Source organism: Bos indicus x Bos taurus, chromosome 17, assembly GCF_003369695.1.
Source record: "Bos indicus x Bos taurus breed Angus x Brahman F1 hybrid chromosome 17, Bos_hybrid_MaternalHap_v2.0, whole genome shotgun sequence".
Lineage (NCBI taxonomy): Eukaryota > Metazoa > Chordata > Mammalia > Artiodactyla > Bovidae > Bos > Bos indicus x Bos taurus.
In genome coordinates this window covers 34891795-34963883 of record NC_040092.1, presented here as the reverse complement: position 1 = coordinate 34963883, position 72089 = coordinate 34891795, and the positions used below count along the sequence as shown (strand labels likewise).

At 36.8% G+C, this 72089-nt stretch overlaps 1 long non-coding RNA gene across 2 annotated transcripts; it reads right to left on the bottom strand.

Moving 5' to 3' along the window:
• Window positions 1-35449: 35449 nt before the first annotated feature.
• Window positions 35450-69209, bottom strand: LOC113907679. Of its 2 annotated transcripts, none has more exons than XR_003515256.1 (3): window positions 69113-69209; window positions 49373-49458; window positions 35450-35850 (listed from the first exon to the last, which is right to left on the bottom strand). It is a non-coding gene; the product is annotated as an uncharacterized LOC113907679 (long non-coding RNA). The 2 variants fall into 2 exon arrangements; XR_003515257.1 differs by lacking the exon at window positions 35450-35850 and adding an exon at window positions 45881-46111.
• Between the last annotated feature and the right edge of the window lie 2880 nt (window positions 69210-72089).

The following is a 72089-nucleotide window of genomic DNA, read 5'->3' as shown; positions in this document are numbered from 1 at the left end:
GCAGATTCTTTACCATCTGAGCCACCAGGGAAACCATTGAGCTTCTTAGATCTCTGGTTTAAAACATTCAATAAGTTTCAAAAAATAATTCAGTCTTTGTCTCTTTTAGTATTCCTTTATACCATTTTCTTCCCCCGTTAATTGGTTTTATTTTTGAATTTAAGTAATGACTATCTCAGAGCCTTTCATTATATAAATATTTCCTCTTTCTTCCTGTTTTTTTTTTTATCTTTTTAGTCTTCCTTCCTTCCTTCCTTTTTCCTTCCCTTCCGTCCTGTCTTTTTATTCTTAATACTCTTCAATATTTTTCATTTCTTGTTTTTCCAAGTCATTAATTCTGTCTTGAGGTGTGATAAATTTGCTATTAAACCATTCTCTTACAAAATTTAGTTTTAGACATTCAGTTTTATATTATTGAATTATTTATATATTAATTGAAGTTCTTTATTTTTTAAACATTTTTCTGTTTCCCATTTTCTTATTACTCTAATAATGGAATCATATGCCACTATGAATATATATTTCTCTTGTCCATTGATTTTTTGGTAGGCCTTGTAATTTAATGTAAGATGTTCTATGTTGTCACTGAAAATAATAAAAGCTCTAAAATGAAATCTTCCTTCAAATTAGTTGGTATATTTTATGACAAGTAGATTGATCACCCTCATCCTACGTAGACTTGATTTTAATGGGTACAGATTTTCACCGTAAAACTGGAGAATGAACTCTGTTGTATGTCAGAGAAAATGCAAAGTGTATTTGTATTTATCACATCTAGCTTTGTTGCTATGACTTGATCTCCTTTTTTTTTTTTCCTGCTACATAAAGGATAACATTTCTAATTAGATTTCCAAAGACTCTGATATTTTTTCCATTGTTTTTTAGAGTCTCACTCTTCGTGTGTTTTGACTTTCATATTCTCCTGTATTTAAATAAAACTTCTGCTTTCTGCTTGGGTTCCATTCCCTCCTACTATGTTAATAATAAAGTTAGGTGGTTATGACACACAGTTAGTTCTTTTCCCTCTTCTTTCAATAATTTTAGGTATTGTTTACTTTGGGATATGCCCTCTAATGAGTTCAGAAAAGATACTTTATATATTTTCCAAGTTTTATTATTGTTTTGGTTAAACATGTAGTCATGTACAATCTAGAACAAGAAATCCTGTGAGATTTAAGTTTCAATAGAATGATTCTAATTGTGCATGGGTTAATAAACAAATTTTACAAATTTAAATTTGGGAAGAAGGTTTCAGATGATGTGAAATATTTGAGTTTATAATCAATGTCATAAAAATAATACTTTTATTGACAGTAGTAGATTTAAAAAATAAACTAGTGTGAATTTCTTGAAATTTATGATAAATATGGAAAGATATTATTACTTTATATAATGTCATCTTTGCTTACCTTCATCAAGCTTTCTAACTTTGCATATTTTATTATCAATTATAAGTAGTAATGGTTTGCTTTTGTACCTTTTGCTAGCTATTCTGTTTGTTAAATATATGATAATTTAAACTTATGCCTGGAAGGATAATGATACTGAACATTTTTATCCTTTTATGAACAAATGTTGATTTGTATCCTAGGACATACATGATGACATGTTGAGTCCCACAAATATGGGTAGGAGTTTTTTTTAATAAACTAAATTTTAAAAACAAATCATACCTTCCTGAGAATACCTGTCATGATTAGTATTAGCAAGTGGATATATACACAGTTTGGCTAATAGCTTTCTTAGGGAATAGAATTTGTTCAGTGACTAGCAAGACCTCAATTCCTTTGAACTACTGATGAAAATGTATCCTTATTTAAAGAACAGAAAGTACATTTCACATAAAATTGCTAATTTCAGTATCTCAATTTTAATTCTAAACCAAGAAAACACTTTCCACACATTATATGATTAATGATTCCCCAGGGTGTAGCAAGAAGCCTAGTTTTTACATGTATTATCACACAAATGATATCTGTATTAATCCTATTAAAATTAAAATATATTTCAGAAGTTATAATACATTAACTTTCAAGTTGAAAGAACACATTTTCCCCCAAAGGTTCTTATTTGATTTAAAATAGAAGAGGAAATCTCTGTATTACTTTGCAATGCTTATTTGTATTTTTTAACTTAGAGTGTATAAAAAATATTTTATTTCTCTAAATCTTCCAGTGAATCAGAGAATATATACTCTTTAGAGCATGAAAAACCTCCAGATGTTAGGATTTCCCCTTTATGCAGCTTGATTTATTTTAATGAATATACCTGCCAAAGTTGTACTACATCATATATAATATACACTATATATACTAATGAAAGAATATATATATATAATAGAAAACAAAGAGAAATTATAGTTCCTGCTGTGATCACTAGACTGTAAATGTGATTTTAAAGGTTTAATACATTAATTAAAAATGCATGTGCATATGATAAGTCACTTCAGTTGTGTCAACTCTTTACAACTGAATGGACTATAGTCCACCAGGCTCCTCTGTCCATGGAATTCTCTAGGCAAGCATACTGGAATGGATTGTCATGCCCTCCTTCAAGGGATCTTTCATACCCAGGGACTGAACCCACATCTTTTAAGTCTCCTGCATTGGCAAGTGGGTTCTTTACCAATAGTGCCACCTGGGGAATTCTAATTAAAAATAAGAGCACCCAAAAATTTGAGCAAAGGACAAGTAGGGTAAAATGGATCCTCTGAAAAAAATTACTCAAATCAGCACCAAAGTTCTCACAGAAGGACTCAGTACAGTGTTAAGACACACTAACACTGGATGTTCCATATTGTCAAATTTTCTCAAAATGAGGAAAAGTCCAACAAAGTAATGCAACTATTGCCTGTCACTCTCAATTTTAGCAGAAGCAAGAATATTTATGGTGAAGAAATCCTATTTGACTCAGGAAATACTCATTAAATTTAATAAAATATGAAATGAACTTCAATAAAAATGATAAACCCACAAAAAAATTAATGCCAGGAAAGAGTCCATGTTATTTTGTTTGTCATTAATTGGAGATACACACGCACACAGAGATCACATAACAAACCAATATTAGCAGACTTCTAGAACCTTGTATCAGGAAATCACTTGAACATGAATATTTTTTCCTCCTGATCAATTTATATGTTGATATTAATATTGAAGTTTAATCTGAATAAGAAGCTATATTAGAAGAAGAAAAATTTTTTAAGTTGAGGGATATTTGTGTGAAAGAACTAAGAACAAATGAGATTTATACCAACCTTGCATGATTTTGAATACATATCAAATTATGCTAATTCTTCTTAAGTTATAAATAATTATTTGAAGAACCAATTTTCTTTTTTCCTTTTTTTTTTCAGTTCAGTTCAGTTCAGTCGTTCAGTCGTGTCCGATTCTTTGCGACACCATGAATTGCAGCATGCCTGGCCTCCCCGTTCATCACCAACTCATGGAGTTCACCCAAACCCATGTCCATCGAGTCGGTGATGCCATCAGCCATCTCATCCTCTGTTGTCCCCTTCTCCTCTTGCCCTCAATCCCTCCCAGCATCAGGGTCTTTTCCAATGAGTCAACTCTTTGCATGAAGTGGCCAAAGTACTGGAGTTTCACTTTTAGCATCAGTCCTTCTAAAGAACACCCAGGACTGATCTCCTTTAGAGTGGACTGGTTGGATCTCCTTGCAGTCCAAGGGACTCTCAAGAGTCTTCTCCAACACCACAGTTCAAAAGCATCAATTCTTCAGTGCTCAGCTTTCTTCACAGTCCAACTCTCACATCCATACATGACCACTGGAAAAACCATAGCCTTGACTAGATGGACCTTTGTTGGCAAAGTAATGTCTCTGCTTTTGAATATGCTATCTTGGTTGGTCATAACCTGCCTTCCAAGGAGTAAGTGTCTTTTAATTTCATGGCTGCAATCACCATCTGCAGTAACTTTGGAGCCCAAAAAAATAAAGTCTGACACTGTTTCCACTGTTTCCCCATCTATTTCCCATTAAGTGATGGGACCAGATGCCATGATCTTAGTTTTCTGAATATTGAGCATTAACCCAAATTTTTCACTCTCTACTTTCACTTTCATCAAGAGGCTTTTGAGTTCCTCTTCACTTTCTGCCATAAGGGTGGTGTCATCTGCATATCTGAGGTTATTGATAATTCTCCAGGCAATCTTGATTCCAGCTTGTGCTTCTTCCAGCCCTGCGTTTCTCATGATGTACTCTGCATATAAGTTAAATAAACAGGGTGACAATATACAGCCTTGATGTACTCCTTTTCCTATTTGGAATCAGTCTGTTGTTCTATGTCCAGTTCTAACTGTTGCTTCTGACCTGCATATAGGTTTCTCAAGAGGGAGGTCAGGTGGTCTAGTATTCCCATCTCTTTCAGAATTTTCCACAGTTTATTGTGATCCCTACAGTCAAAGGCTTTGGCATAGTCAATAAAGCAGAAATAGATGTTTTCCTGGAACTCTCTTGCTTTTTCGATGATCCAGTAGATGTTGACAATTTGATCTCTGGTTCCTCTGCCTTTTCTAAAACCAGCTTGCACATCAGGAAGTTCATGGTTCACATATTGCTGAAGCCTAGCTTGGAGAATTTTGAGCATTACTTTCCTAGCGTGTGAGATGAGTGCAATTGTGCAGTAGTTTGAGCATTCTTTGGCATTGCCTTTCTTTGGGATTGGAATGAAAACTGACCTTTTCCAGTCCTCTGGCCACTGCTGAGTTTTCCAAATTTTCTGGCATATTGAGTGCAGTACTTTCACAGCATCATCTTTCAGGATTTGAAATAGCTCAACTGGAATGCCATCACCTCCACTAGCTTTGTTTGTAGTGATGCTTTCTAAGGCCTACTTGACTTCACATTCCAGGATGTCTGGCTCTAGGTGAGTGATCACACCATCGTGATTATCCAGGTCATGAAGATATTTTTTTGTACAGTTCTTCTGTGTATTCTTGCCACCTCTTCCTAATATCTTCTGCTTCTGTTAGGTCCATACCATTTCTGTCCTTTATTGAGCCCATCTTTGCATGAAATGTTCCCTTGGTATCTCTAATTTTCTTGAAGAGATCTCTAGTCTTTTCCATTGTGTTGTTTTCCTCTATTTCTTTGCATTGATTGCTGAAGAAGGCTTTCTTATCTCTTCTTGCTATTCTTTGGAGCTCTGCATTCAGATGCTTACATCTTTCCTTTTCTCCTTTGCTTTTCGCTTCTCTTCTCTTCACAGCTATTTGTATGACCTCCCCAGACAGCCATTTTGCTTTTTTGCATTTCTTTTCCATGGGGATGGTCTTCATCCCTGTCTCCTGTACAATGTCAGGAACATCCGTCTATAGTTCATCAGGCACTCTATGTATCAGATCTAGGCCCTTAAATCTATTTCTCACTTCCACTGTGTAATCATAAGGGATTTGATTTGGGTCATACATGAATGGTCCATTGGTTTTCCCTACTTTCTTCAGTTTAAGTCTGAATTTCAGAATAAGGAGTTCATGATGTGAGCCACAGTCATCTCCCGGTCTTGTTTTTGCTGTCTGTATAGATCTTCTCCCTCTTTGGCTGCAAAGAATATAATCAATCTGATTTTGGTGTTGACCATCTGGTGATGTCCATGTATAGAGTCTTCTCTTGTGTTGTTGGAAGAGCGTGTTTGCTATAACCAGTGCGTTCTCTTGGCAAAACTCTATTAGCCTTTGCCCTGCTTCATTCTGTATTCCAAAGCCAACTTTACCTATTACCCTAGGTGTTTCTTGACTTCCTACTTTTGCATTCCAGTCCCCTATAATGAAAAGGACATCTTTTTTGGGTCTTGTAGGACTTCATAGAACCATTCAACTTCAGCTTCTTCAGAGTTACTGGTTGGGGCATAGACTTGGATTACTGTGATATTTAATGGTTTGCCTTGGAAACAGAGACCATTCTATCGTTTTTGAGATTGCATCCAAGTACTGCATTTCAGACTCTTTTGTTGTGAGTTAAGTTTTATTTGGGGCAAAATGAGGACTACAGCCCAGGAGGCTGCATCTCAGGTAACTCTGAGAGATTGCTCCAAAGTGGCAGTAGGGGAAAGTCAATATTATAAGGTTTTGGTGAAGGGGAAGTTCAATACCATCCAGTACTCATTTTACAAATTGTTTTTGTTAGTCATGAGGATCTGATATCACCATGAAGGGATTTAATGCTTTTTTAGATACAAGGAGATGCAAGGATAAAGATCATAAAATCTGTTCCTAAAAATATCCAACTATCTAAAGACCGGTCCCAACAGATTCCCTGGAACAGAGTGCCTCAATCCACCCTGAACTCCCTCAGGGGTTGTTGAAGGTCAACAGCTATAGCAGCATGGGGTGGAATCTCCATAGAGGCAGATGGCAAATGCCTTTGCAATTTGTCATTGGTAATGCTATTGGTAAGTGCCAATTTATAGTTGACACGGCCCTCTGTGGTCATAAACCCGACCATACTTTAGTGAGCATTTCATGACCATTTTGCCCCGTGTTGCTGGGAAAGCTTGTTCCCAGTTCTGAAGAAGGTTTTTGTTGATAGGTCATTTAATGTGCTATTACTGGACTAGGTCTTAATAGTCAAAGATCTCTGGACACCAGTCTTCTAGTCATGGTCCGGGAAAGTATTCCTCTTTTGTTACATCTTCCCATATCCAGAGGTACACTATTACAATCATTGATCATATATGGAGCTATACATTTGGTCAACTGCTTCAAGTCTAGTTATAATCATTTTTGTTGGAGGCTCAATCATATACTTGGTAATACAAGAAATAATAATCTTGTGAAACAAGTAAAATACAAATGGTATAGTTAATAACATTAGTGGAATTAAAGTAAATACTTTAGCCATGAGCTAATGGCTAAAATACTTAGCCATGTGCTAAGCTCCCACACCAAACCTGGGTTTTTGTTGGTTTGTTTGTTTGTTTTGAAAAATTGAAATACAATTTATGAACAATTAAATTTCACTCTTTTAAAAGTGTACAATTCAGTGGTTTTTAAGTATATTCACAAAGTTGCAAAATCATCTCTACTATCTAATTCTAAAACATTTTTATCACCCCAAAAGAAACCCCACACCTATTAGCAATCACTTCCCATCCCCCACCACTTGCTCCCAGGAAACCACTTTTGTCTCTGTCAGGAAATCTCCTTTGTCTCTGTGGGTTTGCCTGTTCTCCACACTTCATATAAATAGAATCATACAGCATTTCATCTCCTTTTGTGTCTCACTTATTTCACTTTGCATAATGTTTTTAAGGTTCATCCACGTTGTAGCAGGAGTCATACTTCATTTCCTTTTTATGGCCAGATAACATCTCATTGTATGGATATACCCACCATATTTTGTTTATCTGTTCATCAGTTGGTAGACATTTAGCTTGTTTTCACTTTTGACTTGTTGTGAATAATGCTACTATGAACATTTGTGTGCAAGTTTTTGTGTCAACATATGTTTTCATTTCTCTTGGCTATATTCCTAGTGGTAAAACGACTGGGTCTTATGGTAATTCTATGTTTAACCTTTTGGGAAGCTGCCAGACTGCTTCCCGAAGTGATTGCAGCATTTTCCATTCTATTTGGTGTGAAGTGGTAACCTTCATGGCATTTTGTCTGAAACTGCATTGGTTTCCAGATTGATTTGCGAAGAATTAGCACCACAATGTTGACTCTTCTCATCTCTGAGCCTTGCATGTATTTCTCCAACTGATCAGATCTTCCTTCATGCCTTTCCTATCATCTTGCTAAATTTTGGCTTTTGGTGCCTCAGGAACAATGATAGCTTCTTAAAGAATGAGAGTTTTGTCTTTTTGTTCCCCCCCGTTAGTATGCTTTCTTTTTCTTGTCTTATTTTACTGGATAGGACTTCAAATTTAGTAATGAATAATGATCATCGGGACTTGGAAATGAGTCACTTAAAGCAGAAATCTGATTTTTCATGTGGTTCATAAAATGTGTTACTTAAAGGATTTATCAGGTAGGAAAATACAGCATTCACTTTGAATTATAACAAAGATATCTCCCTGAGATGCTATAACATATCAAGGGCCTTGCAGTTATATAGCACTGCCTTTCTCATCATAGAGGTTTCAGAATTCAATAGACTAATAGCCCAGTTACTATCATTTAAAGCTTATGAAAATTGTTGGCCAATTCCATCCTCCAACCCCAGTGAAGACACACACACACACACACACACACACAACTGCTAAATGATCATGCCAGTAGAATACAGATCTTTGACCCATTGGAATCATACCAATAGTAGATTGGTTCGAGTTACCTCTAATCTTTTAATGTGTATGACCTTAAATTCACGGGAATCCCAAGATACACGTTTGTATCCATCCCTGTAAATGTCAAGGCCAGAAATCAGTGCCACAAATCCACTGAATTCCATCTGAATCACTCTCTCCAAGGGTAATAATAGGCATAGTTCATAAAGCGCTCAGCCTTGTCTCATAATTACCAGGTTGATCATTTTTAGTATGACTTAACTGTTTCCAACATAGAGGAGCTTTTAAACTTAAATGATCATAGTCTGGTGTTAACCATGTAGATCCTCCCCAAAACTGTAGGAGTTTTATTTTTAATAGATGAGAGGCTTTTTTTTTTTTTTTGAGTCCTAGCTTACCACTCTGACTGAGTTTGAGTGACCCTAAGAGAAAGCTTAAATCTATGGCCAGAATCAGAGCAGGTATTATTAGTTGACCAGATGAGAGGATCCCATCTAGTAATATCGTAAATAGATAGAACAGGACTGAACACTCATCTGAAATAAATTTCCTAGGGGCTATCCATTCAGAGCCCTAGAGAACAGAAATCCACAAAGGTAACCCAGAAATACTAGACACAGATAACTAGCCATAACCCAACAATTGGATTGAGTTTTAAACTAGCATAGAATCATGTACATGATTATAAAAAAAAAAAAAAAATTGATTGATAGGCATAGGTCCAAGGAATCAAGAAAACATTATAAATGATCATACAAGTCAGATTAGCATCTTGGGCAAGCTGTCTACTTCTGATGTCATCTTCTTCTCATCCTGGTGTAATGTAGTTCCCTCTGTTTGAGCATTGTTTTTAGGTGAATCTGAGGTCAGTAGGCCTCTTTATAGACCAGTCCAGCTTAGGGGTCTTTGAAAGTGAGAGTTAACCAAAGAGTCAATTCCCCTTCAATTTCACTGGGGATAAGCTAGTTAAGAGTACCTGATAGAAAGGTCCTTCCATCCAGGTTGGAGACAGTTCTTTAAATTATGTATTCTTCCAGGCTTAGTTGCAGGTCATGTTTGAGGCATCTGATCTTCTTCCAAAGATAGATTACTGAGACAACCCAGAAACAACCCTAAAGTGTCCTTTAATAATTCAATTAAATTTTACATTAATATACCCTAACAGCAAAGAACTACCCAGGAAAATGAGTCTTAGTAGATACAGACCTCCATTAACAAACTGGAATTTAACATTCATTGATACATATTTTTCTCCCTAATATCACCATCATTTTTACCAAATATATCCAAATTAATACTTGTTTGTGATATAGGTCTGTTCTCAATAGACTTGGCCTGATGACTTATATAACCATAATTGCTCATAAATCTTTTTGCTTTGCTGAAACTTTTATAAAGTCTCAGACTGAACTTTTAAAATAAAAACTTTAGAGCTAGGAAAGTCATGTCAAAAGCTTATCATAGATTTTACCTAACAGATCTAAGTGAATTCCTATCAAGTGAATTGCAGTGAAAGTTGCTCAGTCCTGTCCAACTCTTTGTGACTCCATGAGATTCTTCAGGCCAGTATACTGGAGTGGATAACCTTTCCCTTCTCCAGGGGATCTTTCCAACCCAGGGACTGAATCCAGGTCTCCTGCATTGCAGGCAGATTCTTTATCAGCTGAGCCACAACGGAAGCCCCAAAGATTTCTCTGGCCTGTAATATGAAAGTTTTACTTTTTGGTATACAGACTATAGCCTTCTCAAAGTGTCCAAAGTTTCATGAGATTTCTGTACCTCTTAGTGAGATAACCTTCCTAACTTATCTGATAAAGTAACTGGAAACTAAGATCTTCCAATCTCTGGAGGTTTCAGATAGAGAGAAAAGATAAATGTTTTAATTTGTTTATAAAATATAATTTTACCAAATTACTGTCATAATTAGAGGGGAAGCTTTTTTGTTTTTGTTTTTTTTTTCCTTACAGTTGGAAAACACAGATTTAAATTAGTAATTTTTCATATAGAAACCATAAAAGTTATAAGCATATTCAACAGTTCATTCAGTCCTTTTGTTAACCTTTGTGAAGTGATCATGCTTTCCATTAGAATCTTTCCCCAGTTCAGAAACTTGCATTTATCCAAAAGTCCTTTCTATAAATCTTCTTGAAGAAGAAGCATTTTTGCGAAACTTGGTTTGTGTTAGGACAGTATTTTGAGATGGTAACTAGAATTATGCCTGATAACATTTTACCTAAACATATCAGAATTTTAGGAACTCCATACAGTTTCTAGGATATCTATATTAGTAACACTTACCATATGATATAACCTGAGACTTATTACTCACTTGACAATACTCCCCAGGTAATTTTGTATACAAAATAAATCTAATTAGTGTAATATCTCTCTTTGGGATGTTTTAGGTGTAAAGACACATAAATCTATTTTCAAAGGCAGTTCTATATCTGAAGAAAAGTTGACCTCTTAACAGAGAGAAAAGCTAAATTCAAGTTTTTGCACCAGCTTACTTTGCTTAAAATGTAAACCTAATTAACTTTATTTTAAACTTAGCCGTAACTACATACAAAACTCTTTTCTCATGGCTCACTTTCCACAAACCTTCTTATCACTTTCTGTACCCATTATTTTGTCTTCCATCCTAAAATGTCACCTGTAAGTCAGGCTTACTTAATTTTCTCTTCACGAAATGAAATTCCACTCCTCACACCTTCTGACTTACTGAAAACACACTTCCTACTTTCTTTAAGCAACCAAGAACTGACTTTTATATTAGCATTTTATAGATTGGTAAACATAAATACCAGTGATAATTTCTAAAACCTTTGCTTTCTTAGAACATTTTAAGATGGCACCAAACATCATTCATTTTTAGTCCCAAATCTCTTTAGTTTCTCTGTAAGAGGTAATTAGTGTTTAGTAGTAAATGTTTCAAAATCTTATTTTATTTGGAAATGACCTAGCTATTCAATAGACTTCCAATACTTAATTTAGCACAACCCTTAGAAACTCAAGTTAGCCCAATCTGGAGAGACTATTTTAGACAGACATTCCTAAAGCATAATTATTCTTAATAGAGTTTATCTAAAGGCTCATATCTCATTTACATTTTTTAGAAGTTTCTTCACTCAAGGTAGTAATTTCCTTGCTGACAAACTTGTAATGGATAAAATAATATTTAACTTATATTAAACCTAGGTACAATGAAAATACTCTGCTTAATGTTAGTTACTCTTGCTGCTGCTGCTGAGTCACTTCAGTCGTGTCCGACTCTGTGTGACCCCATAGACAGCAGCCCACCAGGCTCCCCTATCCCTGGGATTCTCCAGGCAAGAACACTGGAGTGGGTTGCCATTTCCTTCTCCAATGCATCAAAGTGAAAAGTGAGAGTGAAGTTGTTCAGTCATGTCCGACTCTTAGCAACCCCATGGACTGCAGCCCACCAGGTTTCTCTGTCCGTGGGATTCTCCAGGCAAGAGTACTGGAGTGGGGTGCCATTGCCTTCTCCGTAGTTACTCTTAGACATGTCTATATTACTTAGATCAACAAACTAAGGTTAATATCAGGCATTTCATATTGAATATTTCCCAGTTCATGTGAACCTAAAATTCATTTAGGTTAATTTATTTTGTATTTAGAATTTTTGACTAGTAAGCACTTACTTTTTTTTTTTAAGGCCAATTAGATTAGAGCTTATTTACAAACTGATCTCAGCATCAGCAATATTAATCAAAAAAAAAAAAAAAAAAAACAAAGACACACATTGAGACATACATATATCCAAATAGACACAAGAGATTATATAGTTCTGCTTTCCAAATTTAGTTATGAATACTAGTTGTGAAAAATGGTTGGAAAATAGTTGGAATAAGATTTTAAAAGACTCTGTTCCCTCCTTTTTTTCCCTTTTGGTTTCAGGAATTAGAGATGGTCTAGAGAAGTGGCCCAGAGAGCTCTGGTCTAAAGGTATAGGAGGAGTTAATTCCTCAGGGCAAGAATTCTTAAAGACATAATTTTTTTTTCAAGATTTCTATGGAGTCTAAAGAATATTGTGACCACATTGTGAAAAATCATATTTTTCTATGATCATAGTTTTATAGCCAAAATTTAGACCAGACAGTGCTCAACTTGGCCCTGATAACAAGGGCAGATTGGTTCCAACAGGGATTGTCCCTCTGGGGAAGTAGGCCTCTTAGTTTGATCAGCCCCAGTCTGTTGATTACAGGAGGAAGTCCTGGGCTTAAGGGAACTTCAGTTCATTTTTTCTATCCTATGTCAATAAAGATCTAATATTTTTAGTCCCTTTTTCTTTTCATTGAATCATAGCTATAGATTGACCAGCAAAAAAAAAAAAAAAATTTCCACCCCAAGGGATTCCCAGGTGGTGTGTGTAACCTTAGAGTGAGAAATTCCCATATTAACTTGAACAGTTTATACCAGATGTCTGTGCTCTCAAACCAAACCAACAAAACCAAACTGAACCAGAACTTCACCAGCTACACTCTAAATGAAACAAAAGGCAAAAAGATGCCCAGAAATCAAAAGCCAAATGGCATAAATGCCAAACGTGACTTCCCAGTTCCACTAGACCTGCTACCTGGCAGTCAGTGCTAGCAGTGTTTTTTAGTTTTAATATAGTTCCAAGCAATTTCATGCTGGTTTCCCGTAAGGAAGGGACTCTATCATTTCCTGTTTTACAAGTTTCTAGATAACAGTTAAAGTAAGCACCACCAGCCTTTTCTAATTGTTTGCACAAAATTATCAATTTTGGAATATCAAAAGAACCCAAATTTGACCATTTTAGGTTGAGATCTCTTTTAGGATAATATCTCCAATTAATTAGGTACTTGCAAGTATGAGCTCTGTACGTATTGTACATGAATCTGGCTAGAGTGTTAGTCAGAGGCTGGCTTTCTGACACCGCTTTGTTTCTGTTTTTGAGAGATTCTGTTTCCCATTTTAAGCTGAATTTGGCAGGGATGAAAAGCCCTAGCGAACTTGGGTAGTTGGTCCCACGTGCTGCTTGTGAGCTTAACTCCTCCAGGAGTCACCCCAGAGTTGTTTCAGCTCATTTTATGTGTCTTGGATTCTGGCTCTGGCAATCTAAGACCACCATGGCTGCTCAGGTCACTGAATGGCCAGTTCTTAACGTGTAACCCCTGGATGAGCAAGTATTTTAATTAATGAGTGGATTCCCCTATGTGACCACTGCACGGTATGAGGACTAGGCCTCCACCACTCCCATAAATTTCTCACTCACCTGAGAAAACTGAAACTGGCCAGGAGGAGTATTGTCCCTTTTCTTCAGAGCAAAGCTCTCATTTATTTTCCTCACTTTTATCCTAATAAATTCTTTCAGTTCAGTTCAGTTCAGTCACTCAGTCGTGTCTGACTCTTTGCGACCACGTGAATCGCAGCACGCCAGGCCTCCCTGTCCAACACCAACTCCTGGAGTTCACTCAGACTCACGTCCATTGAGTCAGTGATGCCATCCAGCCATCTTATCCTCTGTTGTCCCCTTCTCTTCCTGCCCCCAATCCCTCCCAGCATCAGTCTTTTCCAATGAGTCAACTCTTCGCATGAGGTGGCCAAAGTACTGGAGTTTCAGCTTTAGCATCATTCCTTCCAAAGAAATCCCAGGGCTGATCTCCTTCAGAATGGACTGGTTGGATCTCCTTGCAGACCAAGGGACTCTCAAGAGTCTTCTCCAACACCACAGTTCAAAAGTATCAATTCTTCAATGCTCAGCCTTCTTCACAGGCCAACTATCACATCCATACATGACCACAGGAAAAACCATAGCCTTGACTAGAAGAACCTTTGTTGGCAAAGTAATGTCTCTGCTTCAAATTGAGGAAAAGTGTCAGATCAGCTTCTTGCTTAACCACTCAGCCAAGACTATTCAGTCCCCTACAATGGAGTGACCTTGGCATCTTTCAGTGGGGCCCTGGGTATCCCTTGATTTTTTCCCAGTCAAGCCCCACCCTCCCAGTACCTTTCCCCTGGATGGGTAATTCCCCTGGCATCTTTCAGCCATCCCCCACCCAGTATCTTTTGCCTGGGTGGGAATTTCTCAGTATCTTTCAGCCGAGTCCCACTCGTGTCTAGACCATGAGTGGGTATGCCCCAGATGTTTCACCCACACACACCCCCACCCCAGTATCTTTCCTACTGGGAGGGGGCAGGTAATCTGCTTCACCGCCATATAAAACTCAGAATCTCAACCAATATGGGAGATTCTAGAACCAGGAGAGACTTCCCCAAATTTGTCTGCACTCCCCAGGGAGGTGTATGGCTGCAAGGGGCCACTGCTGGTACCAAAGCTCCCATTCCTTGTGGAGTTCAGACTAAGGAAGGAAGTCCACTTCGGGTCGCTGCATCAGTCACCATAACTGTAGACTAAAAAAAGATACACAGCTTGAGAGTTGCGAGGTGAGTTTTATTTGGGGCAAAAGGAGGACTGCAGCCTGGGGAGCAACTTAGCTTAAAGTTAAGCAAACAAAACTTAACTCACAACTCTCAAGTTGTACATCATTTTTTAGTCGACATGTGTAATAAAGTTTTATTAAAGTATCAAGGGATAAAGGAAGCTTCTGGCACAGCATCAGAAGCGGGCAGAAAGAGTGCCCCCCTTGCTAACTTCTAGCAAGGAGTTATTTGTCTGTTAAAAATCACCTCAAAACTGAGAGAGTAGCATCAGGCCCCTCTCTCACAACATGCATTTTGAGATAGCTTTGACACAAGGTGAGTCATCCCTGTCCATAAAACAATTGACATGAATCTTAAAGGCAAATTTTCAACCAAATACATAGTTTCATTAACATAGCTAAAAGGACATTTCGATAAATAAGAGATACTGGTTGCTGAGCCATTATCGGTTCAAGATTTGAATCTTAGGCAAACAGATTTGAAGAAAGGCAGATTCTTAGGCAAATACATAGTTCATTAACATGGATTTTAACAAAAAACAACAAAAAAATTCCATAAGAAAAATGCATTGGTTAGCTCAAGGTTTGAGAAAAGCTAAGTTTAGGCAGAACCAGGTGTCATCATGACAACACAGAATTTAAAAGAAACCTACTTTCAATTTTGTATAGAGAAGAAAAAGCACAAAAATGTCTGCCTCTTGCAGGCTATTACCTCTGCTTGAGGACCCTAGCCTTCCTACCTGTTACCCTCTCATATTAACAGGAGAAACTTTTACAAATTTATCTAATATGGGTTTCACATGATGTGAGAAGTCTCGTGAGGAAGTGAAAATTTGATGAAAATCTTAAACCTGATTATCGTTGTGCTAATTGTGATGTAGACTGAATGCTTGTGAGAGAATATGATAGATGTAGGCTATGAGGTAACGATAGTAAATGAGGGGAAATTTGAAAGTCATATTTATTCATATTTGTCTTCCCAAATGGCTCAGAAATAAAGAATTTGCCTGCCCATGCAGGATACACAAGTTCGATCTCTGGGTTGAGAAGATCCCCTGGAGTAGGAAATGGCAATTCATTCCTGTATTTGTGTCTGGAAAATTCCAGGGACAGAAGAGCCTGGTGGGCTATAGTCTATGAGATTGCAAAGAATCAGACACGACTGAGCACACACACCACATCGTACCCTCATCTTAAAGATAAGACTATTCCTTCCCTCTGTGTATAGGAAAAGCACTTCTCACGTAAGGGTCTTGTAATTTATCTATCATCTTGCTGCAGGGAAGAAGCCAATTCTGTCTCCATGTTGGAACTGTTTCTTTGACTTGCCTTTCATTGCTTTTGTTATTATAATCATAGAGAATAGTTTGCCTCAGATAATCCTGCCCCTCTGCCTGACTGTTAAACTAAAGTACCTCTGTTCAGAGCCCTGTCCACCTGTGGATGGCAGGAAGAAAGAAATTAACATATACCCTGCCTGAGGTTTGCCATACTAGCAGATGTTTGTAAGGGGAATGGCCTTTCTACTTTGCTTCTTCACCTCCCCTCATCTTTAATCTATAAAAGAACCTGGCATCCAGCCTACAATAAGATGGCTACTTTGAGGCACTAGCCTGCCATCTTCTCTGTCTGCTGGCACTCTGATTAAAGTCTCTTCCTTGTCTCAATACCTTGTCTCTGAGATTCACTGGCCTATCCTGCAGTGAGCAGAGTGAGCTTGGACTCGGTATATATACACACAAATATATATTTGTTCAAACTACTGCACTCATTTCACAAGCTAGCAAGGTCATGTTCAAAATTCTTCAAGCTAGGCTTCAATAGTACAAGAACCAAGAAATTCCAGATTTACAAGCTGGATTTAGAAAAGGCAGAGGAACCAGAGATCAAATTGCCAACATATGTTGGATCATAGAAAAACAAGAGAGTTTCAGAAAAACATCTATTTCTACTTTATTGACTATGCCAAAACTTTTGACTGTGTGGATCACAACAAACTGTGGAAAATTCTTAGAGTTGGAAATACCCAGTCACTTGACCTGCCTCCTAGGAAACTTCTATGCAGATCAAGAAGCAACAGTTAGAACTGGACACACAACAATGGACTGGTTTAAAACTGGAAAAGGAGTATATCAAGGCTGTATGTTGTCACACTGCTTATTTAACTTTCATGCGGAGTACATCATACAAAATGCAAGGCAGGATGAAGCACAAGCTGGAATCAAGATTTCCAGGAGAAATATCAATGACCTCAGATACGCAGATGACAACCACCCTTAGGGAAGAAAGTGAAGAGAAACTAAAGAACCTCTTGATGAAGGTAAAAGAGAGGAGTGAAAAAGTCAGCTTAAAACTCAACATTCAAAAAACTAAGATCACAGCATCTGGTTCTATGCATTCATGGCAAATAGGTGGGGAAGTAATGGAAGCAGTAAGAGACTTCATTATGTTGGGCTCCAAAATCACTCTGAACTGTGGCTGCAGCCATGAAATTAAAAGATGCTTACTCCTTGGTGTAAAGCAATGACAAATCTAGACAGTGTCTTGAAAAGCAGAGACAGCTCTTTGCTGACAAAAGTCCATATAATCAAAGCTATGGTTTTTCCAATAGTCATGCACGGATGTGAGAGGTGGACTATAAAGAAGGCTGAGTGCTGAAGAATTGATGCTCTCAGACTGTGGTGTTGGAGAATACTCTTCAGAGTCCCCTGGACTGCAAGGTGACCAAATTAGTCAATCCTAAAGGAAATCAACCCTGAATATTCATTGGAAGAACTGATACTGAAGCTGAAGCTCCAATACTTTGGCCACCTGATGTAAATAACTGACTCATTAGGAGAGACCCTGATGCTAGGAAAGATTAAAGGCAGGAGAAGTAGTGGACAACAGAGGATGAGATGGTTGGATGGCATCACTGATTCGATGCACATGAATTTGACTGAACTCTGGGAGATAGTGAAGGACAGGAAAGCATAGCATGCCACAGTCCATGGGGTCGCAAAGAGTCATACACGACTGAGCAACTGAACAATAATAAAGTACAAATGTATGTTAGATATATAAATAAATGTTTAGATAGATCTTTAGTTTATTTAATTTTTAATACATGTTATCTAGCAATTATATGAAACAGGAAAATAACTGCTATGATTTCACAGGAATATAGTTGGTTGTATATGTAGAAGTGGATTTGACAGTGAGAGAAATGGAGATGCAAACAGAAAAGAAATGAAGTGCTTTGCTTATGGAATTATAGAAATAATGGAGAAAATTCAATATAATTTCAATAGATTTCAAATATACTTTAAAAATTAATAGTTCAGAATAGTAGTAAGAATACATTCCAGGGTTCAAGGAAGCATGATGGGGACTAAGCAAGATTTTAAAATGTACTCAGATTATAAACTACCTTAAATTTAAAGCTAACCATTTTTGCACTTGATTCATGTGCTTAGAGGCCAGACCTGGGGTGTTAAATTAAGAATATGTAGATCAGGACATTCTGAACAAGGAGTCAGAAGCCATCCACACCTTGTCAGCAGGTAATTTCCTCAGAATCTGAGCTCCTACTTTAGGGAAATGGAAACCACCCATTGTTTGATTGAAGGCACAGCTTCAGTAACTTCAATGAGTCGTCATAAGATTAATTACTTAGATATCCCAGAAAGAGGGGAAGGAGTTTGGGGCAAAGGCACTGAGCCAGAGGAAGGACAGTTCCAGTCCCAGGTCACCAGTGCACAAGAAATGGACAGAAGGGTAGCCAGCACCTATTACTTATAAAGTGATTTGTGTGGAGGTCACTAATTTTTGCTGACTCAGCTCTAAGAAGTTGTATTAAAAGCTCCCCAGGAAAAGCAAAACAGGAACTTATGGCAGGAATCCTAAGCTTATCTAAATGTCCAGATTCTGAATGTGAGCAGTCTTATATTCTAAAATACCTAACTGGCAACTCAAAGTAGTATTTTTCTTTCTCATCACAATTCTGAAATGAGATCCAAGAAAAATAGTTTAGAAAATAAATACACTAGTTCACTTCCATGCTTTTGAATTATACTATAGAAAGGTAGAAATTTAGTATAAATGGTACAAAGTCTATGTTCACAGACAAGGCGATAGAGAATGAGTGTTTGATGTATGGGGCACTGTATTTGAAATGAGTATGAGGGGATAATATCATAATAATTTAAATAAATGGCAAATATTAAAAATAAGTGTAATTGTTAAGAATTTGGTAGCACAGTCATTGCATATTTTATATATAATATCAGTATATTATGTAATAAGTTGATATACAAAATAATTATAAATACTAAAATATTGATACATATCTCTCCATAAGAAATAACAACAAATTAAATAAGCTATTTCTTTCAGGAAGTTTAGATTACTCTTAGCTAATCAGTGTTTTCATCAAGAATAGTCATGTTTTTAAAGTGATATTTAAAAATGATGGAAGACAGATTAGACTGTTTTTTTATATATCAAAGGATTATCAAAAACATATATTATAAAATTTATTTCAGAAATTTTAATTTCAAAATTTACTAATTACTTTAAAACACTACAAAGAATAAAACTCATATTTCTATCCCCAAAGTCCTTGTGCATTTAGTGCTAATGATATATCTAAGTTATAATAAATATAACATCCTTCAATAATTCTTTATAATTTTCTATTATACACTCTAGTTAATTACAATATTGTTGTCTTATAGAAATTTAAACACAATGTAATAGTGTAATACTTTAAGTAATAGGTACCAAATTTTAGTAATATTCTAAATATTTTTTAGAATTAATATTGATAAATAAATTTCTAAATATTTTATTTCTAAAATAAATTTAGAAATAATATCTAAATATTAATTTAGAGTTAATATTGTTTGTGATCTTTGATATTTTTATCATTTGTGAGACCATTTTTTATGGTCCTTACAAAATTAATCCCTGCTTAAATTAAAATCATTAAATGTTAACTCCAGAGAACAAATTCTTACCAATAAAATCATTGTAGCTTCATGATGTATTATTCAGATACATTGCTATATTTCATATATACTGTATTCAAACTTAGAAATTCAAAGATACTATCAACTTTTGTACAGTTAGCATTGTGTGTGAGTGTGCTCACTCAGTTGGGTCCAACTCTATGCGATCTCATGAATGGTAGTACACCAGGCTACTCTGTCCATGGAATCCACTCCAGTATTCTTGCCTGACATTTTCCATGGACAGAGCAGACTGGTGGGCTACCATCCATGGGTTCACAGTGTCGGACACAATGGAGCAATTGAGCTCACACATGCACAATGTTAATTGCACAAAATATAATAGTGTCTTTGAATTTTTAAGTTTCAATGCAGTATATATGAAGCACAGCTATGTATGTGAGCAACATATCATGAGGCTACAATAATTTTGTTGGTAAAAATTCATTCTCTGAAATAGATGGTTTCACTGTCCTCAGGTGACCTGCCTACAGTTCCATAGTCCAATGTACCTGGTGACTACCTCTGAAACTAGGAAGATTTGTTGAAAGTAATCCTGGACCTGTTCACTCATTAAAGTTCCAAAAGATATCTTCCTGTAGGTTAGATTTTCTTGATAAGATTTCTTCTTTTATCTTGGTCAACTGAAATAATGGAAATGAAAAACAAAAGTAAACTCAGTTTTACCAGTTACTAAATATGACTGGTGTTAGCTGAAGCATGTGATTTTCTTGTTTAGAAAATATTAGAACATTAGCTCTGATAACAGTATTACTAAACATTTTATTCATTGTGATATCTATAGGTATTAAAACTCTGGTTCACAATGGTAATCAGATATTTCTAACTGAATAATGTGTTTATCAGATATTTCTTGAAGGTCTTAATGAATTAAAATGGGAAAGCAGCCCCAGAATATTTGGTAAATATTTACATGAGCTGAATCAGATTCCAGTATACTTATCTCAGGGGCTTCCCTGGTGGCTCAGTGGTAAAGACTGCCTGAAATGCAGGAGACTGCCTGCACATAGGAGACACACATTCGATCCCTGGGATGGGAAGATTCCCTGGAGAAGGAAATGGCAACACACTCCAGTATTCTTCCATGGAGAATCCCATGGGAAGAGGAGCCTGGCAGCTGCTGTCCATGGGATCACAAGAATCGGATATGACTTAGCAACTAAACTACCACCACCACATACCTATCTCATATTCTACAGTTTGAAAGAGAAACAATAGTAAAGATGTTTCTCTGTTCAACTGGAAACAGTGATATAATAATTGTCTTACGCTGATCAAACAATGCTATTTTCTTACTTGGGAGGTATTACACTCATTTTCGGTCAACTGTATTACATACCTTTGTTTAAAAATGGATATCTATGTACTTATGTCTGCTAGATAAGTCTGCTATTTTCTCATTTATGAATTTGTATGCTTATTTATATATAATAAGAGGCAATTGAATTGAAAATTGAATGAAGATTAAAAATTAAGTAATAATGGAATTAGAAGAAAGAAACGTTCTTCTTCACCATCCTTACTAATTCACTTACTCTTGCTTGGTAAAGATCTAACAGTTTGTTAATTGAAAAATGGAAAAACAGAATCAAGGACTATAATGCTAAGACTACTATTTTTAGAATTTGATAAAATGGCTTAGGTAGTTTTCTACTCTGTACTTCACAGTAGTAGTGTGGGCAGATGCCTTCTTGAATCCAGCACAATCACCCTTCCATTCCCCTTTATTCTTACTTGGTGAATTCCATTTTTGGCATGTTGATGATGACATTGATGAGTTAGAAGTTAGCATACTAAGTGAAGTAAGTCAGAGAAAGACAAACACCATATGGTATCACTTATACATGGAATCTAAAAAACAACACAAAACTAACAGAAAACAGACTCGTAGATACAGAGAATGAGTCAGAGTTGCCAACAGGGAGGAAGAAGGGGATGAAATAAGTGAATGAGGTTAAAAAGCACAACCTTGAGTGTAAAATAAATAAGCCATGAGGATTTAATATGCAGCATAAGAAATACAGTTGCTGATATAGAAATAACTTTATATGGGGACGGAAGGTTACTTGATTTGTCACTCATTTCAGTTCAGTTCAGTTGCTCAGTCGTATCCGACTCTTTGCGACCCCATGAATGGCAGCACGCCAAGCCTCCCTGTCCATCACCAACTCCCGAAGTTCACCCAGACTCACATCCATAGAGTCGGTAATGCCATCCAGCCATTTCATCCTCTGTCGTCCTGCCCCCAATCCCTCCCAGCATCAGAGTCTTTTCCAATGAGCCAACTCTTCGATTGAGGCAGCCAAAGTATTGGAGTTTCAGCTTTAGCATAATTCCTTCCAAAGAATATCCAGGGCTGATCTCCTTCAGAATGGACTGGTTGGATCTCCTTGCAGTCCAAGGGACTCATAAGAGTCTTCTCCAACACCACAGTTCAAAAGCATCAATTCTTCGGCGCTCAGCTTTCTTCACAGTCCAACTCTCACATCCATACATGACCACTGGAAACACCATAGCCTTAACTAGATGGACCTTTGTTGGCAAAGTAATGTCTCTGCTTTTGAATATGCTATCTAGGTTGGTCATAACTTTCCTTCCAAGGAGTAAGTGTCTTTTAATTTCATGGCTGCAGTCACCATCTGTAGTGATTTTGGAGCCCAGAAAAATAAAGTCTGCCACTGTTTCCACTGTTTCCCCATCTATTTCCCATGAAGTGATGGGCCAGATGCTATGATCTTCGTTTTCTGAATGTTGAGTTTTAAGCCAACTTTTTACTCTCCTCTTTGACTTTCATCAAGAGCTTTTTAGTTCCTCTTCACTTTCTGCCATAAGGGTGGTGTCATCTGCATATCTGAGGTTATTGATATTTCTGCTGGCAATCTTGATTCCAGCTTGTGCTTCTTCCAGCCTAGCGTTTCTCATGATGTACTCTGCATAAAAGTTAAATAAGCAGGGTGACAATATACAGCCTTGACGTACTCCTTTTCCTATTTGGAACCAGTCTGTTGTTCCATGTTCAGTTTGATTTGTCATGGTGATCATTTAAAACTGCCCACAAATATCAAATCACTATATAATACACCTGAAACAATATAATGTCATACATCATCTATATTTCAATTAAAACAGCATCAAAAAATGGCAAGTATTGCTGAATATATGGAGAAGTCAGAACTCTTGAGCATCATTTATGGGAATGTAAAGTGGTGTAGCTTCTGTAGAAATAAGTGTTGGGGTTCATTCAAAAATTACATATAGAATTACCACATGATCCACTAACTCTACCTCTAAATATATACCTCTAAATGTAATAAACATATTACTTCAGTGTTTTCCTTTTAATCTTTTTCTTTTTACTTAACCTTTCTTTATGTTTTACATTTTAATCTTTCATGTATGTAATTGTTTGATTTTAATCCATTGTTTTCTGTCTGTTGCAATTTTGTTTAATTAGTAGCTATACCGAATACATGAAAATTTAAAACAATTGAAGTGTATTTGTACTACAGTTGTCTTTCTTTCAGTGATTTGAAAATTATTTACCCTAGTTTAATATCCTAATTTTTGGTTTGATTTTAAAATATAGTTGAATTTTCATTCTCTTACTTTCTGTGAAATTGATAAAAGTATAGGTTGAAATGTTTTACGTCTAGATGGTGTAATGAGAGTAAAGGAGCTAAACTAACATGATTAAAGTATTTGTATGTTATGAAGAAAAAGTAGTAGTCAATAATATTAGTTTACAGTGGTAAAGAAATGTAGGTATGGAATTTAAGTTGAAAACTATGAACAAATGTAAAGGGTAGAAAGCAAAAATTTCAGATGAGCAGGAAAAAAATACACATTTTAATCCTATGGAAATCTGAAAAGAAAAATATTACTCAATTAAATGCTGCATATAGGAAGCATGAAATATTGAAAACTCAATTGAATACAATGATTAAAATAAGTAGCACTGAAATGACCATTCCATTCACATGGTTGTAATGTATGCTTAGAAGATGAAGCCACTTAGATTTTACATAACAAATTATCACATTGCAGTGCTTGTGATTATAACATGTAAAAGGGAAACAGAGAACTGATTGTAAAGTATAGAAATGCAAACATAAAACCCAACAAGTATAAGCTAAAACATAGCTGACATAACAAACTTACCACTGTAATACTGCAAGAAAAAAAAAATATATATGAACAAACATAGCATATCACTTCATTTATTGCTAAAGACAAAGAAGGGCAAGTTAATACAATGAGTAGCACAATGAGAGCAAGATCAAGTGAAAAAAAAAAAAAAAATAGAACCTGCCTCCAGTGCATCTGAGGGAGACAACTCAGCTTAACGTGAGACCCCCTGAGTGAGGATGCATTTTTTCTTTTGTCATTAAAGCAATGTGTTTTTACAAATATAAATCAAATGCACACTTTGGCTAATTTTTTTTTTTAATCAATTTCACTTCTTATAAATAGTTACATTTGGGGAATGTTTAGTCATTCAATATTTTATATTTTGATTTCTACTTTGAATATTATTTTTAAAATCACAACAGTGATTAATTTGTGGTGGTGAAAACATCATTAGCATAATTAGAAAATTATGCATTTGAATCCTTTATGTAATGCAAAATAATAAATTTGCTCATTTCAATTTGGCCTCACATTCTAGATTGCCTCATTTAAAAAGGACATACTCAAAAATGTGTATTATCTATAAATCAAAGCTTTGTCTAAAATTATAGTAAAATTTACTGTAATGTGAAGATTGTATGCAGTTTACTTAGTAGTCATTTTGGTACATATTAGGGTTCCAAAAAATATTTAACTCCAAAGTAATAAGGACTTTAATTTAAGGAGAATGTATTGTAGAGGAGAGTGTATTCACTGCTAACACTCATCGACGGTACAGTAATAGCAATGAAACAGGCAGCTTCCTATGATGGCAGGAATACAGCTTTCAGCAAACCATGTGCTCCAATAATCAGACAAGATGTTCATACCACAGATAATAAAGACACTGTAGATTGTGGCTATGAATAACCAGAAGAATATTTCTTATGCATTAGGCAATAAATTGAGCTGAAATCCCACAATGAACTTTACAACTATGCACGCACTGAGGGATAATCCTTCAAATAGCACAGCTTTAAAACATAGAAATAATCACAGTTTTAAGGAAAATCACATGGAATCTTCTCTTATTTTCGATACACTGTGTAAAAAAACTGCTTTTCACCAATTTAAACAATAGACTTACTGAAAATTGTATATTTTGCTCAAATGTCCTAAGAATTGAAGATTTATCCTAAAGAAAGAAAAGGGTTAAAAATAGTACCTGTAAGAATATTTAAATTACAGTAGAGAAAATTGAGGCGTATAGCCAAGGATTCCATATGGAGTAACTTAAATATAAAATATCATTACTTAATAACCTGGTAGAGCATGTTGTTTTTATTTCTTTCTCATTTTTGTGGCAAAATACACAATATCAATACTACGTTTGAATAAAAGAGTATTATTGAGAACTTCAAAATGAAAAAAAAAATTAAAAATATTAGATAATAGGTCCAAATTTTAGGCCAATAGAATAACCCATACATACTTAGTAGTTATGGGAAAATTAGAAAGTGTTTAATATTTCAGACTAATTAAGCATGTTTAGTAATAAAGGCCTAGTTTAATGAGATATTTCATGTACTATTATTATGAATATCTTGGTGGGAAAGAGATCTGAATTAGTATGTCTCTGGCCTTATTTTATATCTATATTTATCAACATTTATATTATTTTAGCAATGCATGACAACTAGTTGCTAAGGTAATACTATAAGTGAAGTACATTTAATGAACTTATGGTGACTCATTTTCCTCATATTTAATGATGCATAGTCTTGCCAAGATCACAATAATTTCTTTCCTAGTAATGACCTAATATTTTTTGCTAAAGAATCATTATTAATTAATAAATGTAAGTTTTGTGCACATTAGTCCTTATATTTGGTTTTATAATTAAATTCCTTTGTAAGCCAAACCATGTGCTACAGATTTTATCTTTATGCACATTAGTTCTAAGTTTTCATTTATCTATTATAAATGCAGAAATAACCAAGATTATTTTCACAATTGCATAAGTTTATTTTTCTGTTTTTTTTTTTTTTTCCTTCACATATATTTCTTGGAAAAGTCTTGCAAATATAGCCAGTTATAAGGAAAGTGAAAATGAAAGTTGCTCAGTCCTGTCTGACTCTTTGTGACACCGTGGACTATACAGTTGAGGGAATTCTCCAGGTTGCAATAGTAGAGTGGGTAGCCTTCCCTTCTCCAGGGGATCTTCCTGACCAAGGAATTGAACCAGGGTCCCCTGCATTGCAGGTAGATTCTTTACAAACTGAGCTATGGGGGAGCCCTATAAGAAAAGTAAATACAGTCAACTTTTTTATTTCCTTCTCTCTCCCTCTCTTTCTCTCTTTTAAGAACAATTGTGGAACACCCACAAAATGATAAAGCCTTCCTTTCTGCTATAATGTTCTGTATCTTTGGTCAGAATTTTTTAAAGAAGAATCTCCAGATCTTATGTTTGCTTTGAGTTACTAGACAATATTGTAATTAAAAAAAAAAAAAAAGTATGGACTATTGTGTCTACCCCTGAATAAGTATGAATGAAATCATGAGAAGGAGAGCAAAGTTCAATTAACAGGGAGATTATAGTTTGTATACTACTTTGCAATCCTTTTGAGTTCACACTGTATATTTTTCACCATCATAAAAAACAAAAATTAAAAACAACTCTTAAAGAAAAGGCATAATCCAGCAGGAAATCTTGGTGAAACACATTTAGTAGCACAGCAAAAATACACAACTGAATAGCCAAAGACAAATCTTTTATTGCATGAAGGCAAATTGGAAAAGCATTTTCTCAGTACACTTAAGAAACAAGATTCAAATTTATGGGTTAGTTCACATTCAGGAGAGAAGAGAATATAATAATTAGAAAAAGGAAAGTTTTCCACAAACATATATCTTGATTTCATTTGGCAATATTTCTCAATGGTTAAATTAAACAATCATTTGCTATTTTGTATCAACCAATTAAACATTTAATCTACTTTTATCATAACAAATAAGAATCTCAAAACATAAGGACATATGAATAGTAAAATTGATGAAATTTTGACTCGGATTAGAAATTTGCTGATTGTTTAAAAAAAAAAAATCATCAGAACTTCAAAGCCCTTGGTGTGTTTGTCATTAATTTCAGGATGCTGGATGCCTGGTTTTATTACAATTAGGACCTGTGGGGAAATTAACAAGACGGAGCCAGTCAGGCTCTTTCAGCCCACACTCTTACTCCCTCTCACCCCATGTCCTCTAAACAATGGTTTGCACAGTTATGTAACAGCTGAGATCAGTTATAGAAGTGTGCATGCACTGTCACCAGGCACTCACATGGTTATGGGCTATTTTGTGCAGTAAGCATTTATGGGCTTCACCTGAAAATCTCTGGCTGCTACTGTATTGGGGCTACATTGGGGCAGCATGATAGTTATGAAGTGAAAGGCAAAGGAGAAAAGGAAAGATAAACACATCTGAATGCAGAGTTCCAGAGAATAACAAAGAGAGATTAAAAAAAAATAAAAAGGCCTTTTAAAATGCAAAATGTAAAGAAATAGAGGAAAGCAATAGAATGGGAAAGACTAGAGATCTCTTCAAGAAAATTAGAGATACCAAGGGAACATTTCACACAAGATAGGCATAATAAAGGACAGAAATGGTACGGACCTAACAGATGCAGACAATATTAAGAAGGGGTGGCAAAAATACACAGAAGAACTATATGAAAAAGATCTTAATGACCTGGATAACCATGATGGTGTGATCATTCACCTAGAGCCAGACATCCTAGAGTGTGAAGTCAAATGGGCCTCTGGAAATATCACTATGAACAAAGCTAGTGAAGGTGATGGAATTCCAGCTGCATTATTTCAAATCCTAAAAAAAAAAAAAAAGATGATGCTGTGCAAGTGCTGCACTCAATGTGCAAGCAATTTTGAAAAACTCAGTGGTCACCACAGGACTGGAAAAGGTCAGTTTGCATTCCAATACCAAAGAAGGGCAGTGCCAAAGAATGTTCAGACTACCACACAATTGCACCCATTTCACATTCTAACAAAGTAAAGCTCAAAATCCTTCAAGTTGGGCTTCAACAGTATGTGAACTGAGAACTTCCAGACATTCAAGCTGGATTTAGAAGGGGCAGAGGAGCCAGAGATCAAATTGCCAATGTTCGTTTAACCATCAAATAAGCAAGAGAGTTCCAGAAAACCATCAACTTCCACTTTACTGACTATGCCAAAGACTTTGACTGTGTGGATCACAACAAACTGTGGAAAATTCTTCAAGAGGTGGGAATACCAGACCACCTTAAATGCCTCCTGAGAAATCTGTATGTAGATCAAAAAGCGACAGTTAGAACTGGACATGGAATAATGGACTGGTTCCAAACTGAGAAAGGAGTATGTCAAGGCTGTATATTGTCAACCTGCTTATTTAACTTATAATGCAGAGTACATCATATGAAATGCCAGGCTGGATGAAGCAGAAGCTGGAATCAAGATTGCTAGGAGAAATATCAGTGACCTCAGATATGCAGATGACACCACCCTTATGGCAGAAAACAAAGAGAAACGAAAGAGCTTCTTGATGAAAGTGAAAGAGGAAAGTGAAAAAAGTGGCTTAAAACTCAACATTCAAAAAAGTAACAGGACATCCAGTCCCGTCACTTCATGGCAAATAGATGGGGAAACGATGAAAACAGTGACAGACTTTATTTTGGGGGGCTCCAAAATCACTGCAGATGGTGACTGCAGCCATGAAATAAAGAGATGCTTGCTCCTTGAAAGAAAAACTATGACCAACCTAGACAGCATATTAAAAAGCAGAGACATTACGTTGGCGACAAAGATGCATCTAGTTAAAGCTATTGCTTTTGAGGTAGTCATGTATGAATGTGAGAGTTGGACAATAAAGAAAGCTGAACACAAACGAATTGATGCTTTTGAACTGTAGTGTTGGAGAAGACTCTTGAGAATCCCTTGGACAGCAAAAAAATCAAATCAATCAATCTTAACAGAAATCAACCCTGAATATTCATTGGAAGGACTGATACTGAAGCTGACATTCCAATTCTTTGGCCACCTGATTAGAACTGAGTCCTTAGAAATACCCTGATGCAGGAAATGATTGAAAGCAGGAGAAGGGGATGACAGAGAATGAGAGGGTTGGATGACATCATCGACTCGATGGACATGAGTTTGAACAAGCTCCAGGAGTTGGTTATGGTCAGAGAAGCCTGGCGTGCTGCAATCCATGGAGTCGCAAAGAGTAGGACACGACTGAGCAACTAAAATGAACTGAAATATCTAGTATTAATGTTTGTTTGCTAGTCTATAAGATAAGTTTTGAGTCATCAATATTGTGTAATCCATTTATTGTGTCTAGGTTTAATATAAGCTAAATTTGTCAACAAGGAAAGTAACTCAAGTGAAGAAACTTTTGAAAAAGAAAAATATAAATGAGACAAGAACTTTTTGATAAACTTTATTCAGAATAATTATACTTCATGAATGTCTGTCTAAAATTTTTACTCCAGATTTAGGTAACTTGAATTTCTAGGGTTGTGCTAAACTAAGTGATGAAAATTTATTGAATAGCTAGGTCATTTTCAAATAAAATACGATTTTGAAACATTAATTATTGAACACTAACTTCCTCTTACAGAGAAACAAAAGAGATTTTGGACTATTAATGAATATGTTTTGTGTCATCCTGAGATGTTTTCTATAAGAGAGTATACGCTTTTAGAAATTATCACCTGTGGTGGATTCATTTTGATATTTGGCAAAACTAATACAATTACGTAAGGTTTAAAAATAAAATAAAATTAATTTAAAAAAAAAAGAGTAGGAGAGATAAGGGAGATTATTAAGAGACTCTTTTGAAAATATTTAAGATATAAAATAAAATATTTAAAACTTTTGTTCTAGTCCAAATTCTATTAACTAAGTTTAATGGCTATGATTCAAATATTTAGTTGCTTAGCTTGTTAGCATAGTTTGGTTAGTTTAAGTTAATTGCTTTATATCTATAATGATGCAATAAATTATACTTATGTTAAAAAAAAAAAGAAAGAAATTATCACTGGTATATATGTTCACAAACTTACAGAATGCTATTATAAAAGGCAGTTCATGGTTGCTTAAGGAAAGTAGAATGTATATTTCTAGTAAAAAGTATGAGAAATGAAATTATATTTTATTAAGAAAAAAGAAAGTAGGTCTGATTTACAGGTGGATTTTTCTAAATGAACAAAGTCATTAAAAAAAAAAAAGAGGTCTACGTAAAGTGGACCTCAAGAAAAGAGTTTTGTGCATAATAAAAGTTTTCTTGAGATGTTGAACTGCACTTGAATATAGGTTTTAAATTTCTTTGCCTCTAAAGTGATCTGTTCTATGTTTACCTCTGAAATATATATACTTTTTAACTTCTTTGGAAGGAATGATGCTAAAGTTGAAACTCCAGTACTTTGGTCACCTCGTGTAAAGAATTGACTCATTGGAAAAGACTCTGATGCTGGGAGGGATTGGGGGCAGGAGCAGAAGGGGATGACAGAGGATGAGATGGCCGTATGGCATCACTGACTCGATGGACGTGAGTTTAAGTAAACTCCAGGAGTTGGTGATGGACAGGGAGGCCTGGAGTGCTGCAGTTCATGGGGTTGCAAAGAGTCGAAGATGACTGAGAGACTGAACTGAAGTGAAAAACTATTGTTTCACAAAGAACTCTATGATCCTACCTGACTGTTATAAACCCGTTTGATAATTTTGGCAAAACTTCCTAAAATTAAATTCTACTGAAGTTCTTTTGACCTCTGACTTTGGGGTGATTCAGAGGACCCCTGAGACATTCCAAAGAGACATATTAAACTACATGTGTTCATTTGACATATTAAATTACATGGTAAATATTGTTGGAGAAGTGATAATTTTCTTCTTTTTTTTTTTTTTTTACTTTTAAAAAATATTTATTTTTTAATTATTTTTAAATTTTATTTACTTATTTTTTTAACTTTGCAATATTGTATTGGTTTTGCCATACATCAGCATGAATCTGCCACGGGTGTACACGTGTTCCCAATCCTGAACTCCCCTCCCTGTTCCCTCCCCATACCATCCCTCTGGGTTATCCCAGTGCACCAGCCCCAAGCTTCCTGTATCCTGCATCGAACCTGGACTGGCGATTCACTTCTTATATGATATTATACATGTTTCAATGCCATTCTCCCAAATCATCCCCCCGCCCCCAGAGTCCAAAAGACTGTTCTATACATCTGTGTCTCTTTTGCTGTCTTAGTTTATACTTTACAGTTGATGTTACTAATATAGATATCCTAAAAATTATGTGGAATTCATGAAGATCACATATGTCCTGATAAAATGTTGTCCATTATAATTCAAGTTATCATATTAAAGTGTTATATGTCACAGCAATGAACAGGTTGCTTTGTCAATTGGAATATAATCTGATTTAAAAATGCCTTCTATGGTTTCACTTTGATGCCTTTGACCAGATTAGAATGTTGTTTTCTCTCTTTGTTAAGAAAACAAAGTTTTCTTAGAATGCAGCTTTTGACAACAGATTGTGAATTTCTTTGCCTTTAAGTGGTTTATATCTGTTTTTAAAATGTCTTGCTACTTTGGTGAATAATATTGTTTCATAGTAATCTATGAAGATAATGGTACATGTAGATAAAGCTCATTCTGCTTCTATAAAATTAACCCCTCACTGTCAGAGTACTGTTATACTGATGTCCTTAAAATATGGCAAGAGTCTATTCCTAAATTGGGGAATTTAAAACGGGTAAACAATAGTTGTCAATCAAACAGTCAGAGCTATGGGAAATCCAAGATGGCCGCTTTTTTGAGCTGCTTTTCCCAGCTCCTTGACAAAGCTCATTTTTATCTGATGGGATAAAGACTTCCATGGCTGTAGAGTTAATGCTCTCACAATGAAAAATATTTATGCTTCACTGAACATTAAATCCTAGTTTTGTTACTCATTTCTGAGATAGTTCCTTGCTGTTATGCTATATTGTTAAAAATTTAATTGAGCTTTTAAAAGGACACTCTTAACTCTTTTTATAAAGCTTATATCAGTAGTCAATATTTGAATAAAAATCAGATGCTCCATGATGTACAACCAAGAGATTAACACTTGGCTATAATCATTTAATTAAGTCAGATAACCTGAGATATATCGGGCTATACCTAAAGAGACTTATTAAATTCTTGTTTGTGACCTTACTAATAGATGGGGAAACAGTGGAAACAGTGTCAGACTTTATTTTTGGGGGCTCCAAAATCACTGCAGATGGTGACTGCAGCCATGAAATTAAAAGACGCTTACTCCTTGGAAGGAAAGTTATGTCCAACCTAGATAGCATATTAAAAAGCAGAGACATTACTTTGCCAAGAAAGGTCCGTCTAGTCAAGGCTATGGTTTTTCCAGTGGTCATGTATGGATGTGAGAGTTGGACTGTGAAGAAGGCTGAGCACCGAAGAACTGATGCTTTTGAACTGTGGTGTTGGAGAAGACTCTTGAGAGTCCCTTGGACTGCAAGGAGATCTAGCCAGTCCATTCTGAAAGTGATTAGCGCTGGGATTTTTTTGGAAGGAATGATGCTAAAGCTGAAACTCCAGTACTTTGGCCACCTCATGTGAATAGTTGACTCATTGGAAAAGACTCTGATGCTGGGAGGGATTGGGGCAGGATGAAAAAGGGACGACAGAGGATGAGATGGCTGGATGGCAGCACTTGATGGACATGAGTCTGAGTGAACTCTGGGAGTTGGTGATGGACAGGGAGGCCTGGCATGCTGCGATTCATGGGGTCACAAAGAGTCTGACACAACTGAGCGACTGAATTGAACTGAACTAATAACTGCTAGCTTTAGAATTTTCTATGTTTCCTGTTTAATAAATGTGTTGTCTCTTAACATTACCAAGTATGTGACTGAGCCACTGAAAAAATGATGATTTATAAAGCTCCATATGAGATCAATGATTGTAATAATGTAACTCTAGATAGGGAAGAAGCAACAAGGCGAAGTATTTACTGGATGAAGAGCCTAGTATAAAAGGAATGGTCCAGAGACGTTTGCTATTCACAGGGCCTAGTCCAATAACAGCACACAGAGTGGTCTATCAATGAAATCTTTGCTAGACTTGGAAAGTGAAAGTGAAGTCGCTCAGTCATGTCCAACTCTTTGCAACCCCGTGGACTAAAGCTTACCAGGTTCCACCATCTATGGGATTTTCGAGGCAAGAATACTGGAGTTTGTTGCCATTTCCTTCTACAGGAGATCTTTCCCACCCAGGGATTGAACTTCGGTCTTCTGCATTGTAGTCAGACGCTTTACTGTCTGAGCCACCAGGGAAGACCTGGAAATGACCCTTTTCATCACCGTGGGACACAATGGCTATGACATGCTCCCAAAGCAGGGGCCCTGCTGACTGGAAATTTGCACTTGAAGACTGCCTCTGCAAAGGTTAAATTGTGCCCACTACAACTGCTGAACTTCAACACCCCTTGAAAGGAATTCAGGGTGGATACCACAAATTAGTCACTCAATCTGTGGTCTGGGAAAAATGGACAAAACAGGACCTCAGATAGTCAGATGCTTTCATGTAAAGATTTTTTTCTTTTTTATGAGCCCAAATTCTTGCATCTTCTCATACCTGGAGAAAAACTAATGTCATGGGCCAATGTCTGGTCCTGGTTCTCCTGTCTAGTGTTTCTTCTAGGCACCTTAGGAGTTCTTCTACTTTTATGCATCTTTAACCCTCTGGCTAAGTTTGCTCTTTGAGAATGCAGTAAATGGATCTCCAAATTGTCAGGCGAGTGTATGCTCCTCGGTTCTGTCTTGTCACAACAAAGATTTAGAGTGACGGACACTAAAGCCCTTGGCGTGTCACAGCTCTCGGGTCTTGGACAGCCCATGTTATAGCTCTTAGACAAATCAGTGTTATAGCTCTATTTTATTTAGAAAATAGCAAGAGAATCCATCCTCGAGGCATAAGGGCGTGCTGACCCAAAGATACAAAGAGAAGAGAGGTGGGGAGCGCACCAGCACGTGGGAGAGAGAGAGAGGGTGCTTTGGCTCCTCTTTTTATGTATTTTTTCCTCCCCCTGGGCCTGCCCTATGTAAATTGGGCTAGCCAGAAGTGCTGTTTGTTCTACCTGAGGTCCTCACTCAGGTCCTCGGACCTTCCTTTGACCTTCCTTTGTTCTATTTTTGCAGGCTTTTCCCTTCCTTGTCTTTTAGCCACCACCATTTTGGACTCCTGTTTCTTATCCTAACTACCTAACATTACCCCCTCAAGAGATGGGAGGCCCAATTCTTTGGGAATAGGAGCATCAAGGTCTTTCTGGCTACTTCCTGCTGAACTGGGATGGTGAGGGGTATTGGGCTTCCCCCTCTTGTTAGTCTCAAGCCTCAGAGTCCTTATAGTGGTGTCCATCTAAGGGTGCGTGATATTTTCTGTGGTCGGCCTTAGTTTTATATCTTTATTGAACTGCCACTACATGTTGTAACTTGTGGAGTGTTCTCTTCTGTTTTCTTCCATGGCTTGACTCATGAGTAGTGAATCCAGGAGCCATGTCCTGGTACCTTGACTGCTGTGGGGGTAGAAAGTATTACAGGGTAGGGGCCCTTCTATGTGAGCTGGAGTTGAGCCTTTGGGGACCCATCTTTCCAGACTTTAATTAGGACTTGAGTCCCTGGAGCATATAGTGGTGACTCTTTAGAATCTTTTGGGTCCTGGTTCATACCCTACAAGCGTATATCCTATTGGAATTGCCCAGTGGCCATGGTATAAGACTGGAGGTTCTGAACCTCTGGATCTAGGAAGAGGTCATTGACATAAACAAAAGGTTTCCCGTATAGCATCTCATAAGGACTAAGATCAACCTGTTCCTTAGGGACAATACAGGTGTGGAGGAGAGCTATTGGTAAAGTCTCCTTCCATCCCAGGGAGGTCTCCTGGGTTATCTTTTTTATCGCTGATTTTAAGAATTGATTGGCTCCTTCTACTTTTCTTGAAGACTGAGGCCTCCAGGCACGATGGAGATAATAAGTAATGCCCAATGCTTTAGAGACCCCTTGGATGACCTTAGAAGTAAATGATGTCCCATTGTCACTTTGTAATGACTTGGGCAGACCAGATCTTGTAATGATTCCATGCAGTAGATTTTTTTACCACCTCCTCAGCCTTCTCAGTTCAGGTGGGAAACCTTCAATCCATCTTGTGAATGTATCCATCATGACTAATAGGTATTTATACCCTTGAGAAACTGGCATCTGGGTGAAGTCCATCTGCCAGTCCTCTCCTGAGTAGGTCCCACACTGTTGAACGGACTGGGCCAGCTGGGGTCTTTGAGCTCCTTGAGGGTTGTTTAATTGGCAAGTGGGACAAGAGGAGACCACTTGCCTTATAGTTGTTTGGAGGCCTGTTCCTCTGAAGGAACTTTCTACTAATCTTTGGAGGGCCTTGTCCCCTAAATGAGTGGTGGCATGTAAGGAGTAAACCAACTTCCATTGGAGGTTCCCAGGCAGAAAAAGCAGTCCCTCCTTTTGGAACCACCCCATATGATCTTCTTGAAAGCCCTCACTCTTAGCTTTAAGAGTCTCACCTTCAGTATATGAAGGAGTTTCCGGCAAATTAGTCTGTGGAACTAGGGTGGCAACGCCTATTAGGTCATGAAACAAGAAAGGAGAGATTGTAAAGGAATTAAGATTTTGATAGCCATATGTCCCTCCAGCCATAGGAGCAAGGACCACTTACCTTAACCTGAGGTCTTCTGGAATCTGAGACTGAGCTGTGTGAGCTTTCTGCTGAGTTTGTTTTTCGCTGTCCAGGTTTCCAGCATGATAGGCCTCTTTCCACTTCCCTTGCTCTGGGTTTTCTTCACATTCTGCTTCTACTGCGGGAGCTTTTGCTGAGTTGGGCTACTGCTGTGCTTGGCCTCCTCCTTGCCAGGGCTGCACTGAGGTTGTTTCAGCCAGGCTAAATTCGAGTCACAGCACTACAGATGTCAGGCGAGTGTATGCTCCTTGGTTCTGTTTCATCACAGCAAAAATTTGGAGTGAGGGACATTAAAGCCCTTGGCACGTCATAGCTCTCAGGTCTTGGACAGACCATGTTATAGCTCTTAAGACAAGTCAATGTTACAGCTCTATTTTATTTAGAAAATAGCAAGAGAATCCATCCTTGAGGCATGAGGGCATGCTGACCCAAAGACACGAAGAGAAGACAGTGGGGGAGCGCACCAGCACGTGGGAGAGAGAGAGACAGCACGCGCTTTAGCTCCTCTTTTTATATGTTTTTTTACTCCCCCTGCCTGGGCTTGCCTATGTAAATTGGGCTAGCCAGGAGTGCTGTTTGTTCTACCTGAGGTCCTCACTCAAGTCCTCGGACCTTCCTTTGACCTTCCTTTGTTCTATTTTTACAGGCTTTTTCCTTCCTTGTCTTTTAACCACTGCCATTTTGGACTCCTGTTTCCTATTCTAACTACCTAACAAAATGATAATACAAGAATATCACCTGGCCAACACCCAGGACAACTTCACCTACCCTACCGTTGGTCAGCAGAAGCATAACATCATAGGCTCTTACAAAGATTGTTTTAATGTTACTCTTCCTGCTTATACCAGATGTAGGGTTGATGGACATTATGTACCAATTTCATATTTTACCTGTTGTTTTTAGAGAAATATATTGGTTGCCTCATTTTTACTAAAAAGTATCTAGACTTTGATAATAACTGCACCCATTTACTGACAGACTGTGACAAGGCTATAGAAGAATTGCCGTATGAATGAACTTCTCAAGTTGGAGAACCCTGCTTATTGGAATACTCCATCAATTACTGTAAATGAATTGTTTTCACTAAAACCTACAATATTTCTACATTGTTACTTATAGAAGTAGTAAGACTGCTTGTGCTATTTTGCCTTGTTCCTATGCTCTTCAGCATAGGAATCACTGTTCCTATGGAACAACAGGATCACTGTTAGGGAAATAAAACAGAGGTAGTCTTGCTCAGGCTTTAGAGGCAAAAGTGTATAGCAGACCTCTGACCTTGCTTCTGACCTACCTGGACACTGCCCTGACTACTGCTGTGGGAGTTAGCCACACCTGCTGTGAAGAGAAACAAAATAGATATATGAGAAGCAGATCTTGGAGTTTATTAAGTCCCTGGAGGAGGTCTGGCCAACCACTCCCCAGACTTATCAACATTCTAAGATTTACAAAACAAAGTAAACAGCATTAACCTGAACCCAGAGGTGCAATTTGCTCACAGATTGATGATGATATCAGTTTGCATCCTGGGGCTATAAGGGGGAACCCTGAACGACAATCTTTGAAGTCTCACCCAGGGAGCAGACAGGCTGCCTGGGACCTTTTTCTCAACTGTGACTCCAGATCTGCTGTGACATTGGACTTCCCAATGCTGTTTAAGTTTGGATGTTTGTGAAAACCCAACTTGGTAAGCAAAACCCGATTTTTGCTCTTTCTATTTCTCTTTTCTTTTAATGTTAGTATTTTGAATGTAAGCTAGATAATTCTTTAATAAATATTTGTATTATTTATTTGTATATAATGAGTGTCTTATTTTGTTAACAAATCTTTTGAACCTGAGATGAAAATGAAAATTTTGGCAAAACAACTTATTGTAATTTTTCTTTAGATGTTATCTTTTTCACACAATTTGTTCATTAGATTGCTGAAGGAGAAACTGGGGAAGAGATCTGGTCATCTATTAATTACTTATTCTTCTTTTCAACTACTTTGATCTAAAGAAAGAACCAACAGTTTAGGCAAGGTATGCATAATTGAGATATTTGAAAGGTGTGCCACGACCTAAGGCACATAGAACATAAGGATGCCTGGTGCTAGAACATGAGGATGCTTGGTGCTAGAACATAAGGATGCCTGGTTTGAAATAAGAGAAAGGGGCAGGAACAATCTTTAAAAGAATGACGTAGTCTAAGGACGAAACATAAACTGATTGGAACCAAATAGTTTCAGAAGACAGAAGATTTGACTTCCAGTGTACTTTGTGGCATATTATATACTCATTGTAATACATTATTATCTAAACGATACACTCATCAGTGCATGACAGTTTGGAGGCCAATCATAAAAGGCCACGAAATGGGTTGATGGCCCAATTTCTAGAAATCCTGCCTCTTGTCCAAAATAATTGGAATAATCTTCCCACTCATTAGCCTATTAGATTACTCAGCCCATAAAAACTAACCACACCATATTTCCAAGCACTCTCACCTTCTGAGATGGTCGAGGCTCTGTCCATGGAGTCTGTTTTCTCTCTAAATAAATCCATTTCTTACCTATCACTTCATGTGCGAATTTTTAGCAATGAAGAAATAACCTTAAAATTCACCAACAGTTTAAGGCTACTTACAATGTATTACTATCGCTGTTAAAGTGACAAGAAAAATAAGTTTCCTGCTGAGTGTTCTTTCCTGCAAGAGCTGCTTACTTATGGGCAGAGTTAGCAAGGATGGGCAGGGGAAAATTAACTATACAATGCAAGGGCTAGAGCTTAAACAAATAGATTCAATATGGAATCAGGTTACTTCTTTCCTTTTACAGAATGAAGATGGAGATTAGAGATAAAATAGAAATAGAGTTGTAAGTAGAAGTAGTTTGAGACAGAAAGGAAAAAGAAGAAAAGAGAAGGAACTGGTATCCATATCTGGAACAGGCGAAGCATGGAAACATAATTTATTAAAAGAATCCAAGAGATAAATAGGCCAATAAAAATTTGTAGAGTCATGCCCCAACTTGGGAAATACAGTGAAATCGTGAGGAACACATGAGGCTTTCAGTCACAGAACCAAGAGGGTATAACCAGACTACATGGAGACATACTTGAGAAATAAAGCAATCTTTGAAGCCCTACAGGTTTGTTATATAAAAGATGCATTTCAACCTCAAATTGTTTCATCTTTTCAACACCATGGTATCTTTTCAATGATACACTTACTACTGCCAGAGAATAGATGTTTCTACTGTAGACTATACCCACATATGTGTATTGGATAAAGCTGCCTGTTTCCTACTGATATTTTGAGGACAAAACAAATAACCTTGAGCTGTTGGCATCTGGTGTTCAAATACCTTTCTAGTTATTTTAATATAAGAAATATTTTTAAAAGGTTGAAATAGAATGAAAAGACAATATTATATTTAAATAGAAATAAAAGCAATAAATTCATTTGCTTTTCTGACTCTTATCTTCCACTACTGCCATTGAAGTTTTCCTATAAACTTATATTATTTGAGCATAGTGTTTGCAGGTGAAGAGAAAAATGATTAAAAATGGCACCAAATAACATATCCCCTTCAAATCCTGACTATTATTTTTTCTTCCTCTGAAATCTCTTTGAAATGTGTGAATATATCTTCCAGCTACTTATATAATATCATATTGTATGTAAATTAAATTCAAAATAAGATTGCCTAAAGGAACACCTGCATTTCCTTTGACTATGTAATCTGATTTGCTAAGACATTCTTTCCAAATGACAAGTGATTGTAAAACTAATGGCTAACAGGAAAATAAATATCATTTGAAGAAATAACTAAATATTTGAAATGAAAAGATAAAAATATAGCTGCTCAAAACTGTCGAGCAGGTAAAGGCAAGGTAGGTCCCAAATAAAATATGCTTGCTGAGATCTGAGTGCTGTCAGAAACTTTGACCTAAGGCAGAATTATAAAATGGAGTCTTACTATTTTAATGTTCTATTTACTATGTCACCTTCGCTATTCACTATTTTCAGAAGCATATGGATGTGAAAAGATATTCAAAGCTGTGATAAAGTATTGACAGTATTTTTTTACATTTTTATTTTTAATTTTTTGTGTTACTACTGAAGGAGGAAACAGTACAGGCTCCATCTTAAAAGCAGGACTCCATCTTGGGCCGGACTGCAGACTTTGAGCTATATGTCCAGTATCTATGGAAATGACATACCAACTGGAAAACCAGGCCCCCGGAAGGAAGAACCCCAGGGCTCATACCTAAACTCTCCATCGCCTAAAAAAATACCCTAATTATCTATGTAACTGAATAGAATCATGCATTCTATTATGCTTATTAGGGTATGACCACAGGCCTATTGATAATTGTCCACTGTTAACTACCCAGGCTTAAGGCATATGAATCACGGGTTAACTTTGATTGTATCTTTCTTTTCCTTTGTTCAGACTAGTTTCAGGGAATTTGGGGAGGTGGGTTTGGGCACGTACACTTAGGGTATATAAGGTTTTCACAAAAACTGATCAGGGTCCTTGGCTAAGAGGAGACTCTGCCTTGGACCCACAGGTGTAATGAACTGCACTCCAGTTTGTTTACCGGAACACGTGGTTACAACACTATGAATATGTAATATCATAGTGAAATTAATAGACAAATGATTTAATCTCAGATGAAATATAGATGTATATCAGTATGGCGTTTTGTTCTGGGTTGATGGTGCTGGGGGTAATGGGAAGAGAAGAGTCAAGATTATGTTTTCAGTAAGTTCTTTTTTAATTGTGCTTTGTGGGAGAAATTACATTTTTGACTAAAGTACTCCTAATTAGATTACTCTGATTAGACTTGAAATAACTTCATGGAAACAGCAAACACTCTCAGAATTTATAATATACCAAAGCACCTACATTAAACTATCATGACCTTTGTACCTGTTACCTTGTAAGCGCTCCAATTACTTGAGCACATTTATTTGTCTCTTCTAAATAGTTCAGAGACTTTACAAAACAAACAAACAAACTTGTTTTCAGCTGAGGACCATTCTATGCTAATTGGATTAGGTACATTTATTAGATTATTTTTGGTGTATATTGGTAACCACCATACTCTAAAATTTTGCCATGTCTGGAGACATTTATTAGCAAGCATGCTGACAAAGGTCTATCTAGTTAAAGCTATGGTTTTTCCAGTAGTCAAGTATGGATGTGAGAGTTGGACTATAAAGAGCACTCAAGAATTGATGCTTCTGAACTGTGGTGTTGAAGACTCTTGAGAGTCCCTTGGACTGCAAGGAGATCCAACCAGTCCATCCTAAAGGAAATCAGTTCTGAACACTCATTGAAAGGACTGATGGTGAAGCTGAAGATCCAATACTTTGGCCACCTGATGAGAAGAACTGACTCATTGGAAAAGACCCTGATGCTGGGAAAGATTGAAGACAAGAGAAGAAGAGAATGAGTTGGTTGGATGGCATCACTGACTCAATGGACATGAGTTTGAGCAGGCTTCAGGAGTTGGTGACAGAGAAGACTGGCATGTTGCAGTCCAGGGTTGTAAAGAGTCTGACACAACTGAGTGACTGAACTGAACTGAATAATTCTAAAGAATCATACATTCCAGCCCTCTTTGCTCTAAGACATCCTGCTTGAAAAATTTATGTAGGAAACATGTGATGGAATTTCAGAGGCATGTTTAGTCAAACCTCTGTTATATCCAGTGCAAGAAGAATCTACTGAAGTAGCAATGGGAACTTTAAAGAATCAAGGGAACCATTTTAAAGGATTCTTGTTACATAGGTTCCTGGACTCTTACAATTTGCTTCTTTAGAGGAAACACATTATTTGTTCTTTTTTAAAATAGATAGCCAATGGGAATTTGCTGTTTAACTCAGGGAACTCAGACTGGGGCTCTATAACAACCTAGAGGGGAGGGATGGAGAGTGAGATGGGAGGAAGGTTCAAAAGGGAGGGGACAAATGTATACCTATGGTTGATTCATGTTGATGTTTGGCAGAAACCAACACAATTCTGTAAAGCATTTATTCTTCAATTAAAAAATAATTAAAAACAAAACAAAACAAAAAGTAACACGTTATTTTTAAATAGTTGAGCTGATTCATGCATCTTGACTTACTCTTAGTGAAAGATGTTGTCCAACATCTGATTTCCTAATTTGCAAGTTATTAACTTTAACAACAACAAAAATTTCCTACTGTGTTTTAAATAATCAAAAAACATTTCATAGTGCATATATATATATATATATATATATATATATATATATATAATCATAAAAATCTGGGACAACAAGGTCAATTTGTTTAAATGATAGAAAAGTATAGAAGCTCAATTTTCATAATATAAACAACTTTCATAAAAGGATAAGTATGGACATAGTCATATAGTTACTTATTGTGATACACTTATCACATTCTGATAAAATAAATAATTCTAAGACACCTTAAACAAAATTTGGGCTTCCCAGGTAGCTCAGTGGTAAAGAATTTGCCTGCCAATGCAGGAGATGCTGGTTTGATTTCTGGGTCAGGAAGATTTCTCTGGAGAAGGAAATGGCAACCCACGCCAATATTCTTGTGTGGGAAATTCCATGGACAGAAGAGCCTGGAGGGTTATAGTCCATGGGGTCACAAAAGAGTAGGACACAATTTAGCAACTCTACAACAACAAATTTTAAGTCATACAGATTAAAATGTATTTTCATATAAGCACATATATTCTAGACTTTCAAGTGAAAGACTGTAAATTTCTCAGAAGAATAAACGGTCTCAACAATTAGAACTAAAGGTAAAAGTAAAATCATCTTGGTTTTATGCAGTGCAGCCGTAGAAGTGGATAGTATGTAAATCCTAAATAAAATCTAATGAAGGGATATACTACATTCTCTGTCTCACCCTAAACCTGTGACCTCATGGAGAATTCACTGTGACCATCACGTGAGAGAGATTAAAAAAATGGGCCTGGTTTACAGTAGGCTGCCACCACCTGAAAGTTATTAGTTCGGAGTTACTGTCATATTTAGGGATGATGCTGAGGAACAGTGGTGAAAATGTCATTTACTAATGGGCAGAACTTTAAGCAGTATGTTATGTTGTTATTGTCATTGTTTTAATTTTGTTTTTCAGAGAAGATAGCAGACGGAGAGATCTAAAGTGGTTCATGGGCACTGAATTAGTGGTAATTCCAGGGTTTTTGGTTATGGACTTGGAAATACAAAAATTAGAAATCTACAGATAAGGATATCTATTGTTGCTGTTAAGTCCCTCTGTTGTTTCCGACTTTTTGCCACCCTACGGACTGCCGCACTCCAGGCTTCCCTGCCTTTCACCATTTCCTGGAGCTTGCTTACACTCATGTCCATTGAGTCAGCGATGGCATCCAACCATCTTATTCTCTGTCACACCCTAATCCTCCTGTCTTTACTTTTTGCCACCATTAGGGTCTTTTCCAATGAATCAGCTCTTTGCATCAAGTAGCCAAAGCATTGGAGCTTCAGCCTCAGCATCAGTCCGTCCAATGAATATTCAGGGTTGATTTCCTTTAGGATTGAATAGCTTGATCTCCTTGCAGTCAAAGGGACTCTTAAGAGTCCTCCAACACAACAGTTCAAAAGCAAATAAAGGTAAGTGTCATCAAGTAAGCAGAAAGTGTGAAGATCTGTAACCTATATAAATATTAATGGAAAAGCAACTCCAGCAGAGAAAAATCTTAATAAAAGGTAGCAGTATATGCCACACCAAATATGCTTCTTTGGTATGATGATTATTTTGAACTGTAGACATTTGAGAAACAGCAAATGCAGATTGTTACCAAATTCAAGTTGAGCTGCTTGCCACTCAAAATCTATTGAAGAGCAAAATTCAATTGAAAGGAACTGTGCTTTAGTCAGAAAAGTCAGCAATCTGGGGAGAAGGTAGTCTTATGTCCAGAGACCAACTCTGAAGATTCTGCTCAGCCATGAAAGTTTTTAAAGTAAAGGGGGAAACAATCTCAGTTAATCATTAAGGTAGAAGGTTAGATTCTTCATCATTTTTACATTGCGTGCAAACCTGCTGACTTCTGATCTTCCTTTGTCTGCTCTCTTGTGAATGTTGTTTGCTTGTAAATTTACTAAAGGGAAGCTGAGGGTAGAGATACAGTCACTCTTTACCTATTTAATTCTTCATTCTTACTCCTTTTAATTCAGGAAGTGAGTCAACAGGTTAGGCAAGGGATTGTGTACCTTCAGTAGAGCACTAGTCAGGAGCTGGGTTGAATGTTACCTAGTTATCGCAAAGGTTTAAGGGGAACAGAAATAGGAAAAGGACAAAAGGGCTGCTTACAGGGTTCTCTCTAAACTCCCCTTATCTGCCTAAAGACAGATATTCCAAAAGGAGCCATTTGTCATACATTTCTTTCCCAGCAGTTTTATGAACCAGGGAAGATTAGCTATTATCACAGGAGATAGGACTAGAATTCCATATCACATTTAACCTTTGTCACGAATGATCATACCTCTAACCTATTTTTCTAAGGGTTTATTCATCTCCAAAAAATTTCTTTCCCCCAAACACTTGTATCCCTCCTTCCTTTTCCTTTATAAGATGATGTTTAATCCTGAATTCCAAAGGCACAACTTTGTGCTTCTCATTTTTCGTGAATATATCCTGACATAAAATACACATGTTAATGTGTCTACTGGTTTTTCTCTTGTTAATATCTCTTATTACAGAAATTTCAGCCAAAAACTAAGAAGGGTGAAGAAAAAATTGTTTTTCTTCCTCTACATCTATTGACCAGGTGAACAAGAAGATGACCTATTTGTGATATGACCATAATCCTGGTCCTTATGGACCAAATGACCGTGATGGCAGAGATGAACTTTAAGCCTGAGCTCAGCAACATATGCTTACCTCACCAAGGCAGTTTGGCTATAGACACTGCTGAGTGACAAACATATCAGTGTAGTAGAGAAGAAAAAATTAGACTCCCTATTGGATCTGTTTATTTTACCTGTAAACTTTATGTTCAAGGGATGTTGCCTACAGCTTAAAGTTTACATAATGGCACATCCCTGGGAACCCTGCCATGCCAGATTTATTATTAAGCTAAAATTTATTATTAAGCTAAAATACTTTTGTTTAAACTCACAGGAAATATCCTGACCAGGCCCACCTATGAATGGCTACAAGAAAGAAAAAATTAATGCATCCCCTACAGAGTCTGGCTAGAATCAGGAAATATTTGCAAACAATGATCACCTGTTTTACTTTTCCTCTTCACCTTCCCCTTTTTGCTCTATAAAAGAAACTAGTATCCAAATCCAGGAAATATATTTTTTTTGAGACAATAGTCTATCATCCTTTTGGTTTGTTGACTTTCTGGGTAGTTGCTATTCCTTGTCCCAGCAACCCATCTCTCATTTAATTGGCCTGTCCTGCAGATGAGTGGAACAAGCCTGGATTTGGCAACATCAGTAGCAGAGACCAAGCTGAACATGCATTATAGTACCATTCACCCAAGGGAGCAGTCATTCAGGCATCATTGAAGGGAAATCCATTTGTTAGCACTGGAATAAGCCACCAGGATATAGATTGTATTCCTGGACCATCATAGTTCTGCCATAACCACTATCAGTCAGTTCGCAGGATATTTTATTCATTATGTTTTTCCACAGACAAGTCTGCTGAAAGGAGATTGACTTAACAGCAAGCAAATTGCTGGAACTGGCTTGTGTTTGTTGAATTCACTCACGCTAAAGTGGTTAGCCTGATTTAGAATTGCTTTATTCGGAAGTTAAATATGATTACAAGAGGTATATAAGGAGGCCAAGTTGACAAGGGGCAGGTTGTGGTGATGCAGACTATAAATTCCCGCTTTTGGGTGAAACTGAAACTCAAAGTAAGCAAAGCTCCTTCCTCAACTGTTGCCTGGTAGGGCTTGGCCAAGATAAAAATTTGTGAAATATTTGAAAGGTGGAAGCAAAGCAAGGAAGCAAGGTTGACATGGTTACAAATGGAAGACAGTAGCAGAAATGTGTGTGTTGTATCTTGTGCTCACATTCTTCTATCTCATTTCTAATTTTATTCCTAATTATGAACCTACTAAAGGACAGATCCTGGAGCCTGATATTAAATAACCTACTACTAGCTTCCCTAGTGGCTCAGAGGATAAAGTGTCTCCTGCAATGCAGGTAGACCTGGGTTCGATCCCTGTGTCAGGAAGATCCTCTGGAAAAGGAAATGGCAATCCACTCCAGTACCTTTGCTGGGAAAATCTCATGGACGGAGGAGCCTGGTAGGCTAGAGTCCATGGGGTTGCAAAGAGTCAGACACGACTGAGCAACTTCACTTTCACTACAGACTCAAAGAGACAACAATGTCCAGTAAATGTCACCAACTCTCTCTTCCTTTTCCATTTGGGAAGCTGACTTTTTGGGGGTTCTCAGATTGGTTGGTTTGATGACTCCCTTCTTCTTATAGTCTGTTTCTGATCTTCACTCCACCAGTTTGACTTATTCAGTGCTTCACAGAGGCTCTGTGATTGAAAACCAAAACAAATCTCTATTGTCATGATTGAATCAGACAAGAATTATAAAAGGATGCTAAATTATTAGATTATGGGAACATTTCCTCCCTCTCTCCTCCTAATAGTACTTAATTGTCAAATCAGAAATTTCTTTCTAGCTATTATTGGTCATCGAGGGAGCACATGTTTTGCCTCATGAAACTGATGCAAGTTAACTTACCATCATTAATATTAGAATTTTGCCTTTTGGAATTGAGCCAATTTAGTTTAGTACATTAATATTAGAAAACAACATGCCATAGAATATAATATGAAGAATCATATATATATATATATGTATATGTAAATATATGTCACAATTTAGAAGAGTAATAAATACACTTTGAAGAGAGAAATATGTATTTTTCAAGACTATGCTTACTCCTAGTTAAGAAGCATCTTACTTAACTGATGTGTGTACATGTGTGCAAGTGCATTTTTTTTTTTTTTTTTTTGCTTCTTGTTCTTACTCTCATGTAATTGTTCAAACGTTCAAAGCATAGTGTTTGTAGGCAGGTGAACTTCTGAAGTGCAGATAAGGTCCAGGCCTGGAAGAAGCTAAATTTTCAGGCTTCTTCATAAGACTCTTCCCAGAAGCCCTTGGTGGCCTCTGTTCAAGTCTATCATCAGCTCATCTTGGAAACTTTTTTAATATTTATGGTCTAGAAAATTAGAGGTAAATTTCTAGATCCACTTGTGAAAAAAAATAACTGGAGTGTTAAACATTTTTTTTCCTTTTGGAAAATAAAATTTATGATTTTATAAGTTGTTAGACAAAAGAGAAAAGAGCAGCAGGTCATTTATCTTCACAAGAGTGATAGTGTTTCACTAACAGATGTTTATTAAAAAAATAACCCCAATAAAGTATTACACACTTTCCTGGGATTTTGTAATGCAATAAAATGTTGTTTCAACAAAGGCATAATGATAATAATCTATATTTTATTGCCTAATTTAATCCATAACTTATGTATGTATTATTTCACCATTTTGTGAATCATCATCTCACATGAAAGCAAGCTGTTGGTGATTTTCTTTCCTCATGAGGGAGATATTTGGGCAAACAATCAAGAAAATGTTTCTTCTTCACTATTTTGCATATTTTTAATGACAGGACTTATGGTAGGTCTCAGAAACATTGTGTTAAAGCTTTCTGTAAGTCGGCTGATTGGCTTATATGAAATAATCAAAGGAGCAATTTTGTTAAGATTTTAGTAAACAGTGGTGCTTAATATGCTCTCAAGATACAAATTTTGTTCATAGAAGGATGATGGTGCCATGAGAAAACAAATGTGAATGCTAAAGCTTGTGTTTTTACTATCAAAATATATGTAACTAAAATCTCCAGAGTCTGTACTATTGTACAGGGACTTTTGTACTTTCCCTGTTTTGGTGTTGGAGTGTATTTTAAGAAATGGTAACTATAAAGATATATCTATCTGTCTCTCTACTATCTACCTAGTGTTCCCTTTCTGCCCATTCTTTCTGCCAGGGAGCTGAGTGAGATAGTTTCCAAAGTTTACATTTTTATGATGACTAATAGGATATGGAGGATGGTGAAATAAAAGCAAATGATTAACAAAAACTTTCAAAGAAAATATAAGTTGATCAGCACAATAAAGACTCAGAAGATAATGAGAATAGGTAGCAAAGGGAGGAAAATATAACAACAGCAAAAACCTAAAGACAGGGTAAGTGAAAGACTTGGAGAAGGAAGAATTTAGTAGAAGCAATAAGGCAAGAAAACTCTAAATATCAAGATTGAAAAGTATTACCAAATATTAAGAATCAGACTGCTCTGAATACTCATAAAAAGTGCAATAAAGCTTTAAAATAATTAATGATAATTATTAATGATTTTATTTTTGTCATTAGGCTTGGCTGCATTGCATGCAAATTTGCACAGAAACCAAGCCATGGGAATCTACATAATCTATCAGAAATATATGAGCAAAACTCAGTAAGAAAATATTCTGCAATTTACAGAGTTTTTACAATTGAATTTTAATTTTGAAACTAGAGGAAACCAAAACCAATGTAATTGACAAAGTCTATTTAACTATCAATAACACAGATTATTGATGAAAATGCTTTTTTAAAATTGTATGTTCGTAAAGATTTTGAAAAAAGGTGCTGTCATTATGAAATGTGAAAATTATGACAACATACTTTCATTTTGAATACTGTAATGGTCTTTGAAGGAACAAGCTCCCAGGGAGTTTCCATACATGTCTATTTGCTCCTTTGAGAAGTCTACATCCACTTATGGGATAACCTTTAAGCAATTTTTTGTTTAACTACCACTTATAAATCAGAATTTCCTGCAAGCAAAAATCAGGAAGGTTATAACTATCTTTATGTATAATTTTTCTTGAGTAAACTTGGTACATGAAGGACAAGTTCTGGCATAGTAACATTTTTCTTTCAAGTGGCTGCAAAAATGTATCAACTATTTTTATTGAACTGTAGCAGGAAAGTAAACTGCTTGCCAGAAATTACATTATCTAAAACATTTATTTATCAAAACATTTCTTGGAGGTAGTATTTTGCTATTAGAATTTTTCTCATCTCAGAATTATATTAAGATATTTAATTTATAATGAAGTCATGTATTTGGTAAATAAATATGTTTATTTCATTTGTCTCTTTTTGTTGATATTAAAATATACTTACCTACAAAGTAGTATGATATTTTAAGATATAAAATTTCATATCAGAACTTTCTTGGCATATGTCATGTATTATGTAATAAACTATATCAACATATTATGAAATAAACAAGTTACATGATTGAGGTATGGCCATTAGATCCGATGAAAGGGGAAAATCAAATTGAAAAACAATATGTTGTAACAAAATACAAAGAACACTTTATAAACACATTATAAAATAAATGAACACTTAGTTATATCTAAGAGTTTGCTTGAAATTTAACTCTGGCAAATTTTATAATCTCTTATGCTCTTCAAATACCTGTTAGTAAAATAGGAATGGACAATTTCTCATAGTATAGAAGCAACATGCACTAGAAAGAATACTTGGTTTCAAAAAGGAAATATTAGTATTCAGTGCTGAACAAATTTTAAAACCAGTTACATTTTTAAAAATATGAAAAGTACGCACTTCCCCCATATAATACTTAACACTTCTCTAAAGATAAAATGTTAGTGTGAATATATTTTTATAGAGCTGTATACAAAATTATTGTCTATAGAATCAAATAATCTTTACCTGTGGGTGAGTAGAATGTCTCAAAGGGAGCAACGAGGTCAGCTTTTTGGCTATGAGCTAGTAAAGGTTTTGAAGAATCCATTCCACTAAAAGCAGGAAGAAAGGGACAGGGGAAATAAAGAGAGATAATATTAGTTAAATCCACAAAGAAAGAGTGAGATATAGAAAAAAATACAGACACTTTATAGCAGGAAACATAGTATGTTGAATAAAATATTATCTCTTTTCAAAAGTCTCCTTCTATTCAATAATTATAAAAGCTACCAGTTTTCTGAAAAGGTGAAGTTGAAAGACAAAGAATAAAAAATATCTAGTTGGATGCCTGTAGTCAAAGAAAAAGAAGGTGGAAAATAGAAAAAGGAAAGTATATATATATACACACACACACACACACACACACTCCATAGAGTCAAAGCTGTGGTTTTTCCAGTAGTCATGATGTATGGATGTAGCAGTTGGATCATAAAGAAAGCTGAGTACTAAAGAATTGATGTTTTTAATTTGTGGTGTTGGGGAAGACTCTTGAGACTCCCTTGGACAGCAAGGCGATCAAATCCATCAATTCTAAAGGACATCAATCCTGAATATTCACTGAAAGGACTGATGCTGAAACTGAAGCTTCAGTACTTTGTCCACCTTATATGAAGAGCTGATTCATTGGAAAAGACCCTGACGCTGGGGAAGAGTGAGGGCAAGAGGAGAAGGGGGTGGCAGAGGATGAGATGATTAGAAAGCATCACTGACTCAATGGACATAAGTTTGAGCAAATTTTGGTAGACAGTGAAGGAGAAGGAAGCCTGGTGTGTTGCAGTCACAAAGAGTTGGACACAGCTTAGCAGGTAAATAATAGCAACAAAAAAATATATATGCATTAGTTGAATTACATATGTTATTGTCTCAGGATGTATTTTTAAAGTGATGAAAATATTTTAGCACTCTTAAAAATTTATTGAGAGTTCTGTGATATGAATTGAGCAGTGTATGAACTAAAACTTTGGAGTGTAGAGAACAGAGTTAACTAACAACCAAGTGCTTTTTTTTTTTTTTTTTTTTGAGAGAAAGATAGAGCATAAAAGTTCATGGAAAGCACAGCTCTAGCTCTGACTGTTACCAAAGAAAATTTTTGAACACTAAGTTTAGTCACGTATATTTTAAAAGTGAGGACAAACAGGTACTATCATGATTACCTAGTGAGTTTCTTTCACAGTAAAGGTAAGACTTAAGCATGATTTATCTTTTGTACATATTGAATGTACAAATTTGAAAATTTTGAAATTGAGAAAGGAGTACAAATTTCAAAATTGGGAAATGAGTAAGTCAAGGATGCATATTGTCTCCCTGCTTCTTTAACTTTTCTGCTGAGTATGTCATGTGAAGTGCCAGGCTGGATTATCACAAGCTGGAATCAAGATTGCTGGGAGAAATATCAACCTCAGATATGCAGATGACACCACTGCATATCTGAAAGTGAAGAGAAACTAAAGAGCATATTGATAAATGTAAAAGAGGAGAGTGAAAAATCTGACTTAAAACTACAACATTCAAAAAGCCTAATATCATGGCATCCATTCCCATTGCTTCATAGCAAATAGATGGGGAAAAAAATGGAAACTGAAAGACTATTTCTTGAGCTGCAAAATGACTGTGGATGGTGACTGCAGCCATGAATTCAGACACTTGCTCCTTGGAAGGAAAGTTATGACAAACCTAAATAGTCTATTAAAAAGCACAGATATCACTTCGCTGACAAAGGTCCACATTTCCAAAGCTATGGTTTTTCTAGTAGTCATGTACAGATGTGAGAGTTGGACTGTAAAGAAGGCTGAGTGCTGAAGAATTAACTCTTTTGAACTGTGGTGTTGTAGAAGACTCTTGAGAGTCCCTTGGATGCCAAGGAGTTCAAACCAGTCACTCCTAAAGGAAATCAACCCTGAATATTCCTTGGAAGAACTGATGCTGAGGCTGAAGTGCCAATAATTTGGCCTCCTGATGTAAAGAGCCAACTCATTGGAAAGGATCCTATTGCTGAGAAAGATTAAGGGCAGGAGAAAAGAGAGCGACAGAGGATGAGATGGTTGGATGGCATAATCGACTCAATGAACATGAATTTGAATAAACTCCAGTAGATAGTGAAGGACAGGAAAGTCTGTTTTCTGCAGTCCATGGAGTCACAAAGAGACATGACTGAACAACTAAAAAACAACAGCAACAACATTGTGAATGTTTATTTGTGTGTGCATGTGTGTGTGTATCCCTGAGTATCTAATTTAAAAATAAATTTCCTCTGACACTCCCTAATCTCATATATTTTATTATTTAATAATCACTACACTGTAGTGTGAAAAATACCTTTAAATTTTAATTATTTTAGAAGAGAAATGTTTTAAATATAATAAGATATTGAAAAATAATAAATAAAAAGTTAATGATGGGAATTTTATACATGAAGAACATAATACAAAAAAGTCAAAGACAATGCAATAAAATCCGAAGTTAGTTTATATGTGTGAACTGAAGCTAATTTACATTTATTTATCTATAAGAATTGTATAATCTGTTAATATATAAGAAATAGGCTAAGGAATTTAAAATTGCTTATAGAGCAAAGCATACTATAAAAGATCTTTGTCTACAATAATAATTAAATACATACAATTTTAAACTAAATTTAATCAGATATGTAATTATCATGAAGATCTGTAACTTACTTTCAGTCACAAGTTTTTCTGAGAGAAAAATCTTTTATCTTTCAAAGAAAGAAAGATAAGTGTTTGTTACTTAAAGGGAATGTAAACAGATAAAGACTCAGTTCAGTTCAGTCACTCAGTCGTGTACGACTCTTTGCGACCCCATGAACTGCAGCACGCCAGGCCTTCCTGACCATCACTAACTCTCGGAGTTTACTCAAACTCATGTCCATTGAGTCGGTGATGCCATCCAACCATCTCATCCTCTGTCATCCCCTTCTCCTCCTGCCCTCAATCTTTCCTGCCATCAGGGTCTTTTCAAATGAGTCAGCTCTTCGCATCAGATGGCCAAAGTATTGGATTTTCAGCTTCAACATCAGTTCTTCCAATGAACACTCAGAACTGATCTCCTTTAGGATGGACTGGTTGGATCTCCTTGCAGTCCAAGGGACTCTCAAGAGTCTTCTCCAACACCACAGTTCAAAAGCATCAATTCTTCAGCACTCAGCTTTCTTTAGAGTCCAACTCTCACATATATATATGACTAGGAAGTTAATTGGAAATATCTATCAAAACTATTTAAAAAACATCTAGAACCACCACTTTATCTTTACATACTTGTAAAATGATATGTATAGCATTTTTCTAGTTGTATTTGTCATTGCAAAATATTTGAAAAATGCTGGGTGCCAATTTACAGGCTTAACTAATTTACAGCATGCTCATGTACTTTGGGTTTACATAAGTTGTGTAAAATTTGGATAATTCCACAGAATACATCATGTAAAATGCCGGGATGGGTGAGTCACAAGCTGGAATCAAGATTCCCAGGAGAAATATCAATAACCTCAGATAGGCAGATGACACCACCCTTATACCAAAAAGCTGGAAGTGAAAGTGAAAGTTGCTCAGTTGTATCTGACTCTTTGTGACCTCTTCGACTATACAGGACTATACTATTCTCCAGGCCAGAATACTGGAGTGAGTAGCCTTTCCCTTCTCCAGGGGATCTTCTCAACCCAGGGATCGAACCCATGTCTTCCATAATGGAGGAGGATTCTTTACCAGTTGAGCCACCAGGGAAACTCAAGAATACTGGAGTGGGTAGTCTATCCCTTCTCCAGCAGATCTTCCTGAACCAGGAATCTAATCAGGGTCTCCTTCATTGCAGGTGGATTCTTACCAGCTGAGCTACCAGGGAAAGAGGAACTAAAGGGCCTCTTGATAAAGGTGAAAGAGAAAAAGCTGGCTTAAAACTTAACATTCTAAAAGCTAAAACCATGGCATCTAGTCCCATCACTTCATGGCAGATAGACGGGGAAAAAATGGAAACAGTGACAGACTTTATTTTCTTGGACTCCAAAATCACTGCAGATGGTGAATGAAGCCAGAAAATTAACAGACGCTTACTCCTTGGAAGAAAAGCTATGACAAACCTAGACAGCATATTAAAAAGCAGAGACATTACTTTGCTGACAAAGGTCCATATAGTCAACTACGATTTTTCCAGTAGTCATGTATAGATGTGAGAGTTGGACCATAAAGAAGGCAGAGTGCCAAAAAATTGATGCTTTTGAACTGCAGTGTTAGAGAAGACTCTTGAGAGTCATTTGGACTACAATGAGATAAAACCAGTTAATCAACTCTGAAAGTTTATTAGAAAGACTGATTATGAAGTTGAAGCTCCAATACTCTGGCCACCTGATGCAAAGAAGTGACTCATTGGAAAAGACACTGATGTTGGGAAAGATAGCAAACAGGAGGAGAAGGGGATGACAGAGGACAAAATGGTTGAATGGCAACACCAACTCATTGGAGATGCATTTTAGCAAGCTCTGAGAGATGGAGGCACCCCACTCCAGTACTCTTGCCTGGAAAATCCCATGGACAGAGGAGCCTGGAAGGCTGCAGTCCATGGGGTTGCTGAGGGTCGGGCACGACTGAGCAACTTCACTTTCACTTTTCACTTTCATGCAGTGGAGAAGGAAATGGCAACCCACTCCAGTGTTCTTGCCTGGAGAATCTCAGGGACGGGTGAGCCTGGTGGGCTGCCATCTATGGGGTGGCACAGAGTCGGACACGACTGAAGTGACTTAGCAGCAGCAGCAGGCAGATGGAGGAGGACAGTGAAGCCTGATGTGCTGTAATCCATTGATTCACAAAGAATCAGACACAACTGAGCAACTGAACAATGGACAACAACAGGGACTGGTGTGAAAAAGTTATCCAGATACATTGTGACACAGAAGGATAATGGTATTAGTTTTCTATTGCTACTATACCAAATCGCCACCAACTTAATGGCTTAAAATAACACAGATTGATTCTTTATATCTTCAGATCAGGTTCTTCAGATCAGAGATCTGATAGCTTGGCTGGGTCTTTACTCAGAATCTCAGAGTCTCACAAGACCAAAATCAAGGCGTTGCATGTTTGTGTTTGTAGAGACTCGAGGACAGAATATTTTTCCTGACTCATTCTGACTGTTGCCAGAACTCAGATTGTTGATTGAGGCTGGATTACTGAGGTCTCAGTTTCTTTGTTGGCTGTTAGCTAAGGCTCATTCCCAGTTTGGACAGATCATTTACCTCTGGGTTCATGATTACTTTATCCATCTCTAAAGCCTGTATCCACAGGTGGAGTTGTTAGTCTGCGAACCTCAGATCTAATCCAGTCTTCTCTGCAGGGAACTCTCTAAACACTTCTGCCTTCCTCTTCCACTCTGAAGTGCTCATATGACTGTCTTGAGCCTACCCAGTTAATCCAGGGCAATACTCCTATTTGAAAGTCTGTACCCTAAGTACATAAGTTGTCTCTTTTGCCACTTGATATAATGATCAGAGAAGGCAATGGCAACCCACTCCTGTACTCTTGCCTGGCAAATATCATGGGTGGAGGAGCCTGGAAGGCTGCAGTCCATGGGGTCGCAAAGAGTCAGACACGACTGAGCGACTTCACTTTCACTTTTCACTTTCATGCATTGGAGAAGGTAATGGCAACCCACTCCAGTGTTCTTGCCTGGAGAATCCCAAAGATGGCAGAGCCTGGTGACTGCCGTCTATGGGGTTGCACAGAGTCAGACATGACTGAAGTGACTTAGCAGCATAATATAATGATAGGTTCCATTGGTTAGTGTGTGGGTATCTTCCAGGAATCAATATTCTATCTACTACACTAATCTAGCATGTTACTATCTATTTTAGAAAAACAAATGTTACAACGTATTTGGTTATATAAAGAATATCTCTAGAGATCACTTTAAAAACTAAGAAAATTCTGAAGAGGGAATCTGATTGCCTCATATCTGGAAATATGGAAGTGGAAAATGCCTAGTGAGAAAAATTTAGTGTAAATATGAAAAAAAATTCAATGAAAAATGATTATATGAAAAAAGCATTTAAAAACCTTTTCAGCTACTCAACATATGTTAATAATTGTTATAAAGAAGGTTCTAGAGCAAAAGGCTTTATAAAGAAAATAGGCCAGTAAGTAGTACAATATATCAGATCAGATCAGTCGCTCAGTCGTGTCTGACTCTTTGCGACCCCATGAATCGCAGCATGCCAGGCCTCCCTGTCCATCACCAACTCCTGGAGTTCACTCAGACTCATGTCCATCGAGTCAGCGATGCCATCCAGCCATCTCATCCTCTGTCGTCCCTTTCTCCTCCTGCCCCCAATCCCTCCCAGCATCAGTCTTTTCCAATGAGTCAACTCTTCACATGAGGTGGCCAAAGGACTGGAGTTTCAGCTTCAGCATCATTCCTTCCAAAGAAATCCCAGGGCTGATCTCCTTCAGAATGGACTGGTTGGATCTCCTTGCAGTCCAAGGGACTCTCAAGAGTCTTCTCCAACACCACAGTTCAAAAGCATCAATTCTTCCGTGCTCAGCCTTCTTCACAGTCCAACTCTCACATCCATACATGACCACAGGAAAAACCATAGCCTTGACTAGACGAACCTTTGTTGGCAAAGTAATGTCTCTGCTTTTGAATGAGCATAAACCATTTTAAAAATAGAAACAAAGAAATAATTAAAAACAAAATTCATAACAGAAGAACAGTAGGATGAGAGAAGAAAGAGAGGTTTGTTTTTTTTTTTTAAATAATGGATAAGTGTGTGTTTGAGTATGTGTTCATAAATATTTTCCTCTAGAAGATAAATAAAGATACAAACAGTGGTATTTGTAGAACACTCACATTATGGAGAAGCTGTTCTTAATAGGGATGATTTGATGTAAGATAATGTTGACTATGGGAAACCTCATCTTACTTAGGAAACTCAAAATATTTAACTGTCATTGAATAATTAAAAAGTGGTGGAATACTTTTGAATATAATGATTGACATTTAATTACATTAGACTTTTATATGTGTCTGAATAAACCTACATAGAATTTTTCAATTGGGAGAAGGAATAAGTAACCAGCATAACCAATGAAGAATAGTACATGCCCTTTCTTTAAAGGAGAGAAGAAGACTATTGGATTAGGAAGCTTCTTGACATGATTTCATATTCATGAATAGGAGACTTTTTTTTGATTCAATTTTTTTCAGATTTGCCTTTCCACCAAAGCAGGAAGAATAAGAAAAGGTGTATGAGAGAAAGTCCAGGAGTGTATCATACTAGTAACAGAAACAGAAAGCCAATGAATGACAAAGCACAGACTATCCCAAGATGGTAGGGTGAAACCATCTTTTCATCAAAAATATGTTTAAATAGGAATTCAACTGTGTTCAATTATTTGGTAAAGTGATATTATGTCAGCTAAACTGCCTAGTTGTATAACAGAAAAGATCAGTAAAGTAGACCTCACTGTCTATGAGGAAATGCATAAATCAATTACAATTAACTAAGGAAATGAATGAAAACTTATTTCCTTTTCTATGTACATGTAGTTTATAAAAACTGCAAAGAGAAAACATTTACAATATTTAAGCTGTCAAAAGTAAAGGATACAAATACTGCAGGTCTAGAAATTGGATAGATTAAATTATTCAATAATTGAAAACAATGGAGCTTAGAGAAACATATTGGATTACATTAGAGCAAGACACAACAATCAGTAAAACAAATGGGTTATACTGAGAAATTATATTTTGTTGAATTAGTATCCATAGCAAGAGAATGGGTGAAGTGAGTGAAGTTACTCAATCGTGTCTGACTCTTTGCGGCCCCATGCAGCCTACTATGCTCCTCTGTCCATGGGATTTTCCAGGCAAGAGTACTGGAGTGGGTTGCCATTGCCTTCTCCATAGCAAGAGAATGGAACTGTGTAAAAAGCAACATATGCTTTGAAGGAGAATCCTGCTCCCTTAAAATTTTTTATGTGTTTATTACAGAAGATTTGTTGTGTGATGGACAGAAAGATGTCAAAGGTATACTCTAAAAAGATAAAAATATATTGGCAAAGTTATGAAACTCTGTGAGAATGTTTACATAAGTAGCAATTAATACAGTTGGCTCACAAACAGATGTGTAGTTTCCCTTGTTTCCAGAGATTCTATATATTCAGTAAGAGAGGAAGATTTAGTAAATGGAGTTTGCCATTTTTGTGGGAGTTTCTGATGCTGGGAAAGATTGAAGGCGGGAGGAGAAGGGGACGACAGAAGATGAGATGGTTGGATGCCATTACCAACTCAATGGACATGAGTTTGAGTAAACTCTGGGAGTTGGTGATGGACAGGGAGGCCTGGGACTCCAGTCCATGGAGTCCCAAAGAGTCAGACAAGACTGACTGAACTGAATTGCTTTTCTAAGGGGCTTCCCAGTTGGCGCTAGCAGTAAAGAACCTGCCTGCCAATGCGAAGATGTAAGAGATGCAGGTTCACTCCCTGGGTCAGGAAGATCCTCTGGGGGAGGAAATGGCAAGCCGCTCCAGTATTCTTGCCTGGAGAATCCCATAGACAGAGAAGCCTGGTGGGTCAGACATGACTGAAGTGACTTAGCATGCACACGTGCTCTTACACATTTTCAAGACTGGCTGAGGACTCTGTATGCCAAAGGCCCCATGGTCCTGAAAGTCAACTCTTAGACAAGGGAAGCCAAACTCAAATTTTCTCATGTTATTTTTCAATCAATCCTGATTTCAAACCCTTCTAAAAGGATGAACCTTAGAACTAAAGGACAGAAGTGAATTAATAATTGGGAAGTTATCATTGGAACATAAGATCCAGATTATACAGGTTCTGAAGTCAGTTTTATATTGTGTTAGTCATATGTGACTGTCTCTGAAGTACATAATCTCATCAAAGAGGCCTTTTAGGCACATGGAGGAAATAAAGTTGGGATGAGGAAAGCAGCCTTACTGTAACATTTAATGCTTATATAGCCATGATTTAAAAAGCAGACAATGCCTATAATTTGTGTGGGTTATATGCTTTTTAAAAACTCTCTTTGAATCTCCTGTGAGAAAGGAGTGCTCAACTAAAATGTAGTAGAATCATTTTTAAACGGTATGCTGCTGCTGCTGCTGCTAAGTCGCTTCAGTCGTGTCCGACTCTGTGCGACCCCATAGACGGCAGCCCACCAGGCTCCCCCGTCCCTGGAATTCTCCAGGCAAGAAGACTGGAGTGGGTTGCCATTTCCTTCTCCAATGCATGAAAGTGAAAAGTGAAAGTGAAGTCACTCAGTCATGTCCGACTCCTAGCGACTCCATGGATTGCAGCCCACCAGGCTCCTCCGTCCATGGCATCCTCCAGGCAAGAGTACTGTTTAAACGACATAGTATCAGTTATAATGCATGAAGATAATGCCTCATAATAGAGTAAAAGACAGTAAAAGTTTCAGAAATTTAATACATTAAAACAAGGTAAAGAATAATCATACTAAGATTATTTTACTATGCAGAATAAAGAACAATGAGACAAAAAGGAAGGGAAGTAAAAAATAAAAAAGAAAGAAGACAGGAAGGAAAGAAGAAATAGTGGGGAAAAATGTCACATATGTAGACAGTCTTAAAGGCTTTTCACATTTTAAAGTTTCTGTCTCTTGAATTATTTCCTCACCCTTTCTGTGCTGTTTTCTCTGTGCAAGGAAGCTGACCCCAGATTTTTCCTGATACCCATGTCTGTAAACTTCTGGATAAATGTGATCAACAAAGAGTGCTGGCAAAATTTTGATAGAAGTTGAAGCTTCCTGTGGTTGCTAATGCCTGGTTTCCTCACCATTCACTTTCATTCTATGCACCTCCAATTCCCCGCATTCACTTTCTTTTCTACATAACGAAGCATTATGGATTCTGGAAATTGCATCACAGCACTAGGAGTCTTTTAGCGAACAAGGACAAAGTTCGATGTTTTCATTTGGACAGTATAAAATACATTAGAAATCTGAGGTTGAAGATAAAATCTATCTGGAAATAAAACAGTGCAGAACTATTAATGGGATATGATTTCATCACAGATATTTGTACTTGTAATGTTTCTGGTGACAAATATATTATGCTTCCCCTGGATAGCAAAGAACAAAATCGGAAAGTATAAAAATGTTGTTTTCATATCCTATGAAAGGCAAATTATATGATGGTCCATTCAATTTTCCAATAGAAGAAAAATACCAAAAGCAACGAAAAGATAGATGGGCAACTCTCTACTGCAAAAGAGTAGAAATCACAGTTTTAATTCTTAAGAATTGTGGTCTTCCTTAAATATTTCAAGAACTTTTAATATTTTTACATTAATTATCAAAGAGACTACAGGAGTAGTTTATTAAAAATGAATGAACTTGCTTTATAAAAAGTGTTTTAATGTGCTTTTCTAAACATGTTTTATTGTTTTTTACAAAAAATAAAAATAAAGCCACATTCTACCTGCAGTGATCTCATTATACTACTTCCGTGTTTTTACCTAACACCTTCAAAGTCTTAGTAATTGTGTTGCAGGAAGGGGGACCCCTTCCAGGCCCCGAAACTGGGCTCTTGTCTAACACTCGGAAATGAATTGTCTGAGGAGACACATGTGCTGACAAAGTAAGAGATTTTATTGGGAAATGGAACCTGGGTGGGAAGCAGTAGGGTAAGCGAACCCAGAAGAACAGCTCTGCCACAGACTGACTCAGAGTCCTTCCTGGTGGGGCATGCCTTGTTCTGCCAAGATGGATGCCAGTGAGAAGGATTCTGGGAGATGGTCAGACATGTGACCTTTAGCCCTTTCCTGAACTCTTCCAGTTGGTGGTGGATTATTAGTTCTGTGTTCCTTACCAGAACCTCCTGTCATAAAACAACTCATGCAAATGATTACTATGGTGCCTGGCCAGGGTGGGCGGTTTCAGTCAGTGTGCTTGCCCTGACAGTTGGCTGCTCACTGCTCAAAAGCAAATACTTGAGGGTGAGTGTTGGTAGGAACAGAAAGTTTGCTTTACTCAGGAGGCTGGCACCACAAGGACAAGGTTGACTCATGTCTCAGAACCTGTCCTGAAGATTCTGCTTAGCCATGTCAATTTTTAAAGTGCAAAGGGGGAAGTAATCTCAGGTACTCATTGAGATGGTGTGTCAGATTGGTCATCATCTCCCACTGCTCAAGTTTATTAACTCCTTGTTATTTTTCATTAGATGCAATCTCATTCATGCAGTTTGGGAGATTATTGAAGGGGAAAGAGGGGGAAAGATCTAATCATCTGTTAATTACTTATTCTTCATTTCTATTTCTTTGATTTAAAGGGAAAAAAGCACATTAGCAATGTTTTGTGTGATCAAAAGATTTGAAATGTGTGCTTGGGCTGGAGATGAGTAGAGCATGGGGATCTCTGGTTTAAAAATTAGTTACAATATACCTTTGCTAAAGTGACAAGACAAAAGGGACCTCCTGCAGAGAGCTGCTTCCTACAAAGAGCTCTTACCTGCAAAGAGCTGCTTACAAAGCAGGTAAATTGCAGATAGAGCTGCTAGCATTAGGAAGATAAAAGTTTATTGATTCATGTGGGGCTTTGGAATTTAACTCAGTGGACCTATCTTACATAAAATGTTATATAAATAGTATTGTACATTTTCAGTTAATTGTATTTTTAATTATTAAGCAGTTAAGGAAACTATACATTGCATACAATTAAGAAAATGTGATGTGATATTCATAAATATATGAATAGATACATTCTATATAATTGTTTTATTTTAAATTGAAAAGTATGGAATACATATAATTAAGTATATACAAAAATTAACCAGTCTTAGAGAATAACTAGCAAATGTTAAACCACCTACCCACACTGCAGGCCAAAGTAGATTTTCTTGACACAAAAGTCACACTCATGACCCTCCTGATATCACCCTCCCTCAGTTCCTTCCTAAATACTCAAACAATCTGCTGTACTCAACTCCCATATCCTTGCCACAGAATCTTCCAGAAACCAAGGAAATGCTGTACAATCGGTCATCTTCTGAAGTCTTGGCATCTTCCAGTGAATTATCCTTTATTTGTCTGGTAGATAAGGGATGTGAGAGCCAAACATATTCCACTGGACATGTCACGCGAGTGTATGTTCCTCGGCTTTTGTCTCATCACAACAAAGATTTGGAGTGACGGACATTAGAGCCCCCTCGGCGTGTCACAGCTTTCAGGTCTTGAATAGACAGTTTTATAGCTCTCAGGTCTCGAATGGACCATGTTATAGCTCTTAGACAAACCAGTGTTACAGCTCAGTGTTACAGCTCTATTTTATTTAGAAGATAGCAGGAAAATCCATCTTCAAGGTGTGAGGGCACATCGATCCAAAGACACGAGGAAAAAAGCACCCCAGCGCAGGAGGGAGAGAGAGAGCTAGCTTTGGCTCCTCTATTTATATGTTTATCTCTCCCTGGGCCTGTCCTATGTAAATTGGGCAAGCCAGGAGTGTTGTTTGTTTTACCTGAGGTCCTCACTCTGGTCCTCAGACCTTCTTTTGTTCTATTTTCGAGGGCTTTTCCCTTCCTTGTCTTTTAGCCACCGCCATTTTGGACTCCTTTTCCCTATTCTACCTACCTAACAGACTGAAGTATAAAAGGGTATCAAGGGATTATCTTTGAGCATTAGAAATATAGTTAACCTCATCTAGAAGAAAAAGAAAGAATACCTGCTGAAAAAAACCCAGACAGTCCTTGTCACTGTTTTCCTGTTCCCTGCTTCCACTAGGCTGAATCAAGGGCGAATCCTCTCCTTGCATTTCTTTATAGTTTTTACAATTCACAGATATGTCTGAAAACATTAAAAGATGTTGAACTTTGTCTTTAGAAATATTTGTATTTGGCTGTGCTGGGTCTTCCTTTCTGGATGTGGACTTTCTTGAGTTTCAGCAACCAAAGGCTACTCTCTAATTGCAATGAAAGGCTTCTCATTGGGGTGGCTTCTCTTGTTGTGAAGCATGGGCTCCAGGGTGTGCAGGTTTCAGTAGCTGTGTCACATGGGATTCAGTTGCCTCATGTTGAAGGAGGAAACAGGCAGAACAGGCTCCATCTTGAAAACAGGACTCCATCTTGGGCCGGACTGTGAACTTTGAGCTATATGCCCAGTATCTATGGAAATGACATACCAACTGCAAAACCAGAGCCCCCAGATGGAAGAGCTCCAGGGCTCATACCTAGACTCTCCATCGCCTAAAAGGATACCCTAATTATCTGTGTAGCTGAATAGAATCATAAATTCTATTATGCTTATTGGGGTATGACCATAGGCCTATTGATAACTGTCCACTGTTAACTACCTAGGCTTAAGGCATATAGATCATGGGTTGACTTTGATTGTATCTTTCTTTTCCTTTGTTCAGACTAGTTTCAGGGAATTTGGGGAGGTGGGTTTGGGCACGTACACTTAGGGTATATAAGGTTTTCACAAAAACTGATCAGTGTCCCTGGCTAGGAGGAGACTCTGCCTTGGGCCCACCAGTGTAATAAACTGCACTCCACTATCTGCATTGTCCTTCTGAGTGAGTTTGTTTCCTGGAACGCGTGGCTACAACAATGGCTTGGGGATCTTCCCAGAGCAGGGATAAACTGGTGGCTCCTGTATTGCAAGGCAGATTCCCAATCATGACAGTACCAGGGAAACCCTGAACTTTGTCTTTTAATGTTAGATATTTTTCTTCACATTGTACTTTGAGATTAATTCATGATGGTAAGTGGCACATTTGTTTCAATGTGGCATAGTATCCTATTATATGACAATTGTTGTTTTTTGTTGTTTAACCTCTAAGTCCTATCCAACTCTTTTGTGACCCTCTGGATTGTAGGCTACCAGGCTCCTCTATCCAAGGTATCTCACAGGCAAGAATACTGGTATAGGTTGACATTTCTTTCTCCAGGGGATATTTATCAACTCAGGGATCAAACCTGAATCTCCTGCATTGCAGGTGGATTCTTTATCACTAAGCCAGCAGGGAAACCTCTGTACAAATATTACAGAACTTATTAATATAGTCTACTTTAATGAACATTTTGCTTGGTTCATTTTTGTTATTATCAGCAAAGCTTGAGTAAATATTATTTTATATCTCTCCTGCTGCATATATTGTTTTCTTTCATATCTTTTCTTATTTTTTGATTGTCATTCTTTAGCTTCTGAAGATGTAAGTGTTGGTCATTGATTCTTAGCATGTCTTCCTTTCTAATACATGGCATCATAGACTCAATGGACATGAGTTTGAGTAAACTTCAGGAGTTGGTGATGGACAGGGAGGCCTGGCACGCTACAGTCCATGGGGTCACAAAGAGTCAGACACGACTGAGCAACTGAAGTGAACTGAACTAAATTGAATACATGCACTCAGAGCAAATATATTTTTTATTACTGTTCAATGCAAAAAATGTTAAATTTTTTAATAGCAATTATTTTTGACCCCTTTGATTTTTAACTGTCTTGTTTACTTTACAACTATTGAGAATTCCCTACTTATCTCTGTGGTACTTATTCCTATGTTAACTCCACTATGATAAGGGGACATAATTCTTTATGTTTGTTATTTTCAAATGTGTTGTGACTTGTTTTATGCCTCAACATCTGGTCTCTTTGATGAAACATTTGCTATGTACTTGAAAAGAATGTCTTTTGCAGCTGTTGGGAATAATGTTCTATATATGTCAATTAGGTCAAGTTGATTAAATGTCTTGTTCATAATTTTTATGTTGTTACTAAGCCTGTTTTTTTTTTTGTCTGCTTCTTTTACCAGATACTAAGAAAGATGTGTTAAAATGCCAAATCATGATTGTAGATTATTTTTCCTTTTAGTTCTATTAACTTTGTTTCATTTATTAAAGTAACAAATTTAAAAATCTTTAAATTTTAAAAAAAAATTAAAAATCTTGTTATCTAATACTTGCAAATTTAAAATGAACTTTTTAGGAACTTCCTTGGTAGTTTAGTGGTTAATGATCTGCATTTCAGTGCAGGGGAGGGAACACAGGTTCAATCCCTGGTTGGGGAATTAAGATCCCACATGTTGCAAAGAACTAAGCCCATGTGTTCCAAACTACTGAGTCTGCATGCTACAACATAAGATTCTGCATGATGCCAGGAGGATCCTACATATATCAATTAAGACTTAACACACAGGATCCTACATATATCAATTAAGACTCAATATTAAATAAAAAATATTTAAATAAATCAAATGAACTTTATAATGTGTGGAGGAGAACATCAGAAATGTGCAAATACTTTTAGCAGAAAAGTTGGCAATCATGGAAGGGTATGTAGGCCATAGCAGGAAATGCGAAGTTCAGCAGGAGTGAAATGGGCCACTCTCTGCAGCATTTTGACATGAAGTAACTGAGCAATCTGACCTATGTGAAAAATAAACTGCAATAGACCAAGGGGAGAATCAGGAAAATTAGTTATATATTATATCCTCTTAATCCAACTGAGAGGTAAAGGATAACTCATTAAATTGACAGAAACAATTGAATTCTGTATGTGTGTGTGTGTGTGTGTGTGTGTGTGTATACACACACACATATATAATTTATTTTTAATTGAAGATTAATTGCTTTATACCCTTTCATGGATCAAAACTTTGTTGTGGTAAAGGGGCTTGAGTAACTCAATGAAGCTATGAGTCATGCTGTGCAGGGCCACAAAAGATGGACAGGTAATAGTGAAGAGTTCTGATAAAACATGGCTCACTGGAGGAAGAAATGACAGACCTTTGACAGTGTGGATCACAACAAATTGTGGAAAATTGTTAAAGACATGGGAATACCAGACCACTTTACCTGTGTTTTGAGAAACCACTATGCAGGTCAAGAAGCAACATTTAGAACCAGACATGAAACAACTGACAGGTTAAAAACTGGAAAAGGTGTATGACAATATTGTATATTGCCACCCTGCTTATTTAATTTCTATACAGAGTACATCATGCCAAATCTTGGGCTGGATGACTCAAAAACTGGAATCAAGATTGCCAAGAGAAACATTAATAACATCAGATACACAGATGATGCTATTGTAGTGGGAGAAACTGAAGAGGAACTAAAGAGCCTCTTGATGAGGGTGAAAGAGGAGACTGAAATAGCTGGCTTAAAACTCAACATTAAAAACTAATATCATGACATCTAGTCCCATCACTTCATGACAAATAGAAGGGGGGGAAGCAGAAGTAGAGGCAGATTTTATTTTCTTGGGCTCCAAAAGCACTGTAGATGGTAATTATAGCCATGAAATTAAAAGACACTTGCTATTTGGAAGGAAAGCTATGGCAAACATAGACAGTGTATTAAAAAGCAGACACATGATTTTGCCAACAAAGGTCCATCTAGTAAGGCTATGTTTTTCCAGTATTCATGTATGGATGTGAGAGTTGGACTATAAAGAAAGCTGAGCATTGAAAAATTGATGATTTTTAACTGTGGTGTTGGAGAAGACTCTTGAGAGTCCCATGGACTTCAAAGAGATCAAACTAGTCAATCCTAAAGGAAATCAACCCTGAGTATTCACTGCAAATTCTGAGGCTGAAGCTAAAAATACAGTATTTTGGCCACCTGATGCAAAGAGCTGACTCACTGGCAAAGACTCTGATGCTGGGAAAGATTGAAGGCAAAAGGAGGAGGGAGCGGCAGAGGATGAGATGGTTTGATAGCTTCACTAAGTCAATAGATATGAGTCTGATCACACTCCAGGAGATAATGAAGAACAGAGCTGCAGTTCATCGAGTTCCAAAGAGTCAGACACGACTTAGTGACTGAACAACAACAATAAAATTGGTAAACAAGGTTGTGCAATACAACAATATGAATTAGTCATTAAGTATACATAAATCCTTTCCCTCATGAATTTTCCCTCCAACTATCATATGACCCAGAGAAGGCAATGGCAACCCACTCCAGTATTCTTGCCTGGCATATCCCATGGATGGAGGAGCCTGGTAGGCTGCAGTCCATGGGGTTGCTAGGAATCCGACAGGACTGAGCGACTTCACTTTCACTTTTCACTTTTCACTTTTATGCATTGGAAAAGGAAATGACAACCCACTCCAGTGTTCTTGCCTGGAGAATCCCAGGGATGGGGGAGCCTGGTGGGCTGCCGTCTATGGGGTCGCACAGAGTCGGACACGACTGAAGCGACTTAGCAGTAGCAGCAGCAACAACATCATATGACCCAGAAATCCCACTATTGAGAATAAACCTGAGAAAACCATAATTAAAAAAGATACATGTACCCCAATGTTCATTGGAACACTATCTACAATAGCCAGGACGTTGAAGCAACCTAGATGAGCAACAACAGAATCTGTATATATATTTAAAGTAAAAAGAAAACAGTGTTCTAATGAATATAAGCAGCAGACGTGGGGATAGGGAGGAGAGAGTGAAAGAAAAAAGAAGTCAAGATGACTTCCAATAGCTCTGGCCTCAGAAATCTGAAGAATAGCACTGTCATCAGCTGTGCTGAGGAAGGATTATACATGTGTTTTTGGTGAAGCATGCAATCAGGTGTATTGCCACAACTGTGCCCCAAATATGACTGGGTAACTTGGGAAGTTATTCTCTTTAAAAAAAAGAAAAAGAAAAAGATATTTCATACATTTTGTGTTTTCAGTGACAGAAAAAAAAATAAGAAAGAAGAGGAATGAACCCATAGTATGGTTTGAGCACACTAAACTTTGTAAACTAAATAATGTAGATTTGATTCAAGAACTGGGAAGGTGAAAGAATTAGTTTGTAATTGTGGCCTTTCACAGGCCTTTGCTCAGTAATTCATTTATGTAAGTATAAATGATAGAATACAAGAGATGCTTCTACTTAGTTCTGTTGTGTCCTTTATAAATTTTACTATGTCCTTTATAAATTCAGGTATCAAGAATTTTATTTCTCTGAAGTCATCACACTCAGTTAGTTTAAATTTAACCATATATATTTAGCATAATGCCATATGCCTACAAATGACACCTTTCTCTAATTTGGAGGAGACACATTTTATTTCCTGCTGTGGTTTAACAGTATTTCTCTCCTTTTTAAAAATCCCTAGAATGTTATATAATGGATTCCAATTTTGATACACTTCCTTGGGCTAAATTGCTCCATTTCCATCAAGACAAAAAGGCTTCCTCTGGGTCACCAACTAATTATTCATTCTGCTGTGTACAGTCCCACATGAAGCTTTAGATCTTAAACAAGTTATTAATATGATTTTCAAAGTCATATACATAATGAAAGGTGTTTTAGCATTGATAATACTTAGAGAACTTCTATAATGAGAAGACACTTCTATGTAATGATAGTATCATAATTTTACTCCCTGCTGTTTTTTCATTGTCTACTAAAAGTGTTCTCTCAAGAAGAGAAAAAAAAGTAAATTAGAAAAAAGAAATAAAAGAAATCTTTACAAATGAGTGAGTTTCATTATCATTTAAATTCTACTGTTTCTACCCTCCTGCTTACCTCTAAGATTGTTCTTACTGAGAAATAGAAAATGTTTATCACCTAAACATATACATTAGAATGAATTATATCTTTCTTCTGCTCTAACAATCTGACTTAAACTCTTTATTGGTAAAATAAAGCTTAAAATATAAATGTTCCTCTTAGAGGAACATTTATATAGGTATTTATATAGAGCTGTATGTCAATTACATCTCAATAAAACTGGAAAAGAGTATATTTCTTAAGTTGAAATTATTTCTTATCTATGGTTCAAATGTTCCCTTTTGTAACAAAAAACTATGATAAAGGCAAAATGAAAAACTGAATATATATATATATATATATTGTGTTTTAAAGCTTTCACTTCCAACCAAAAACCAAAACATAAATGCTTGAGTCAGGGTATCAAAATAAATTATGTGCTGTAAATTTTTATTTTATTGTAAAGTGTCAGGAAGACAATGAGGCAACATGAATCAAAATTGTTGTACAATTTTCTAACTAGAGAAACATTCAGCACTACAATACAACTACATATGCTTTTAAATGAGATTTCCACTAATCATTTATGAACATTGATGTGTTTTTTTTATTTTGTTTGGAAATATTTGAAAAAGTCACTGTACATTGCATTAAAAAAGAATAAGATGATATCCAAGTCTACAATAGCCTTCCTTAATGAAGGAAGACTTAAACGTCAATTTCCGTCTCAGCTAGCAAAGTTCTCCCTACTTTGTATATATGTGAATAAGATAAAAAATAATTCATAACAATAAAAAAATGTCGTCTGCTTTTCTACTCTCCTTTAAAAAGATAATTTTTTACAATTATGACAGAATATGATGAGTCAAAATTTTACAATGACATTTAATGTTGCAGAGGGTTTTTAGCCAAATGTCCTACCACATCTCACCAGCACCTTCTAAACAGACTTGGGTGTATTTCTCTTTTACTCATACTACATTATGTCTTCTGTATGAATGTGTTTTGCAGAAAGTTTTACTTTCATAGTTTCCTTTTTTTTTTTTATTCAAAGGATTCGTTAACAAAAGAAACCAGTCATTACACACAAATAGACAATTTCAATTTTTTATGGAAGATTATTTGACTTAATTTCAATATTCAGCCATTAAAAGAAACAACAATGGAAACAGTGGAGAGAAAAATAGCACATATGTCACCACATTGGCCTGACCAATATCCAGGCTTAAACAGTACTGGGAAGTACCTCGTTAACAGCAATCTGGAGTTCCAGATGGGAAAGTGTCCCGGGCAGTGTGTTCACTTCAGGGGTGATACTTCAAATTGCAGTTCAGAAGCTCCTGGTTATAATTCCAGGCCACAAACTGAAAGATGCAGCTCTGGTTTTACTTTAACTTTTTTACAATGTTTGCTTCATCTTGTGAGACATAGGATTTTTTTAGACCTGTAGTCATTGGCCAGGCCCTCAGAGGCTCAAAAATTCTAAGACCTATGCCCTGTCTTATCTAAAGTGCTCCTCACCCCCAACTTGCTGTGTTTGCAAGCAGGCATGGAATCTGGGCAATGTCCAGGCAGATTACAAGCAAGGTCAAGGGCATGTTCTCCTACTTTTGAAGCTTGAACAAGTCCTCATTTTAATTTCCCTAACAAGATACGAGTTTAATTTAAGCATAGTTTGAACACTGTCTTATCCTTGAAATTTGTTTTCACTGTCCCCTTATTCCACACATGAATAACTGCTTTTTCTAAAAGTCTTTGAATATACTGAGTGTTAAGCCAGCTTTTTCACTCTCCTCTTAGAAAGAAAGTGGAGTCACTCAGTTGTGTCTGACTCTTTGCAACCCAATGGACCATAGCCCACCAGGCTCCTCTATCCATGGAATTTTCCAGGCAAGATACTGGAGTGCATTGCCATTTCCTCCTCCAGGGGATCTTCCTGACCCAGAGATGGAACCCAGGTTTCCTGCATTGCAGGCAGACGCTTTATCATCTGAGACACCAGGGTAGTGCCACCATATTCAGGCATACCCTGAGATTTGGACAAGTTTCTGATTGATTGTGGCCATTGCCTGGGTTCCAGAAAATGTAACACAGGTGTAACCACAGACCAAAGGATTCAGTACTCCCATTAGTTTATGGTCAGTGTTAGCAATGTATTGATACATGCCACAGGAGAAAGAAGTAGTATTCAATGAAAAAGATGTTCCATAAACATCTGGTTGGAAACTGTTATTTCCAAATTGTGAGAAATGCTGTCATCAGTGTTTTTTGGCATAGCAAGGAACAGGTGTCTATATGTACTCAGATTGACATCTGAAAGGAATGGCAGCCAATAATTGATACCGGATTTCATTAACCAAGAAGATATTTATTTCACTTTTACTCTGTGACAGGCTTTCTTAGGGGAAAAGGGATATGTAAGTGAGGGAGGTACACATGAATAACAAGTTTTCTGTAATCATTAGACCAAAAACAAACATATTCTGACTATTATACTCTGCTCTGAAGCCTCAAGCTAGTTTTACTTTGCCCCAAAATCGTGATCCATATTCAGTTATTACAGCTGAATAAAAAAAGCTATATTATAGCTTTCTCACAGTGGTGGACATGACAAGTATCTATTGTATTTATACTCTTCAAAGATCTCCATGCCCTATAAAGTAGAAAAATTCTTAGTAGTATTTAAAAATAACAAACATGCCCTATAGAGTAGAAAAATTCTTAGTAGTATTTCAAAATATGGAAGCAAAGTTTGGGATGGTTTAGGCTTCCTAAGCAGCTGTAATGGTCAAGAACCCTCCTGCCAGTGCAGAAGACTTAAGAACCATGAGTTCAATCTAATATTAGATCTACTCCAATATTCTTGCCTGAAGAATCCCATGGACAGAGGAGACTGGAGACCTACAATCCATAGGGTCACAAAGAGTTAAACACGACTGAAGAAACTTAGCACACACACATAGTCTCTCCAGGATCATGTTGAGTCTTTATAAATACTCTCTTTCTGTTCTCCAAATGGAACCTGAAAATATTTTCAATGGTGTAATGCTCTGTTCATCTCCAATGAGCCACAGAAATTTGCTATGAAACATTTGATTGCTTAGGTTCCCTGAAATTTTTACCATCTGTAGTGTGACTACTCCATCTGGTTTCTTACAGTTGACAAGTGGAAATCAATCATTGAATTTTTTTCCTTTTGGCCCAGACCTATATTAGTCTACCAATACTCTCTATGTATCTTAATTTCCTCACCAAGGATTCTGTATACACCATGCAAATGCCATGAATAAGTCCAAACAGTATCACCTGTGTAAAGCCCACCTGTTGATGTCAAATTTTCATCATCTTGTTCATGCTGGAAATGAACATGTGACTTCTTGGAGGAGCCACAGACCTCCCCATAGTCTGGTTATCTCCAGACTATGACACCAGAAATAATATGAATACGTTTGTATATGTATAAATGTGGGTGTGGGTGTGTGTGTGTGTGTGTGTGTGTGTGTGTATATAAAACACATGTATATATATATATATATATATATATATATATATACATGTGTTAAAATGAAAAGTCATTATAATTATATATTTTTTTAAATTCTGTTACAATTGAACAAAAGTATAAGAAGTTTTTCAGTATATCAAGAGGCTTTCAGTATATCAGTTATGTCAAGAATTTGAAATTCACATAATTTTCTTTCTTTTCTCTGGTTGGGGGGAGACTCTGGATATCAGAAAGAGCTTAAGAAAACACTACAGTTAAATGGAAATTTAAGAGATAACTATATAAAACTAAGTTAATCTTTAGATACATGGATAAGCTACTTTGCTGCTTAGTCACTCAGTGGTTTTCAACTCTTTGTAATCTTATGGACTGTAGCCCACTAGGCTCCTCTGTCCATGGGATTCTCCAGGGAAGAATACTGAGTGGATTGCCACTCTCTTCTTCAGAGGATCCTCTCAACCCAGGGATCAAACATGAATCTCCCACATTGCAGAAATATTCTTTACCATTTATTTTATACCCCCACTCCCCACCATTTACTATGATAACCTAGACAGCATATGAGAAAGGAAAGACATCACTTTGTTGACAAAGGTCCATATAATTAAACCTTTGGTGTTTCCAGTAGCCATGTGTGTATGTGAGAGTTGGACCATAAAGAAGGCTGAGAACTAAAGAACTGGTGCTTTTGAATTGCAGTGTTGGAGAAGACCTTTGA